The sequence below is a fragment of the Nicotiana tabacum genome, chromosome 18 (assembly GCF_000715075.1).
Source record: "Nicotiana tabacum cultivar K326 chromosome 18, ASM71507v2, whole genome shotgun sequence".
NCBI classification, from domain to species: domain Eukaryota; kingdom Viridiplantae; phylum Streptophyta; class Magnoliopsida; order Solanales; family Solanaceae; genus Nicotiana; species Nicotiana tabacum.
The window spans coordinates 82,363,546-82,435,634 of NC_134097.1; the positions used below are offsets into that span (position 1 = coordinate 82,363,546).

At 37.9% G+C, this 72,089-nt stretch overlaps 1 protein-coding gene and 1 long non-coding RNA gene across 2 annotated transcripts; one reads left to right on the forward strand and one right to left on the reverse strand.

The window, feature by feature from the left end:
* The first annotated feature begins 31,752 nt into the window (after positions 1-31,752).
* LOC142172560 (uncharacterized) lies at positions 31,753-32,280 on the forward strand. The gene has a single exon (XM_075236209.1). It carries the CDS (start codon positions 31,753-31,755, stop codon positions 32,278-32,280), a length of 528 nt encoding a protein of 175 aa, XP_075092310.1.
* Positions 32,281-36,406: 4,126 nt separating this feature from the next.
* LOC107812123 (uncharacterized) lies at positions 36,407-40,087 on the reverse strand. Its single transcript, XR_001654077.2, has 2 exons — positions 39,448-40,087; positions 36,407-36,792 (listed from the first exon to the last, which is right to left on the reverse strand). It is a non-coding gene; the product is annotated as an uncharacterized LOC107812123 (long non-coding RNA).
* Between the last annotated feature and the right edge of the window lie 32,002 nt (positions 40,088-72,089).

A 72,089-nucleotide genomic window follows, 5' to 3' on the forward strand; every position in this document is an offset into this window, starting at 1 on the left:
TCACCATAAAATCAATATAATCGGCACAGAATTGTACATCGTACGGCACGGCATCACCCTTCGTGCTTTAACACTTTTTCCTCACCATATGAATAATATAAATATGCACGGCATCACCCTTCGTGCTTTAACACTCTTTCCTCACCATATGAATAATATAAATGTGCACGGCATCACCCTTTGTGCTTTATCGCTCTTCCTCACCCAAGCAACAATCACAAAGCAATTTGGGCAAGGGAAAATAAAAAATATCACAATTTGAGTCAATGCTCTATAATGTTCAACAATTCAATCCCGGCAAGGGAACAATAGCACAACAATCAAATCCCAGCAAGGGAAACAACATCAAAACAATAACATCCCGGCAAGGGAACAACATCAAAACAATAATATCCCGGCAAGGGAACAACATCAAAACAATAATACTTCCACAAGTCATATTCCTCAATAGAAATTATCATATAGAGCATATACACTACAAAACGGAGTCAGGTTAATCAAAGTATAAGACTCACGGGCATGCTTGACACCAACGTATAGATACTCGTCACCATGCCTATACGTCGTACTCCACAATTAACATGTAACAATAAGACACAACTCCTAATCCCTCAAGCTAAGGTTAGACCAAACACTTACCTCGCTTTGCAACCAATTCAAAACTCCAACAAGTCTTTGCCTCGCGAATTCGTGCCCGAAATTCTCAAATCTAGTCATAAACAATTAGATTCAGTCAATAAAAATTATAGGAATTAATTCCATATGAAATTCTACATTTTCCATTAAAATCCGAAATTGCACTATAAATTTGCCCGTGGGGCCCACGTCTCGGAACCCGACAAAAATTACGGAATATGAAACCTCATCTACCCACGAGTCTAACCATACCAAAATTACTAAATTTCGATAACATTTCGACCCTCAAATCCTCAAATCTATCCGAGAGAGTTTTCAAACTCTTCCAACTAAATTCACAGATTTAGTATCAAAACTAGTAATAGATTCGGGTAATCTAACCAAAATTAAGTTAAGAACACTTACCCCGTTGTTTTCTCTGAAAATATCCCGAAAATCGCCTCTTCCCGAGCTCCAATTGACAAAAATGGAAAGTCCCATTTTCAGAAATTAAGAATCTGCCCAGAAAATGTCGGGGGCACTGTTCGCGCGTTCGGGTACTGTTCACGGGGTGCTGTACATGGTACTGTACACGGGGGGTAATATTCATAGGGTACTGTTCACGGTACCGTTCATGGGGTACTGTTCACGGTACTGTAAAAAAACAGCAGCTTCCCAAAGAGAATTTCAGCAGCTTTTTCTGCCCGTTGACCTTCCGAAATCCACCCGAGGCCCTCGGGACTTCAACAAAATACACCAACAAGTCCTAAAACATGATGCGGACTTAGTCGAAACCTCAAATCGCATCAAATAATGCAAAAATCGTGAATCACATCCCAATTCAAGCCTAATGAAACTAAAAACGTCCAACTTCTATATTTGATGCAAAAACCTATCAAATCAAGTCCGATTGACTTCAAATTTTGCACACAAGTCATAAAATGACATAACGAAGCTATAAAAATTTTTAGAACTAGATTCCGACCCCGATATCAAAAAGTCAACTCTCTGGTCAAACTTAAGAAATCTTTAGCCTTAGATTTCTAGATTCTGTTAAATGGCGATAATTTGATCTGGGGACCTCCAGATTTGCTTTCGGGCATATGACCAAGTCCCAAAGCACGATACAGAACTACCGGAATGGTCAAAACTTTTATCCGGGTTCGTTTGCTCAAAATGTTGACCAAAGTCAACTTAGTTGAGTTTTAAAGCTCTAGTTCACAATTTAGTCCATTTTTCACATAAAAACCTTCCGGAAAATTATACGGACTGCGCACGCAAGTCGAAGAATTATTGATACCGCTTTTCAAGGTCTTAAAAATACCGAGATGGTTATTTAATTTAAATATGACATTTTGGGTCATCACAGATTATTAATTCGTCCCTAAATGTTGGTCGCTGAGAAGGCTTTTTCTTGTAGTGAAGGAAGCATCGACCTCCAGCAGTACAAGCTCCTGCGCCTAAATGGGAGCTACCTTACTTTGAAGGTCATGAGCCTAAAGAATGGATTAAGAAGTGTGAGAGGTACTTCAATTTGTATAGAACTCCAGATAACTTGAAGGTGGAAGCAACTGCTCTCTATTTGAATGGATTGTCAGATATTTGGTATGACTCCTTAGTACTAAATAAAGGTGAAGTAAGCTGGGCTGAATTCAAAGAAGAATTGCTGATTAGATTTGGGGAGGAATTAATGGGAGACATAGTAGAGGAATTCAACAAGTTAAGCCAAACTGGGATAGTGAATGAATTTCTGGGTAATTTTGAGGACTTGAAAGCCCAAATGCTGATAAGGAATCCTAACTTGGATGAGTCACACTTCATATCTAGTTTCATTGGGGCTCTAAAGGAAGAGATTAGGTTTGGGGTGAAGCTATTCAAACCTACAACTCTACGATTTGCTGTGGAACAAGCTAGGTTGTAGGAGAAGGCTATAGAAGCTGCTATCAAGTGTACTAAAGTAGTAACCAAAACCTCTCTAATAACTGGCAACCCTAGTAGTACCAAAGCTCCTGCTGCAACTGTAGTTAAGCCAAATTCATTCAGGCTTAGTCCTGAGGTATATGAGTATATGAAGAGTAACCATTTGTGTTACAAATGTGGTGAGAAGTATACTCAAGTCCATCAATGCAAGAAGAAGCAACTGAATAGCATGATAGGGACAACAAAGGTTCCTACTGAAACTGGCGAGATAGAGGAAGAACAAAGCTCTGCAGGGTTGATCATTGAAGGAGAAGTGGAACAAGAGGTCATAGAGGCAGTATGTTTGAATGCCCTATCAGGTGATAAAAAAGGAGTCAATACCATACTGGTGCGGGGTACCATAGGGAACAAGAAACTAACAATATTGATTGATTCTGGGAGTACTCACAGTTTCATTGATGCTACCATAGTTAAGGAGCCAGGGTATCAAGCCCAACCCTGTTCACCAGTGAGAGTGACAGTAGCTGATGGAAACTATATTATGTACACTCCGATTTGTACGAGATATCAATGAAAAATGCAAGGCATGCCCTTCCAAGAGAACTTACTGATTATTCCACTTGGGGGTTGTGACATGGTGATGGGAAATGACTGGATGAAGAAGCATAATCCAACCAAATTCGACATGACAAAATGTGTGTTACCATTGTAAAGAAGGGCAACAAGCTAGTATTGCAGGGCATTACTGAGGAAGGGAAGTTGACTATGATCACCAGTGGAACAATGGGCAAAATGCTAAGGAAAGGTCAGGCTCTAATAGCTCACATGTTCATGATGAGTGCTGTAAAGGCAGAAGAGCAAGACCCAATTGGAGAGGCTATTGAGGAGGTACTGCAACAATACTCAGATGTATTTTCTAAGCCTAAAGCCTTGCCCCCGGTTAGGACTTTGGACCACACCATACCCTTGAAACCTGGGGCTATGCCAGTCAGTTTGAGACCCTATAGATACAACTATTACCAGAAGGATGAATTAGAAAGATAGGTCAAGGAGATGCTTACTAATGGCATCATACAGCATAGACAATCACCCTTCTCTTCACCAGCCTTACTTGTAAAGAAGAAAGATGGAACTTGGAGGTTTTGTGTAGACTATAGGGGACTGAATGACATTACAATAAAGGATAAATACCTAATAACCATTGTGGATGATCTATTTGATGAGCTGAGTGGGTCTGTGATGTTTTCCAAAGTAGATTTGAGGGTCGGTTACCATCAGATTTGACTGAAGGTGGAGGATGTGTACAAGACAGCATTTAGAATTCACATGGGCCACTATGAGTTCAAGGTGATGCCATTTGGGCTAACAAATGCCCCAGCCACTGATCACGCCCAACTCTAGTCCTAAAATGAATAAGCAGTCGCTGCAAATATAATCCGGTCTAAAAATCTGGAGTCGAATCCCTTAGAGAACTAAGGCTTAGATATATCTGTTTAATATCACTAAAAAGGCAAGTTTGAACAATTTTCTAAATTATAAAGATTGAGATTTATATTTCTAACAAATTAACTAGCAAATACTAGAAAACGGTAAAATTATCAACTAATGAGACAAAGGGTTGAAGACTAAATTAAGGAGGTCTAGAGTTATGGTTTCTCCAATTGTCGGAATCCTTATAGCTATGTTCCCTAAAATTTTGTCAATGTATTCTCTACTGATCCTGGGCACTTTAGGTGCCGTAATTCTCTATCGAGCAACTACAATAATTTACTAGACATATTCTTTCGAACTACACTAGTTGGCTTTATCTAACCACTCATTATGACCACGTCAAGGCTTTGTTATTTCTAAACTTACCTTTAAACCCGCTGTATTGATTTCTCACATACGTTAGGAGTGATGTTGTTTAACAACCACCTAAATATGTATCCTTTCTCAAGCAACACATAATAAATAGGCACAGTCAATCGATGGCCATTCAATCAATAATAATAAACACGTAGTTGAACAAGTAGAGAAATCCAACGGCTCAATTATATAAAAATATAACAAAAATTTATCCTACAAAAGGTTTTATCAAAACCCTAGATAACAAATTATTTATTCATAATAGTATGTAAAACTACAATACTAAAAGTCATAACCAACAACGAAAAATAGGAAGAGGAAGGAAAAACTCGTTGAAGAATTCCCCACCTTGCTCATATTGTGTCTCTGCCTCCTTAGGTCGAATCTGTGTCAAAAATTGGTCTCTTCCCCTCCAAATACCGTTTTTTCATGTATATATACCAAGTAGGGTCGGGCCCAAATAATTACCTTATACTACGCGAAAAAGGGCAAGTTTTTAGGCCTGGATGGCCGCGGCCGCGACCCGGGCACGGTACGGGTGCGGTATTTGGCAAGTATACTGTTTCAGGCCACGTTAGGTCCGTGGTCGCGGTTTCTACTGCATTTTTTGCCATGTTCCGTTTGGAATTTGGAAAAACATAAAACAAGAAAGTTGTAGTTCTTTGAGTTAGCTTTCCAACCATTTGTTGTGTAGCCTAAATGGAGTTCTAAGCAAAAGGTTATGTGCATTTTACTAGACAGTGTACAATATACCTATTCGATTCTTCGTTTTGTTGCTCTATCATCCGTTGATCCCCGAATACGATCCCGGCTTAATTCCGTGGGCTTTTACTCAGACTTCAAAGATCCAAATCACTTGATTTCATTCTACATAGCTCGGAATCATCCTACAAGGCATAAAACACACAATTAGTGCAAGACACTAGCGATTAAAGCTCAAACTCAATCAAAGTGAAGTAAATTTGAGTGTAATAAGCGACTAAAATACGTAATTATGGTCTATCATCAACACCCCACACTTAAACCATTACTCGTCCTCGAGCAATCAAACTACACTTTTTTATAGACACGACCTTTTTAAACAATTCTCCTAACTCATCACACTAAGAGTATTTAAAATAGACTAAATACAAAATCTTCACCTCAAGATTTGACTCACAAGTACCACACATTATTCACAACTCACCCACTTACTCTATCATAGAGGTCACTGACATTACCTTTCCTTCATGAATCAAGTTCCCTCACACAACTAAAGAGAGTAGTTCCACACAATAAAATTTAAGAACGCTTAGGAACTAAAGATAGAAAGAATTCACTCACTCTCAGAAATAACATTCATATGCAACAAAAGATGCACCATAAGCTTGCCCGTAGTGTACTACTCCACTAATCGAGCTCATTCAATCTAGGATCAATTAGGACTTTATTTGGTTGTAATGTAGGCTACGGGACGGGTATGATACATTTAGATATAAGAGCGACTACACCTCCCTAAGCACTTTAATACATATACTTTAACATTCAAACCCCATACTTATGTCAAACCGAACTCCACATTCACATCAATGTATATTACCCCATACTTCTTTAAGCACATTTACAACAAGAGTCACCACTTATTAAAGAAATACTTTTTTTTTCACAGCAATACAACTATATTTTTTTCAATTCAAGTGGCTCTTACTTGTTCAAAACAGTGCACCTTTCTCCTGATTTCATTAGTTCCACTCAAAAGCCAAACCAACCACCCCACACTTTAACTTTTACATAAATTATCACAATTCAAATGCTCATGAGAGGTTAGAAGGTTCAAATAGATGGTTAATTCAAATAAATGGATAAGACTTGTACTGTGGTTGCCAAAGAAACAAGATTACAGGCTCAAAGGGGTTAACTACGATACATAATAATTAGGTGGGTAAAATATACATATCTGGCTCAACAAGGAAACATCTTCCAAGACTGAACAACACTACTATTTTGCTTTGCAAAGACAGAGGGCAAGTTCTAGGCATCAAATGCAATGCACTGAATAACGCAAAACCTTACACACACATGGCACATAACTCACTCATGATTGGATTCATAGACACTCTAGTCAAAGCAGTTAAGCAAAGTTAAGATCATACAATTTAAGGTACTTCTACAAGAGTCAAAAACTAAGTCTAAGCGTCATAACCAAAGTACTCACTATTCTCAAGGCATAACCAAGTCAAGAGATATTGTTTCAATTCAAAGCACAACACAATGTCTCCTACTCCCAAAATAAAACTAACTACACCTGGTTCAAATAAAACTCTTGAAAAAGAACCGCGTCACAAAGAAAAACCAAGGGGGAATTGCTACACTAACTAACAAAAGAAAATCTTTTTATTTTATTTTTAGACTTAAATCCCTCAAGAAAATTGTATAATAGATCCATCGTAGGGAAAAGTCCTATCTTTTCTATTTTAAAAAAATTATTCAATTAAACTAACACAACTAAAATAGCATAGAAAGTCACCCAAACAATCTCCTCACCCCACACTTAAAATTGTGCATTGTCCTCAATGCACACCATAATTAATAAAAGGGTAAAAGAGACTCCCTAGTAGGCCAAAGGCCGAAGAACTAACAGCTCATGGGGTACTCAGACTTCTCGCAAGCTTGGTCCTTTGTGCGGGTACCTCACACTTAGTTCCAACCATTTGGTTTGCTGTTGCATCCTTCCCATACCTTTGCTTTCCATGATCCTATAAAATAAAAAATTAACACTACAAAAATAATACAATTAAAAAAATAAATAATAAATAAAAGAAAGCAATAAAGTTGGGTTTCCTCCCAACAAGTGCTTGATTTAACGTCGCGAATCACTTTTTGCCTCCACCTCGAGCTTATTAATTGAACCCCCAATTTGGCATCAGGTTTTCGACTATGCTCCAGGGGTGGAGGAACAAATCTAATTGACCCAAGCAACCATTGTACTATTCTAAACTTCTTGGCTTTTAGATGAGGGATGTAGTCCTATCTTTCTGGCAAGAAAAATTCCAGAATGTAGGCACCTTGTTCCTCATTCCTTGACTTCTCAATCAGCTCGGATGACTCTATTTCCATATTGTCATCCAAGCACAATATAGAAAAATGTTTGGAGTGAGGACCAATGCGCTTACACACATGAACTTCAGGACTTTCAGCATCCTCAACATCAATGATACTAGAGTCAACAAAATTTGTATCCTCAATGTCATTGGCGGACTCTAGTCTCACTTCTTCAACATTGACATCCTCAAATTGTAGTTGGCTAGGTTGTTGATGTTATACTCTTACCTCCCCAATTAACACCTCAAATTCATGCTCTTCTTGGCTACTATCATTAATATTGGCTTGTTGAGTATTAAAAGCTCCAATCATTTGACTCAATTGAGCCTCCAACTTGTGAATAGTTTCCTCTTGCCTTTCTGTCTGCAATTATTTTTCATTATTTTATTTTAGAAGACACTTTAACACATCTTTGATCTCCTTCAGGTATGCATCCCCAGGTTCTTTGTTCCTATTAACTTCACAAGAAAAGGTAGAACCATCATATTAAGGGGTTAGGGGAAGATAAGAAATATAATCACAAACATTAAAGTGACCATTGTTACCACCACACACATCACACACATTCCACAAATAAGATTGAGTTGGTGCACATAACTCACTCGCGGAAATATTTTAATAATTTGGATACAGGTGGTTTCCTTCACAATATGTATGAGGATCAATAGTAGAATTATCTACACCTAAATTCCCATAATTCCAAGATTTCATGTTTCTCAAATCAACAGTTATAAAAAAATACAAAAAAACAAAACAAAATAAAAGTTCAAACTTGAACCCTAGCAATATATACAGCTACAACTACACCGTTAGTTCCCCAACAACGGCGCCAAAATTTGATCACGCCCAACTCTAGTCCTAAAAAGGATAAGCGGTCGCTACAAATATAATCCGATCTAAAAGTCCGAAGTCGAATCTCACAGAGAACTAAGGCTTAGCTATATCTGTTTAATATCACTAAAAAGACAAGTTTGAACAATTTTCTAAATTATAAAGATTGAGATTTATATTTCTAACTAATTAACTAGCAAATACTAGAAAACAGTAAAATTATCAACTAACGAGACAAAGGGTTGGAGACTAAATTAAGGAGGTCTAGAGTTATGATTTCTCCAATTGTCAGAATCCTTCTAGCTATGTTCCCTACAATTTTACCAATGTATTCTCTACTGATCGTGAGCACTTTAGGTGCCGTAATTCTCTCTCGACCAACTACAACAATTTACTAGACATATTCTTTTGAGCTACACAAGTTGGCTTTATCTAACCGCTCATTATGAGTACGTCAAGGCTTTGTTATTTTTAAACCTACCTTTAAACCCACTGTATTGATTTCTTACATATGTTAGGAGTGATGTTATTCAACAACCACCTAAATATGTATCCTTTCTCAAGCAACACATAATAAATAGGCACAGTCAATCGATGGTCATTTAATCAACAACAATAAACACGTAGTTGAACAAGTAGAGAAATCCAATGGCTCAATTATATAAAAACATAATAAAAATTTATCTATCAAAACCATAGATAACAAATTAGTTATTCATAATAGTATGTAAAACTACAATACTAAAAGTCATAACCAACAACAAAAAATAGGAAGAGGAAGGAAAAACGCGTTGAAGAATTCGCCGCATTGCTCCTATTGTGTCTCTACCTCCTTAGGTCGAATCTGTGTCAAATATTGGTCTCTTCCGTTCAAAATACCGTTTTTCCATGTATATATACCAAGTAGGGCCGGGACCAAACAATTATACCTTCTCCAACGCAAAAAAAGACAAGGTTTTAGGCCTGGACAACCGCGGCCCGGGCGCGGTATTTAGCAAGTATACTGTTTCAGGCCGCGTCAGGTCCACGATTGTGGTTTTAACCGCGTTTTCACCATATTCCATTTGGAATTTTGAAAAACGTAAAACATGAAAGTTGTAGCCCTTTGAGTTAGATTTCCAACCATATATTGTGGAGCCCAAATGAATTTCTGAGACAAGTGTTATGTACATTTTACTAGACAATGTGTAATATGCCTACTCGATTCTTTGTTTTGTTGCTCTATCATCCGTTGATCCCCGAATACAATCCCGGCTTAATTCCTTGAGCTTTTACTCAGACTTCAAAGCTTCAAATCACTTGAATTCTTTCCATAATATCTATATAGCTCGGAATCTACAAGACATAAAACACACAATTAGTGCAAGACACTAGAGATTAAAAGTGAAGTAAATTTGAGTGTAATAAGCGACTAAAATATGTAATTATGGCCTATGATCAGCCACCTTCCAAGCCTTGATGAATCAGGTTTTTTAACCTTTCCTTCAAAAAATTATATTAGTTTTTTTTATGACATACTTATATATAGCTTATCTGAGAGGGAACATGCAATTCATTTGAGTGTAGTTTTTGATACTTTAAGGAAACACGACTTATTTGCTAAAAGGTCTAAGTGTTCTTTTGGTCAGTCCAAAGTTGAATATTTGGGACATATTATAAATGTAGAAGGAGTATCAACTGATCCTTCCAAAATCAAGGCCATGGTTGAGTGGCCTAAGCCCAACTCCGTGAGAGCTTTGAGGGGATTCTTGGGATTAACGGGGTATTATAGGAAATATGTTGCCAACTATGGCATCATTTATAGACCCTTGAGTGACTTATTAAGAAAGGAAGACTTTAAGTGGAATGAGGAAGCAGACTTAGCCTTTGAAAAGTTGAAGAGGGCTATGACTTCTATACCTGTGATGGCACTACCTAACTACAACAAAGAGTTCATAGTAGAGACTGATGCTAGCCAAATGGGCATTGGGGATGTACTGATGCAGGAAGGTATACCAATAGCTTACTTTAGCAAGGTCTTGGCTCCAAGACACAGAGGTAAATCTATTTATGAAAAGAAGTATATGGCTCTGCTAAATGCAATGGAAAGGTGGAGACATTATTTGCAGTACAAATATTTTGTAGTGAGAACTGACCATCACGGCTTGAAATACCTCCTAGAACAAAGGGTGACTACTGCTATACAGCAAAAGGGACTGACCAAATTGCTTGGGTTGGACTATGAGGTGTAGTATAAGAAAGGAACTGAAAATATGGTAGCTGATGCCCTTTCTAAACAGCAGGAAGATTCAGAAGTTCAAAGGAACCAACTCTAAGGAGCATTGCAGGCCATCAGTATATCAGTTCCTACATGGGTGCAAGAAATAACACACAGCTATGAAAGGGTCCCTAAAGCTACAGAAATCATTAGCCAAATAGTTGTGACTCAACAAGGACCCAACATATGGCACTACACTGCCAGCATACTCAAGAAGAAAGGGAAAATTTATATTGGTGCCAATGATGAGCTCAGAACTCAGTTGATATCCAGCTTTTATGATTCTCCTGTAGGTGGACACTCAAGGCATCTTGGAACTCTCAAAAGACTATCACAAATATTTTATTCGCCTGGGATGAAACAGATGGTTATTAATCATGTGTCTAGTTGTGATGTTTGCCTCAAGAGCAAAGATGATCACATGGCCTACCCTGGGTTGCTACAGCCCCTACCAATCCCTAACCAGTCTTGGAGCTACATTAGTATGGACTTCATAGAAGGGTTGCCCAAATCTAAGAACAAAGAAGTTATCCTTGTAGTGGTTGATAGATTGACAAAGTATACACACTTCATAGCACTTACTCACCCTTACACAGCAGTATCTGTAGCTGAAGTGTTTTGGAAGAAAATACATTTCTTATATGGTATTCCAGAGTCTATAGTGACAGGCAGAGATAAGGTATTCCTAAGCCACTTTTGGCAAGCCTTATTTAAACTCCTAGGGACCCAGCTTACTTACAGCACTGCCTATCACCCTCAGAGTGATGGCCAAACTAAAAGGGTAAATAGGTGTCTGGAGAACTATCTCAGGTGTATGACTGCTAATAGGCCAACTCAGTGGAAACAATGACTGACTGCTGCAGAATGGTGGTATATGTCGACGCCCCCTTTTTCTAAGGTGAAATCGGGTTTTACGACATTATGGACAAAACAACTCTTATTCCCTTTTGAGGAATTGGGTCATGGAGTTTGAAGAGTCGCCACCTAATGATTATAGTGCATTTGGACACTTTAAAAGAAAAAGAAGAAAATTTTGAAAGAAAAACCAGAGTTCGGGTAAGGGCTTGAGATTATCTCGAGGAAAAGGTGTCAGGCACCCCTCAAGATCCACTAGTGTGGTTTCCGGCTATGCTTAGTTGTGACTTTAAGAAGAGTAGAAGCAAACAGACAAGGCATACTAATAAGTTGAAAGTTTTGAAAGAAAAGAGAGAAAAAAAGACATAAGTGGTTTTGGAAAGAAAAGATTGATTGAAGAAAACATTACTTTTAAGAATACATCACATCATATAAATAAAGAAAAAGATCCTAGGTTTAAATACAATATGGATCACCTTGGTGCAATACCCAACAATCATTCTCACACAAGATATTAGCGCACCGGTCATCATATCCATATTCTACCCTTCCCACCCCATTAAGGTATTAAAGCGTGTTTAGTCTCGTTTACTTATTGCATGCTAATACCCGTCCCGACCTATCAGTCCTGGGGTATTAGGACTTCTAATCCTAAGAGGGAAGAGAGGGATGTGGCCTTTATGGAGTTTAAAGGATAAAATTTTAGGGCGTCAATCAAAACAAATAGCAAATGAATAGGGAATGAAACAAACACACAAAAGGCTCATATAATCCCCATAAATCACATAGTAACTAGTTTTGCATGTCTTGCGTGTACTGATTTGGTCTTTAAAAAATTAAACAGCGGACAGATTGGTTCAACACGTAGAGTTGGATAAAAAGTCTACATTAGGCAGCCCGGATCCAATTGTCAGCAGTTGAGGTATTTTAAACAAGTTACTGATTAAGCACCTAATGCGTAAGAGTTTAAGACAGAAGCTAGAAAATTGCAGGAATTCAGAGATGACTTGAAAAATCAGCAGAAAGTAGAAGTACGGTGAAATTGTAAAGTAGAGTTTTCAGAAGTAAGAATGCTTTTAAAAGAAGAGTGAGTTTGAAACCTGTTTTGAAAGAGAGCTTCATGAGACGAATAAAAATTCAGGCAGAGAGTTGAAAAAGTTTCAAAAAGAAAAAGAAAATGCAAGTTTAGGAAAATTGCAGACAAGTTTGGACGAGCTTTGTTTGAAAAAGCCAATGGCCTGGTTATCACTTACGTAAATTTAGGCGAGTCTGAAACCCTATAGGAAGGATATCTATATCTTGATTTTTAAGACTCGTTACTGTTTTTAAATGTTAAGGAAATAAGTATTTGATTACCCTACGGTTTGCCTAACATTTCATGCATTCCCTATAGGCATGATTTCTATATGCAATTAGTTGATTAGTAGGTCCTATAGGCAGGATTTCTAATGATTTGCAACATGGTTGAACATTAAATCCTATAAACATGATTTCTAAAAGATTGAATGAAAAAGAATGCGAAACTTATAGACATGATCTCTAGATGATTTAAAGCGTGAACCTATAGGCATGATATCTAAGTGATTAAATAACAGCATTGGTCCTATAGGCATGGTATCTACCCTTTAGCAATAAAGTAAACTCCTCCCACACCCTTTACTAATATTTTCCCGAGTTCCTTTTACAAAGTTATTACAAAATCAGGGAAAGAAAGTAAACAAAAATACATCACAACCTACAGCTAGATCTGAGCAGCCTAATTCAATCTTAATATCCGATAACATGTGTTTCACCAAATCCGGATTCCAGATTCCAAGGCCTTCTCTTGTTCAGAGTGTTTCAAAGTTCCAGGGAGCCTCCAGGAGCCCCAGGCAATGCTTACACTCTGGACACAGTCATAACAAAATAGTGCAAGTGTGGAATTACCAGCCTTCAGGCATCCAAGTTCAGAGGGAACTCCAGGGTCCCAAAGCATGGCTTACCAAAAGGGGGTAGAACTTAGGAAACTAGGAATGAGTGCAAAGTGAGAGAAGAAACATAGCAGAGGGAGGTCATATCCAGCCATGGCATAGGCTGGCACACCCCCTGACCCCCTGCTTAGGTTAAACAAATAAGAGCAGACTCTGGGGAGTCAAACTTAGGGTTTGAGTGGTGATTAGGACACTACCAGACCCAAGTTAAAGCTCAACACATAAAGGGGAGAGGGAATGGGAAAGCATTTGAGTAGAGACTCAAGAGAGTCTAGTTATGGATCATGGATAGTAACATAAGATGCTGCCATGGTCCAGAACAGTACTAGCATGCAAAAGGGAATAGAGGGAAGGTTCATACAAAAAGCATACACTGACATTAAGGAAAATATAAGAAAGCATAGCAGACTGACGATGCAAGGATATAGAAGAAAGAATAGAACATGCCACAGTTACAGGACATAAGCACATAGTGAAGAATGTTTAGAAGAAGAGAAATGAACACACATATTTGGAGAGGGTTATTTAACTAGAAACACATACCAGTTGCAATTCCAGCACAACAGAGAAACAACAGCAAGTAAACAGCCAGACAGTTAACAGGAGCAACTCGAAAACCTCAGCAAGCACTTGGGAGTTCAGAGGAACTCCAGAATATTCAAACAATAGGAGAGAATGGAGCAGAGTGCTAAGTAGTAGTAGATAAAGCAGTAGTAGAGGGAACTGTTATTCAGTATTGAAAAAGAAGTATTTATAATTTTCTGAGGTATGAAGTGTATTGCCAAGATGCAGAAAGAACTGTTCTAGAGCCAGCCGTCTAGAGTTGAAAAGGTTGTCCCTTTTTATAGTGCAAAAACGAGTAAAAAAAAGGCAAGGAAATAAACTTTTTGCCAATCAAACAGAATCTCCCTTAGTCAAAGGGATTTGATTTCAAACGGGAATGAGTAATTAAGGAAAGGAAAATAATGAAAACCTTTTCAGAGTAGCATAATAGGGGTAAGTTCATATAGTCTATTTAAGGCAAGGAACCCACAGTACACGGTTTTGAGAGAATAAGGAAAATACAGTAATCAAATAGCCAGAAATTTTAAAAGTCTTTGAATGAACTAAGCCAAAAAAAAGGGGAAGGGGTTAAGTTGTAAAAATTAGTAGCAAATCAATCGAGCCTTGGTAAATGGAGATTGAAATCAATCACAAATTAATAGAATCAATCCAGAAGAGAAAAGACCCTCGTATATAAGCATACTAGTATCAAGCAAGAAAGAAAGATCGGCATAGACGAGTTCAAAACCCCGAGCTAAAAGCAAATTTTAGCTCAATTTATAAACTCAATATGAGTTTGAGAGCCTAGGGTTTCCAGAGTAGAGCCCTAGAACCAAAAGCTTGCAAAAATCACAAACACAGGGCTTTAGTCCGAGTAGGACACAAAAAGGAGAAGGCAAGCCCTTACAATAAGCCTAGGGAACTCTTTCAGGGTTCCCTGAGGAAATACAAAACACACGTAGCAAGTTAGAAGCAGTAGAGTAACAAAATTGCAAAGGACAAGCCTAAGAGAAAGCTCAGAACTCAAGTGAAGTCAGAAGAGAAAAGAGATGCCATAGAACTTCAGTAAAAGATGCAAGTTAGAAACCAAATGAATCCATTAAAGGCAAACAATCTTAGTAGGAGAATCAGTAAGAGGACATGAAAGGTAAACATGTAAATCACACTTGTAGAAACCAGTAGAAGTAATAACGGAGTAAAGATAGAGATACATGCGTATTACCGGCAAATCATAAGAACAAACGAAAACACATAAGATATGTCACGGACACACAGATTCATAGAAAGGAAAAGAAGAAGAATCGTTTTAGGATTTTTGAAAACCCTAATTTTGAACAGACTAATTTTGAGAAGGAAAATTGAGGGAAAGCATTAAAACATCGAGTATAACACAGATCTGTTACAGATCTAAGAAAAGCATGGACTCTGATGAGAACTAGTCGGAGACGACGACAGAGGCGGCTAGGGTTTCGAGTGTTAGAGAGCATTTGAGAGGATGAGAGAATTCGGGGGCGGCTACTTTGGAGAAATGATTAGGGTTAGGGGTTGGGGCGAAATTAAAAAGGAAAGAAAGAACGAGGGCTGTTGATTAAAACAATCAATGACCAGGATTTAAAGATGGGAAGCAGGCGGGTTAGATTAATTGGGTTTGGGTCGGGTTAAATGGGAATTGGGTCGTCTAATTGGGTTTAAAAATTGGGGTCAATTTGGGCTAGAATTGAAATAAAAGGGGCCAGCTTTTAAATAGCCATTTTCCCCTTTTAATTAATAAAATAGCTAAAAATGATTTTAAAATAAATTAAAACACAGAACTAATTAATAATATATAAATATTAATCCAAAAATATCTGGAACAATTTTATAATTATAAAACACAGTTAATTATAAAAATAGGCCATAATTGCAATTTCATGCAATTATGCTTTAGAAATTCCGAATAAATTTGTAAAAATATGCAAAAATCACATTAATTATATTTTGGTGTAAATATGAGAATGAAATAAGTTATTCGTCAAAAATGATAATTTTGGGAATGATTTTGGATTTTTGTGGTATTAAAATAGGCAGTAAATTGGTTTAGAAATCAAAAAAAATACCAAAACTCTTGGGTGTGCTTATATATGCACATATATGCTATTTTGAAAATATTTTGGGTATAAAATACATAGGAAAAAATTGGGTATCAACAGCTGCTCCTCTTTACCCGAGGAGGACGAAAGAGTTGTCGGGTAAAGACAAGATGGCCAATTTTGACCGGAAACGGTGATTGAAAAAGAATTTTGACCGCGCTTTGATTTCTGAGCTGCCTACATATCCCTGGTTTTATAGGAATCAGGCCACATGTAGTTCAGGAACCATTGACGGAATGTGTCGATGGAGATTCGGAAAGACGGACGCGATGGTCAGATTCAAAAGGTGTTTGGAGTCGAATAGATTGCGGAGAACCGGAGCGGGATCGCTCCTGCTGAGGCGGCTGTGGGCCAGTCAGTGTACCTGCAAATGAGCAATGCGGCGCATATTGTGCATAATTAAAACATGATGCAAGTTCCCATAGGACCATGAATGTTGTCTTCGGGCGGTTAGGATGACGTCCTCAGACTAGGACGTCCTGGGCAATGAAGAGCATAAAAATAAAGATTCGCAGGCTATGAAATGGTGTTCTCGGGCTATGCAAGTGGTGCCTCCGAACTATGACGCCTTTGAATAAGTTGGCGATCTTTCAGCCCATGAAAAGGTGGCAATCTTTCAGACAAATGAATGCAAAGGGTGGCGATCTTTCAGCCAAAGCAAAAAATTTAAATGCAGGTGACGATATTTCAGCCAAAACGAGAATTTAAATGCGGGTGGCGATATTTTAGCCGAATGAATGCGAAGGGTGGCAATATTTCAGCCAAAGTGTGAATTTAAAATTCAGGTGGCGATATTTCAGCCGATGCAGGTGGAGACATAACTTAGTCTAGGAAGGCAGGTAAGTAGCCTTATGCAGGATGGAGGTAGAGCTTAACCTCAAAAGGCAGAATATAGCCTTATGCAAAAAAAGCAGATGGAGACAGAGCTTAGTCTCGAAAGGCAGATAAGTAGCCTTATGCAGGATGGAGGTAGAGCTTAACCTTGAAAGGTAGAAAAGTAGCCTTATGCAAAATGCAGATGGAGGTAGAGTTTAACCTCGAAAGGAAGAAGATAGCCTTATGCAGGATGGAGGTAGAGCTAAACCTTGAAAGGCAGAAAAGTAGCCTTATGCAAAATGCAGATGGAGGTAGAGCTTAACCTCGAAAGGCAGAAGATAGCCTTATGCAGGATGGAGGTAGAGCTTAACCTCGGAAGGCAGAAAAGTAGCCTTATGCAAAATGCAGATGGAGACAGTGCTTAGTCTCGAAAGGCAGATAAGTAGCCTTATGCAGGATGCAGGACGGAGACAGAGCTTAGTCTCGGAAGACAGAAGATAGCCTTATGCAGGATGGAGGTAGGGCTTAACCTCGGAAGGTAGATAAGTAGCCTTATGCAGGATAGAGGTAGAGTTTAACCTCGAAAGGCAGATAAGTAGCCTTATGCAAGAATGCAGATGGAGACAGAGCTTAGTCTCGAAAGGCAGATAAGTAGCCTTATGCAGGTGATGATGGAGGTAGAGCTTAACCTCGGAAGGCGGAAAGTAGCCTTATGCAGTGCAGGAATGTAAAGGAGCAAATAGTAGTAATTTTCTTAGCTGATAGGCGGTTGTGATATCATGACTGCTGGGGAATGTTAGGTGTCGATAGTAGACCTTTGTGAGTTGAGTGATTGTTTCGAGGTTTTCGACTTTGAAGAGTGAATGCATTTTCCATTGCGATTTGAGTTCCTGCATCCAAAGAGAAATCGTGAGTTCTGTAGAGGGGGAAGGTTAGTTCATATCTCTTGGCTCCTGACGTTACGTATCATTGGGGTAGCATTGCTAAATGACGGTGATGCAAATGATGTTTATGCATGATTCAGTAAATGTAATGTAAGTATATATATTTTGAAAAAAAATGATTTTATTTTGGATGAACTAACAACTGCAACGTGGTTCAAGACACGACAACCTTGCTTGCTCCGAAATTTTGAGGGTCCTCCTCAAAATTCTGCCCCAATTCACTAGGGCTAGCGCTGCTGACGGCTGTGCTGAATAACTGAAAGCGGATCGATTCCAGAATTTTGAGGGTCCTCCTCAAAATTCTGCCCCAGTTTACTGGGTTGATGTTGATGCGAAAGCCGACAAACTGACTTCGGAATTTTGAGGATCCTCCTCAAAATTCTGCCCCAGTTCCAATAGCGGGGAAAGTGGAATTTTTATTAAAATGTGACCGAACCCATAGGGCTGCCTACGTATCCCCTCTTAAACGGGAATCAGGTCAGGCGTAGTTCAAATTACATCATAAAGAAAAGCATACGATCAAATATAGTATCTCTTTACTGCGTCTGAGTTGATCGGCTTCGGCCAGACTTCTCCGTCCATTTCTGCAAGAATAAGGGCTCCTCCGGTTAGAACTCGATGAACCATGTATGGACCCTACCAATTGGGAGAGAATTTCCCTTTGGCTTCGTCTTGATGTGGAAATATCTTCTTCAACACTAGCTATCCTGGTGTAAACTTCCTTGGTTTAACTCTCTTGTTGAAGGCTCTGGACATTCTGTTCTGGTATAACTGACCGTGACAGACTGCATTCATCCTCTTTCCATCTATGAGGGCTAACTGCTTGTAGCGCCCTTTTACCCATTTTGCGTCATCTAACTCGGCTTCTTGTATGATCCTTAATGATGGAATTTCTACCTCAACGGGAATGACCGCCTCTGTACCATAATCCATCATGTAGGGAGTTACCCCGGTTGATGTGCGGACTGTGCTACGATAACCCAATAAGGCGAATGACAACTTCTCATGCCATTGTTTGTGCCTCTCGATCATCTTCCTTAGTATCTTCTTGATGTTTTTGTTGGCCGCTTCTATGGCTCCATTCATCTGCGGTCTATAAGCCGTAGAGTTATTGTGTCTGATCTTGAAAGTCTCACACATTATTTTCATCAGGTCGCTATTAAGATTGGAACCGTTGTCGGTGATGATTGACTTTGGAGTTCCGAACCGACAAACAATACGGTCACGGATGAAATATGCTACCACCTTCTTGGTAACTGCTTTGTATGATGCTGCTTCAACCCATTTAGTAAAATAATCAATTGCTACCAAGATGAACCTGTGCCCGTTTGACGCGGTAGGCTTGATTGGGCCGATAACATCCATTCCCCAAGCGGCGAACGACCATGGTGAGCTTGTTGCATTAAGCTCGTTTGGAGGCACTTTTATCATATCTGCATGTATCTGACAACGATAGCACTTTCGGACATACTGGATGCAGTCTATTTCCATAGTCATCCAGAAATATACTGCTCGGAGTATCTTCTTTGCTAAAACAAAACCATTCATGTGCGGTCCGCAGGTCCCTAAATGTACTTCCTCCAATAACTTGGTTGCTTCCCTTGCATCGATACACCTTAATAAACCCAAATCAGGAGTTCTCCTGTACAGGATTCCTCCGCTGTGAAAGAAATTATTGGATAGTCTCCGAAGCGTGCGTTTCTGGGTAGTATTGGCAAGCTCTGGATATTCTCCTGTGGTCAAATACTCTTTGATGTCGTGGAACCATGGTTTCCCGTCGGCTTCTTCCTCAACATGAGCACAATAAGCTGGTTGGTCATGAATATTGACCTGGATGGGGTCAATGAAATTTGTATCTGGATGCTAAATCATAGATGACAAAGTGGCAAGTGCATCAACGAACTCATTCTGTACCCTGGGAACATGCTGGAATTCCGTCTTTCTGAACCTCTTTCTCAATTCCTGTATGTGATGCATATAAGGGAGTATCTTGGGATTCTTGGTTGCCCATTCTTCTCGAACCTGATGTATGAGTAGGTCCGAGTCTCCGATTACTAATCAATGACCAGTTTAATCCCTAGAATGCAGGCTTCATATTCGGCCATGTTGTTGGTGCATAGGAACCTGAGCTTGGCGGATACCGGGTAATGCTGACCGGTTTCTGATACCAGGACTGCTCCTATGCCAACTCCTTTGAAATTTGTAGCTCCGTCGAAAAACAACCTCCAACCATCATAGGATTCTGCAATATCTTCTCCTATGAAAGATACCTCTTCATCGGGAATATACGTTTTTAGGGGCTCGTATTCTCCGTCTATGGGATTCTCAGCGAGATGGTCCGCCAAGGCTTGCCCTTTGATTGCTTTCTGGGTTACGTAAACAATGTCGAATTCACTTAGCAGGATCTGCCACTTGGCGAGCTTGCTAGTGGGCATGGTCTTCTGGAAGATATACTTCAGAGGGTCTATTCTGGATATGAGATAAGTAGTGTAAGCACATAAGTAATGCAGCAACTTCTGTGCGACCCAAGTCAGAGCACAGCAAGCGCATTCTAAAAGAGAATACCGGGCCTCGTACGGTGTGAACTTCTTACTGAGATAGTAGATGGCTTGCTCCTTTCTCCCTGTTTCATCATGTTGCCCCAAAACACAACCAAATGCTCCATCCAACATTGCGAGATAGAGCAAAAGGGGTCTCCTTAGTTTAGGCGGAACCAAGACTGGCGGCGTAGACAAGTATTCCTTAATTTTGTCAAAAGCCTTTTGACATTCATCGGTCCATTTGGTGGCGGCATCCTTCTTCAGCATTTTGAAGATGGGTTCGCAAATAACAGTAGACTGAGCTATGAATCGACTGATATAGTTGAGTCTTCCCAGGAAACTCATCACGTCCTTCTTGTTCTTTGGCGGCAGCAATTCTTGGATTGCTTTGACCTTTGATGGATCCAATTCTATTCCTCGATGACTCACGATGAAACCCAATAATTTTCTAGTAGGAACCCCGAATGCACACTTGGCGAGATTCAGTTTCAAATTGTACCTTCTCAACCTGTTGAAGAACTTTTGCAAGTCTTCCATATGATCTGCAGCTTTCCTAGATTTGATGATGATGTCATCCACATACACCTCGATCTCTTTGTGTATCATGTCGTGAAAGATGGTAGTCATGGCTCTCATGTAGGTAGCACCAGCATTTTTCAATCCAAACGGCATCATTCTATAACAGTACATCCCCATGGCATGATAAACTCCGTTTTCTCTGCATTTTCTTCATCCATCCATATCTGATGGTACCCAGCGAAACAATCATTGAATGACTGCAGCTCATGTTTGGTGCAGTTGTTGATCAAAATGTGTATATTCAGTAAAGGAAAGTTGTCTTTGGGACTAGCCCAGTTGAGATCCTGGTAGTCGACACAGACTCTAACCTTCCCATCCTTCTTTGGTACCTGCACGATGTTGGCTAACCATGTCGGATATTCTACCACCCTGAGAACCCTGGCTTTGACTTGCTTAGTAACCTTTTCTTTAATCTTCAAACTCATGTCTGGGTTGAACTTCCTGAGCTTCTGCTTTACTGGCGGACATGTAGGATCTGTTGGCAACTTGTGAGCCACAATGGATGTGCTGAGGCTAGTCATATCGTCATAAGACCATGCAAAGATATCCTCATACTCTTTTAGGAACTCTGTGTACTCTTTCTTTTCTGATGGCGACAAATGTGCGCTGATACGTGTTTCCTTGACATTCTCAGTATCACCCAAATTAACGACTTCGGTCTCATCTAGATTAGACTTAGGCCTATTCTCAAAGTTTTCGACCTCTCTCACAACCTCTTCTAGTATATCATCCTCTTCTGAATCTATATCCGTTTGTTGCATTTCCTCGTTGCAAGTCACAGTTGTTGGTTCATCATCAAGATATGTAAGAGTAACGCTGTGTAAAACAAAGTAAATGATAGAAAAAAGTAATAAGAGTGCAATATATAATGAATTTAAAATGCTTTGATTGAAATTCATAATCGTTCGAGACATCAGAGCTCTTTTGGAAAGTAAAGACAATGCAGAAAGGAAAAGAAACTAAGAAAATAAAGATGCGATGCATGATGCTCGTTCAGTCTTGCTACCCTGAAGATGTCCGGGCACTGGTGGTCCTGACCGACCAATTGGTGAGGCTTTCCCCTCGGTTCACGGCTTGAATGGAAGGGCTTTCCTCCCCTTCCTCCTCGAAGATAACACAACAATCCATATCATCTTCCAGAAACAGGTTCTTTATTGCTGCTAGTGCCTCGTCTTCCTCTCATCCGTACAAAGTGTCGGATGGATGAAAAGTCTGCTCCAACTGAGGTATAGGGTGCTCTAGCGGATAGTATGGTCCGCTCCATGGAGGTGACCAGTGGTTGAACTCCTCCTAAGTGTACTCATACCCTAGGCCAAAAGTGGTACCGTTCTTCTTCAACTTGATAGGTTTGGTGATACCCTGCAGGTTCTTGCCAAGTCCTTTTCCGGGTTCATACCCGCTCCAATTCAGGATGCTTTCGATCTTGCTATCCCACCACTTGTCTTTTTCTACAGCATTGACCCGCTCGATGTGGTGGTACATTTCTCCTCCTATCCTTCTTCTGCCTCCGATCATCAGAATGGTTTGGTGATTGTATATAGGGTTGCTACCGTCGCCATGAATGATTACTTCCTGATGATTCCATTCAAATTTTACAGCTTGATGCAAAGTTGATGCTACAGCCCCAACGACGTGGATCCAGGGTCGTCCCAGCAACAAATTGTAGGATGCTGGTACGTCAATGACTTGGAACTCGACATCAAACTAGGTGGGTCCCACCTGTAGGCATAGGCTAATTTCTCCAATGGTGGACCTCTGAGATCCATCAAAAGCTTTGACACTGATAGCCCCGTCGTTGACCTCGTGTAATCCCTTACCCAATGTCCTGAGAGTTATCAATGGACAAATGTTGAGGCTGGATCCCCCGTCGACTAAAATCCTGGTGATAAAGTGATCCTCGCATTGCGCAGTGATGTGCAATGCTTTGTTGTGACCAAGCCCTTTTGGTGGTAATTCGTCCTCGTGGAAGGTGGTCTTGTGGCTTTCCAGTACCTGCCCCACCATGTTTGCCATTTCGCCTCCTGTTATGTTGTTGGGAACATAAGCTTCACTCAGTATTTTTATTAAGGCATTTTTATGTGCCTCAGAGCTTTGCAGAAGAGCCAGAATAGAAATCTGTGCTGGCGTTTTGTTCAGTTGCTCGATGACTGAGTACTCTTTGGCTTGTACCTTCCTCCAAAGGTCATCGAGTCCGGTTTCAACAACCCGCCCGGAGGCTTGCTTGCTAGACTCAGCCAAGTGCTCCGGGGTGTATACCCTGCCTGTCCTAGTCATGCCCTGTGCGGCAATTGCTTCCCCGATATATGTCTTTCCTTTCCTTCTAGCCTCAGCGGTGTAATCTCAAGGTATAGCATTTGTCTTGAACGGGGTCACGTCTGTCATGGAGACCGGAATAGGCACCTTGGGAGGTAACACAGTAACTTCGATAGGTGTAGGCGCCTTTGGAATTCCTAACTCAACCTCAATCGGTTTTGGCACCTTTGCAGAAGGTGCTTCAAACTCGAGCGGTACGGACACATTTACCACATCGCCCTTAGAGGGCTGAATCTGAACAACAATGGGATTGAGAGTAACTGCTAGCTTCTTAGGTTCGTCTCCTTCAACTATCAAACCGATTGACCCCTCGGGGTCCCAATCATCTTCAATCTCGATCATATGGATGCCTCCACCCTTGTGGTCAGGTAGGGGGTTGTTGCGGACATTAGGAGCGGGCTCCTTTGCTATAATGATCTTGTTGTCAATCAGGTTCTGAATCTTGTCTTTCAACGAGCGACACTCGTCGATGGTATGGCCCTTCATCCCGGAATGGTATGCGCAAGTCTTGTTTGGGTTGATCCATTGGGAAGGATTTTCTGGAGTTACGGCTGGAATAGGGTTAACGTAACCGGCTACTTTGAGACTTTCATATAATTGGTCAATTGGCTCGGCTATGGCGGTATATTGTCTGGGAGGTTTACGGTCAAAGTTTAGTCTAGGTCGGGGAAAGTTTTGGCGGGTAGGAGGTGATGGGTAGTGAGAAGGTTGGGAGTTATATGCTTGGTATACGGGTGTGGGTTGAGAATATCTGGGTGAAGTGGGTTGATATGTAGGTGGTGGAGGTGATTGGTAAGCAGGTGGTGGAATTTGGTAAGTGGGTGATGGTGCTTGGTAGTTTAGGGTAGGTTGATATGTGAGTGGAGATGAGGGATAGGTTTGGTACTTCATAGGAGAATTGTTCCTTTGCGCAACCATTACAGAATTTACATCCTTTTTCTTCGACGAGCCACCAGACTATAAAGCCTTATTGGTAGCTTGCAATGCCTCAAGGTTAGTGACCATACCGTTTTGATGCCTTCTTCAATCCTTTCTCCCAACTTGATGATGTCGGAGAACTTTTGGCCCTCTATTAGCATCAGCCTCTCGTAGTATTGCGGATCCTGAGCACGGACGGAAAACCTGTTCATTTATTCTTCCTCCAAGGCCGGTCTGACCTTAGCAGCTTCTGACCTCCAATGAGTAGCATATTCGCGAAAGGTCTCTGTGGGATTATTCTTGAGATTATGGATATAGAACACATCTGGTGCGTTCTCAGTGTTGAACCTAAACTGGTGCATAAAGTCAGACGCCATGTTCACCCAACTAGTCCATTTCTTTGCATCCTAGCTAATATACCATGATAAAGCATCACCTTTCAAACTCCTCATGAACAGCTTCATGCGGATTTTCTCGTCCCTTCCGACTCCTACCAACTTGTCACAATACATTCTCAAGTGGACTCTGGGATCACCTGTACTATTGACATCTCGAACTTGGGGGGTTTGTACCCCTCCGAGAGCTCAACATCTGGCTGAACATAGAGATCTTTGTAATTCAACCCTTCGACACCTTTTTTACCTTCGAAACCTTGAACCAGTCTAGTCAACTTCTTGATCTCAGCGACCAAATTCTGAATGAGGGAACTCTTATCATCTGACTCGGCTGCACTTGTGATTGGCTGACTGTAGTGCGGTATAGTGTTCACAAAAATAGGAGTGTTATGGTCTTTTTGTGGTGTTTTGTGGTTCAGGAACGAGCAGTGGAGTATTATGAGGGGGTTGCATCGGAGGTTGTGGGGTGTTTTGTGGAGGTGCGGGGTTCTGGGTGTTAACATCAGGAGCGGCAAGAGTGATTGACAGGCTTGCCAGGTTTCTAACTTGATCCAATTCCTCTCGGAATCTTAGCAAAGTTTGCTCCAAATGAGCAACAGTCTCCTTGGTGATTGCAGCATTCTGAGAAGTTTCCTCAAGTTCCTTTCTAGCGCTTGCATCTCCCATTTTGCCTTTGTTCCTGTTTCTGGTAGGACTCAGAGGAGGAGGAGGTGGAGGACCCTTGGATCTTGTTGAGTATGCTGATGGTGCCAGAATGCACGAACTAACCTTTGGGGAGGGGAATAAAAAATAAAAGAAAAACAAAAGGTAAGAAGTTAGTGCGGGTTATGAGAAGAAAATGTTGCAATATTTAAACACATTGTGCAAGAATATAAATCGCGTCCTAATTTAGGTGCCTCATTGTGCCTGAGGTAGGCCTAGCGACAAATTAACTTGGAGAACTTATAATGCTAAATGCCTCATTTTATTGATAAAAATAAGACGAATCCCAAAACGACACTAAAATAGCGGAAAGTAAAAATGTCACTAATGGCTATTGGCCTTATTACATTAAAAGCGAAAAGAAAGACTCCTAACTACTTGGCCCCAGAAGGACCTTCTTCATGTTGAATCTTCTCGCTGATCAAGTCCTCCAGCTCGTGCAGATTTTCCTATAAAAATGCTATAGCCAGACGTTCTCCTTTGCCTTCCTCAACATTTTGACAGTCGATGACTCTTTTCCTCACTTTCCCTTCCAATTCCAGCAAGCTGTACTCCAGGTATTCTATCTTCTCACTAGCCTTGGTGACTCTCTCCTTCCACTCGTTGATTTGGTTGCTCGATGGGTGGTTTCTCCACCAAGTCTGCAAGAGTGAAGGCATGTTTACCATACCGAAGTCAGGAACTTTGTCATTCATTTCCTGCAAAACAAAAGGGTTAAGACCTCACCCCCACCGGACTCGACTATTTAATAACAATAATCAGCATGAAAAGCATTTAGTTCTCTAAATAAATGCATAGAACATGTAGGTGTCCGCTTGGGTTTCAGAAACCCGATGGACTTTGGACAAGGCTATCTTAATGAGTCATTATGCGGACAACATAACTGACTCGGCTAGGTTTGACCATGATGCATGCATAGTTAAACAGAGTAAGGTTTCTATTGGGGTATTAGACAGGTACCCTTGAGCGGACAACTCAAGAGGGAAAGGCGCGGAACCATCGACTACACCGTTGATCGACTGGTTTTACCGCAAATATGTCTTTGCCACATTTAAGGGGTTTATAATATCGGAAGGGCGCAACCACTCATTATAAGCGTTGCTATAGGATTTGTTTTGGCACGGGTGGAATATGATGTTGAGGAATGCAGTTATAATAATAAGACAAATTGCATGTATTTTCACGTTCATAAAGTAAAGATTACAATAAATGCTCAGTAATTACAACAGAATTGAAATAATAAGGCAGTAAAAGAAGAAATTAAAAGGAAAGAAAAACATGAAGAGCCAAGTTAGTATTTTGATGAAATAATTAAAGACAGAAGGTAAATGCAATTAAGGAAGCAATAAAGTCACAAAACACGTGATGGTAAAAACCTTAAAGATTTCCCCAGCAGAGTCGCCATGCTGTCGACGCCCCCTTTTTCTAAGGCGAAATCGGGTTTTACGACATTATGGACAAAACAACTCTTATTCCCTTTTGAGGAATCGGGTCATGGAGTTTGAAGAGTCGCCACCTAATGATTATAGTGCATTAGGACACTTTAAAAGAAAAAGAAGAAGAGTTTGAAAGAAAAACCAGAGTTCAGATAAGGGCTTGAGATTATCTCGAGGGGAAGGTGTTAGGTACCCCTCAAGATCCACTAGTGTAGTTCCCAGCTGTGACTTTAAGAAGAGTAGAAGTAACAGACAATGTTTGCACATAAGGAATACAAATAAGTTGAAAGTTTTGAAAGAAAAGAGAGAAAAAAAGACATAAGTGGTTTTGGAAAGAAAAGATTGATTGAAGAAAACATTACTTTTAAGAATACATCACATCGTATAAATAAAGAAAAAGGTCCTAGGTTTAAATACAATATGGATCACCTTGGTGCAATACCCAACAATCATTCTCACACGAGATATTAGCGCACCGGTGATCATATCCATATTCTACCCTTCCCACCCTGTTAAGGTATTAAAGTGCATTTAGTCTCGTTTACTTATTGCATGCTAATACCCGTCCCGACCTATCAGTCCCAGGGTATTAGGACTTCTAATCCTAAGAGGGAAGAAAAGGATAGGGCCTTTATGGAGTTTAAAGGATAAAATTCTAGGGCGTCAATCAAAACAAATAGCAAATGAATAGGGAATGCATGAAACGTTAGGCTCATATAATCCCCATAAATCACATAGCAACTAGTTACCATGTCTTGCGTGTACTGATTTGGTCTTTAAAAAATTAAACAACGGACAGATTGGTTCAACACGTAGAGTTGGATAAAAAGTCTACATTAGGCAGCCCAGATCCAATTGTCAGCAGTTGAGGTATTTTAAACAAGTTACTGATTAAGCACCTAATGTAGAAGAGTTTAAGACAAAAACTTGAAAATTGCAGGAATTCAGAGATGACTTGAAAAATCAGCAGAATTGTTTAAGTAGAAGTACGGTGAAATTGTAAAGTAGAGTTTTCAGAAGTAAGAATGTTTTTAAAAGAAGAGTGAGTTTGAAACCTTTTTTGAAAGAGAGCTTCATGAGACGAATACAAATTTAGGCAGAAAGTTGAAAACGTTTCAAAAAGAAAAAGAAAATGCAAGTTTAGGAAAATTGCAGACAAGTTTGGATGAGCTTTGTTTGAAAAAGCCAATGGCCTGGTTATCACTTACGCAGATTTAGGTGAGTCTGAAACCCTATAGGCAGGATATCTATACCTTGATTTTTAAGACTCATTACTGTTTTTAAACGTTAAGGAAATGAGTATTTGATTACCCTACGGGTTGCCTAACGTTTCATGCATTCCCTATAGGCATGATTTCTATATGCAATTAGTTGATTAGTAGGTCCTATAGGCAGGATTTCTAATGATTTGCAATATGGTTGAATATTAAATCCTATAAACATGATTTCTAAATGATTGAATGAAAAAGAATGCGAAACTTATAAACATGATCTCTAGATGATTTAAAGCGTGAACATATAGGCATGATATCTAAGTGATTAAATAACAGCATTGGTCCTATAGGCATGGTATCTACCCTTTAGCAATAAAGTAAACTCCTCCCATACCGTTTACTAATATTTCCCCGAGTTCCCTTTACAAAGTTATTACAAAATCAGGCGAAAGAAAGTAAACAAAAATACATCACAGCCTACAGCTAGATCCGAGCAGCCTAATTCAATATTAATATCCGATAACATGTGTTTCACCAAATCCGGATTCCAGATTCCTAGGCCTTCTCTTGTTCAGAGTGTTTCAAAGTTCCAGGGAGCCTCCAGGAGCCCCAGGAAATGCTTACACTCGGGACACAGTCATAACAGAATAGTGCAAGTGTAGAATTACCAGCCTTCAGGCATCCAAGTTCAGAGGGAACTCCAGGGTCCCAAAGCATGGCTTACCAAAAGGGGGTAGAACTTAGGAAACTAGGAATGAGTGCAAAGTGAGAGAAGAAACATAGCAGAGGGAGGTCATATCCAGCCATGGCATAGGCTGGCACACCCCCTGACCCCCTGCTTAGGTTAAACAAATAAGAGCAGACTCTGGGGAGTCAAACTTAGGGTTTGAGTGGTGATTAGGACACTACCAGACCCAAGTTAAAGCTCAACACATAAAGGGGAGAGGGAATGGGAAAGCATTTGAGTAGAGACTCAGGAGAGTCTAGTTCTGGATCATGGACAGTAACATAAGATACTGCCATGGTCCAGAACAGTACTAGCATGCAAAAGGGAATAGAGGGAAGGGATTTTCATACAAAAAGCATACACTGACATTAAGGAAAATATAAGAAAGCATAGCAGACTGACGATGCAAGGACATAGAAGAAAGAATAGAACATGCCACAATTACAGGACATAAGCACATAGTGAAGAATGTGTAGAAGAAGAGAAATGAGCACATATGGTTGGAGAGGGTTATTTAACTAGAAACACATACCAGTTGCAATTCCAGCACAACAGAGAAACAACAGCAAGTAAATAGCCAGACAGTTAACAGGAGCAACTCGAAAACCTCAGCAAGCACTTGGGAGTTCAGAGGAACTCCAGAATATTCAAACAATAAGAGAGAATGGAGCAGAGTGCTCAGTAGTAGTAGAGAAAGAAGTAGTAGAGGGAACTGTTATTCAGTATTGAAAAAGAAGTATTTATGATTTTCTGAGGTGTGAAGTGTATTGCCAAGATGCAGAAAGAACTGGTCGAGAGCCAGCCGTCTAGAGTTGAAAAGGTTGTCCCTTTTTATAGTGCAAAAACGAGTAAAAAAAAGGCAAGGAAATAAACTTTTTGCCAATCAAACAGAATCTCCCTTAGTCAAAGGGATCTGATTTCAAATGGGAATGAGTAATTAAGGAAAGGAAAATAATAAAAACTTTTCAGAGTAGCATAATAGGGGTAAGTTCATATAGTCTATTTAAGGCAAGGAACCCATAGTACACGGTTTTGAGAGAATAAGGAAAATACAGTAATCAAACGGCCAGAAATTTTAAAAGTCTTTGAATGAACTAAGCCAGAAAAAAGGGGAAGGGGTTATGTTGTAAAAATCAATTAGCAAATCAATCGAGCCTTGGTAAATGGAGATTGAAATCAATCACAAATTAATAGAATCAATTCAGAAGAAAAAAGACCCTCGTATATAAGCATACTAGTATCAAGCAAGAAAGAAAGATCGGCATAGACGAGTTCAAAACCCCGAGCTAAAAGCAAATTTTAGCTCAATTTATAAACTCAATATGAGTTTGAGAGCCTAGGGTTTCCAGAGTAGAACCCTAGAACCAAAAGCTTGCAAAAATCACAAACACAGGGCTTTAGTCCGAGTAGGACACAAAAAGGAGAAGGCGCAGCCTAGGGAACTCTTTCAGGGTTCCCTGAGGAAATACAAAACACATGTAGCAAGTTAGAAGCAGTAGAGTGACAAAATTGCAAAGGACAAGCCTAAGAGAAAGCTCAGAACTCAAGTGAAGTCAGAAGAGAAAAGAGATGCCATAGAACTTCAGTAAAAGAAGCAAGTTAGAAACCAAATGAATCCATTAAAGGCAAACAATCTTAGTAGGAGAATCAGTAAGAGGACATGCAAGGTAAACATGTAAATCACACTTGTAGAAACTAGTAGAAGTAATAACGGAGTAAAGATGGAGATACATGCGTATTATCGGCAAATCATAAGAACAAACGAAAACACATAAGATATGTCACGGACACACAGATTCACAGAAAGGAAAAGAAGAAGAATCGTTTTAGGATTTTTGAAAACCCTAATTTTGAACAGACTAATTTTGAGAAGGAAAATTGAGGGAAAGCATTAAAACATCGAGTATAACATAGATATGTTACAGATCTAAGAAAACAAGGGAAGAAAAACCTCGAACAAGCTCTTTAGGGTTTCTTAGAAACCCTAGAAACGAGAAAGTCTGGAATGATCTGGTCCTGAACGAGTCTGGGCCATGCTAAGCCTTGTCAAAGCTCGAACATGCCGGAACGGAGCCGGAGAAACCAAAGGAACTCAGGTCGGCGGAGGACCTGAACAAGCCTGTTGAAGATCGAATCCTCTAAGAACCTTGAATAATCATGGTTTGGGAGTGAAGGGAAGAGAGCACAGGCCGTCCATGGTCTGAGAAGCCATGGACTCCGGTGAGAACTAGTCGGAGACGACGATAGAGGCGGCTAGGGTTTCGAGTGTTAGAGAGAATTTGAGAGGATGAGAGAATACGGGGGTGGCTACTTTGGAGAAATGATTAGGGTTAGGGGTTGGGGAGGAATTAAAAAGGAAAGAAAGAACGAGGGTCGTTGATTAAAACAATCAACGGTCAAGATTTAAAGATGGGAAGCGGGCGGGTTAGATTAATTGGGTTTGGGTCGAGTTAAATGGGAATTGGGTCGTCTAATTGGGGATTGCAATTGGGTTTAAAAATTGGGGTCAATTTGGGCTATAATTGAAATAAAAGTGGCCAGCTTTTAAATAGCCATTTTCCCCCTTTTAATTAATAAAATAGCTAAAAATGATTTAAAAATAAATTGAAAACACAAAACTAATTAATAATATATAAATATTAATCAAAAAATATCTGAAACAATTTTATAATTAAACGCAGTTAATTATAAAAATAGGCCATAATTGCAATTTCATGAAATTAAGCTTTAGAAATTCCGAATAAATTTGTAAAAATATGCAAAAATCATATTAATTATATTTTGGTGTAAATATGAGAATGAAATAAGTTATTCGTCAAAAATGATAATTTTGGGAATGATTTTGGATTTTTGTGGTATTAAAATAGGCAGTAAATTGGTTTAGAAATCACAAAAAATACCAAAACTCTTGGGTGTGCTTATATATGCACATATATGTTATTTTTAAAATATTTTGGGTATAAAATACATAGGAAAAAATTGGGTATCAATAGTATAACACCAATTTCCACACCAGCTTACAATGCACCCCTTTTGAAGCACTATACGGATACTCACCCCCACAGTTGTCATTGGGCCCCTTATTGGAGAATGTAGTACCAGCTGCTAAATATACAGTAATGCATAGACAACAAATGCAACAGCTGTTAAAGGACAACCTCACTAAAGCACAAGAGAGGATGAAATACTATGCTGACAAAAGGAGAATAGATAGGGAGTTTCAAGTTGGGGATTTGGTCTATTTGAAATTGCAACCCTATAGACAAATATCTCTAGCATTGAGAAGAAACTTGAAGCTGAGCTCTAAGTACTATGGACCCTACAAGGTCCTGGCAAGAATTGGCAAAGTGGCTTACAAACTCGATCTTCCTCATGAATCTAAGGTCCATCCTGTGTTTCATATATCTTTGCTCAAGAAGACGATGGGAGATAGAGTAGTAGTGCATACCACACTACCACTCACTAGCGAGGATGGTAAGTTCTTGGTGAAACCAGTGGCAATCCTGCAGAGGCAGCTTATTAAGAGGGACAACTCTACCGTGGTAAGGGTACTGGTGCAATGGTCAAATCTCCCTCCAAAAGATGCCACTTGGGAGGACTATCACTACATCAATGCAAGGTTTTTAGAATTTGATTCCAATCATTGAGGACAAGGATTGCTTAAAGGGGAAGAGTATGTCATGACCTATTAAGAAGAAACATCAGCTGGGATTCGAAAGGCAAATGAGAATAGGCAATAACAGAAAATAGGAAAGGGAGTAACAAAAATTTGAATAAACGGCTAGGATTAGATTAGGCATTAATGAACTCCAAGGGCTACGATTTGGCCACGTCAGCTGAAGGGTTGTTATAACCAACTTCAACAGAGTGGAGAAGGCATCGTTCATCAGGGTATTTTTCTTCTCTCTCTTCGATTTCTCTCTTCTCTCTTCTCACCCTCTTTCTTCTTCCTAACAACTCTTCTTCTTCTTCTCTTCTCTTCTTCAGGAATCCGCAGCCATGGAGTCTAGTTAGGGAGTAGTTAATTTTCATTCAGCTTTGTAATCGTTTTTTCTCTTATCAATATAAGTAGAAAATTTCCTCCAAAATCATTCAATTTCCATTATTGTTGTTTATTTCCTTATTTCAATTGAGTTCATTACATAATTTAATCTGGCTTGAGTGCCAACCTAAGAATCAAACCATCATAAATAACGATTTAAATAAAAGTTACCTATAGTCAAGTTGGAAGTGCAGGGAGATTGCTTCAAAATACAGAATAATCCTTAAATGACTTGGTCTTTTAATGTGATCCTTTCAGAGATTTTGACATGTGAACCTGGAATGGAGTAATATGGAAAAAGAAATAATAAAGGGTGGTTGGTGGAGGCTTTTTTGTCGAACATATTGCTAGGGTTCTTTTTATAGATGTGTTTTTCTAACCTAAGTAGGAGTTTATATTAGATTTAATAATAAAATTTTAATTAGTTGATTTTAAACTCTTAAATATTAAAAGAATAATTAAATGTCTATTTTGTCCAGTGTGAACTCTATTTTAAAAGGATAAAAAGACGAACGACATTTCGCTAAGGGCCTTCGCGCTTTTAATATAGTATAGATATGCATATTTTGACAGAGGCAGATCTGGGATTTAAATTTTATGGGTTTAACTTTCAAATTTTTTAATATTGAACCCACTATATTTTTTAAAGTTATGGGTTCATATATACTATTTTTACAACATATATTCCCAATCTTCTTTGGGAGACATATCTTTGTGCATTGTGGTAGAGAAATTAATCATATACCACACATCAAAAGATAGTAAAAATATTTGGTTTCTGATCCTAAACCAATTGTGAGGGGAGGACTTATCATATATTGTTAGTTTGATGCATACAAGTGCTGCTGTATGCAATTTAGAATATCTTAGACCAACACATGAAGCTTTGTTCTCATAAGCAATAGTTTAGCCATTAGTAGGAGGTATTCATTGCTAAACCAGCTTGGATATAAACTAGTATTATAAAGATGAACTGTCTTGATTTCATAATCTGAAAGTTATGCTCTTAATTGATAAAAACAATCTCAAATGCCAAACTTTAGGTTGACAATAAACATACATGTAACCATCTTATATATGCATCTATAAGTGGTTCACATGACAGGTGAATGAGCCCATATTCACCTTTTATATATTTCAGAATAAGGGGTTTTAATCCCAACTTTAGCTGGTAGAATCAATTTATTATGAGAACAAGCAACACAGGAGAATTCTTGAAGAATCTTCTAGTTTTTCAGTATATGCTTATCTGAATTCTCAAATAGCTCATTTAAAAATGGCAAATGAAAACTTCAAGTTTATCATGGCATGTGCTATCCCTTAGTAAACTTCTGGTTTACTATGACATAAACTTTTTACATTAGTAAACTTCTGATTTACTGTGGCTACTTTTGTATAAGTAAATTTCTGATTTACTATAGCTGCTTTTGCATTAGTAAACTTCTGGTTTACTGTGATACATGATATAGTACAAATTGAAGAATAAGGCGGGTAACTTCTCACATACATATTTACCCCCTATGATTGTGGAAACATGAAGATTTTCAATCTTTTAATCATTTGTAGTCTCAGTATGATTGTCATTTGTATTAGTAAACTTCAAGTTTACTACAACATATGTTTTGACCATCATATAATATGAATGACATATTTGTATATAAGCTCTTCAAGAGACTTCATTCATTATCCACAATCTAATATTTATCGGACACTACTAGTGTCATATGTCTTTTCGACAAATAGTTAGCTCTTCAGGAGCTTTTGATAAATTTTATACTACCAAATATTGCTCAGACAGTTCACCAATTTTGTGAAAAATGTCTCCTTCAGGGAGAAACGCCATTAACATCTGAATATTTTAACTACATAGTCATTGCATCCTTTAAGGAAAGATACACGAGTTGTTATTTCCTTCGGAGAACTCAATAACTAACCATAATATATTAACGTGGTTGTAGTAGAAAACATTCTACAAGAATGCTTTTACCTTAGAATGATACTTAATAAAATTATCCAAGATGTTTTTACGTACAACATGTACGTGCGACAATGATCTTTATACCACAAAAATGATATTTATATCATTTGTTATTCTACCTCTTCAGGAGGTGAGTTGTGGTATTTCTTCATTCACTCCAGGGAATGAAAATGTGCTTCAAAAATAACTTTGAATAGCTTATTATTTTATTTAAGCACAGAAAGATACACTTTCGGAATATTTTCTTGCTTCAGAAGAAAAATTCAATTATTTTACTTCTTCATGAGCAAACTTAAAATACAAAATATTGAGTATATATTCCCTCAATCATCTTACCTCTTCTGGAGGTGAATCGTAATATATTTACATTAATAGCGCGCTCATATTTACGAGCTTTATTAATATTGTCACATTCACTTCAGGAAATGGATTAATATTTATCAAAAGTTCTCATCCTTCAGGGAACAAAACATAATTATCTGAACGCGCATTAATCACACAAATTGTGTGATGTCTTAGAAGCTCTTTTACGATAATGCTATTTCAGGAGCAAATCAAGGCATGCATGTACTATAGAGAATATTTCTCTAGCTTATCTTCAATTGTAACCATAGAAAGCCTAAATTATCACTTCTGGTGGCCATAGGTATATACCACTTCTGGTGGTTAACAAAAATTTAGTTACAATGAGATATACAAAACATAACCACTTCTGGTGGTTGTATATTTCTTGCAAACTCTGTTGGAGTATAAGTGGGTCTAACAATGTCATCCACTTTATAATTTCCTATGCAATATTACTCTTTTGGAGTAAAATTAAAATCTTAATTCGAAAACGAATAAGTGAAAAATGAACATAAATATATACAAATTATAGTGTTTTAAAATTCATAAAATGCTCCAGAATCTCGTCCAATGATTATGGCTCACTTACTAAGTTCCTAAGTACCTTTTTTATTTTATTTTAATAGTAGTAGCATACGTAGCAAGTAAAACGCATAACTTATCTTTAATGGTGTCTGCTAGACCCATCATATCAAGATGAATTTCAGCATCAAGCATCCAAGACACATAGTTTTTGCCCGATATATCCAATACTACAAATTCACATTTAGAAAGATTTGACATTATTTATAAAAAGAAAATTTGTACCTTTAATACTTTCAAAGTATTTGCTCGAGATGACAGAGTCTCGTGCTGATAACGTGTTATAAAATAAAGACTTTAAAGTAAAGAAACCAAAGAGAAGTAGAGAGAGGTTGATATATTATTCAACTTTCAAACTGATGTACATAATGAACTGAAAACTCCTCTATTTATACAAGAAAGGAAGCAACTGCGAGGCTTTTCAGGAAGCAGCTGCGAGGCTTTTCAGGAAGCAGCTGCGAGGCTTTTCTTCAGTCGCTTGTCAGCTGTCTGCATGAGCTGCTTGCAACTTACCTGTTTAATAAGAAGTTGCTGCAAATCATTTCATTCAGTTGCTTGCAACCTGCCTGCATCAGCTGCTTGTAGATAAACTTCAATGGAGTACTAAATGGGAAAGTTATCTATAGCGGAGTATTAAATGAACATCCACAATATAATTATTTTCATAACATAATTGAATTTGTAATGTAATTTATAGACATGTGAATTAATTTGATCCAAGAATATAAAATAACTAAAAATAGAAATAAATTGATTAAACAAACTTGAATAAAATACAAGCTTGGCCGTAGAATAAACTTCTCCGAAAGCAATACCGAGAGCAATATGAAGAACAAAAAAAAGAATGTTATTTAATAAAATAAGAGCTAGTTTTACCTTTTTTGCATACAAAATGTTTCGTGTCCAACAATGGATACAAATCCTCCTATTTATATGAGACAAGTTTCTCAAATCAAGCTCTTATTTAATATGAATAAAACCCCTCTTGATGTTTGCATAATGGTTGGGCGTTAATACAAAGATTCTTCGTAAAGGATGATCATTGAATGCTTTCTTTTCCAACTGATATCTTCCTTTCGAATCCTCGTAAAAAGTTCCAATGCCTTCGGAACTTATACATCACCGGTCACATGTTCATAATCGGTACCAACATCTTGCCGACTTATATCCTACCTATATTTGCTTACACGTGTCGACTCGTCGAGCATCCACCTGTCATTTATCAATTTTACTCCATACAGAAAGCTCAATGGCTACAATGAAAGCGATTCTAAAAAATAATGTATTGGCTTACTGATGTTCGGCCAAAATGCTATACTTTTAGTACATCACTTGCTCTATATTTTGTTGGTTTAGTGATTAATTGTGCGACATTTGAGCTAAATTGTGTTCTTTTATGTGTAGGAGCATCAGAAGGAAGAGTCGAATGAAAGTTGCACAAAAAGAGGACAAAAATGCAAGAAAAGAGCACCAAAGCATCAAGTACCCAAACCATGCTACAAACCAAGTAAAGCCATCTCTATAGCCTGCCTTACCGTGTTACAGACCAAGTAAAGCCAACTCTATAGTCAGCTTGACCGGGCTACAGGAAGGCATAGCCAGCTCTGTAGCCAGGCTGACCGTGCTATAAGTTTGGCCTCGCGAGGTCTATAGCCCGGTAATTAAAAGTCATAGGTTAAAAGACTCCAACCTGGATTTGGACTGAGGGATTTTGGCCCTAACATATAAATACTCCCCAATCGAGTGGAGAAGGAGTAGGATATTATTGGGGAGGCAAGATGGCTATGAGAACACTTGGAAGTAGGGGTGTACATAGGTCGAGTTGGTTTGGATTTTATAATTACCAAATCAAACCAATTGTGTCGGATTATTAAATCCAAAGACTAAACCAAACCAATAAAACTCGAGTTTATCAATGTCGAGTTTTCTCGGATTTTCGGGTTATTCGAATTTTTTTGGGTTTTTTCCGGTAAAATCTTCGTAGAACCAAACATATAAATTGTGCTCAAAACATTTCTTTAATCCTAGTAAGATACAACTATATAAAGTATTTTCCAAGAAAATAATACAAAATATGAGATGTATCATGACATTATCCTAAAATATTAAACAATAAAGACAATAAAATTATGTAATATAAATATTGCTAATTAAAAAGCCATAATAAAAATAAACATAATCTCAAAGTACTAAGTCATGCTAAAATAAGTAAACTAATAAGGGAGTATTAATTACATGACTAAACGCTAAAGAAAAAATAAAAATATGTTATGCATTTTTATCTAAATTATTGCAAAACAAAAAACAGGTATTCAATACACTCCCGTTTGTGGTATTTAATTGAATGTCTTTTGTTAGCATTAATATTGATTTGATTTTGGTTTTGACTTTTGTTAGCATTATTTAATTTACCAGTATTAATAGCTATAAAATTTATTGCAACATTCAAAAGTTCTAAGTCCAACCTTGAAATAATATCTTAAAAGATAAATTATGAAAAGTTTTAAGAAATATTTATAAATTACATCACAATAAATATATTGTCACACCTCCTTTTTTACCACCCTGGAAGGGTATAAGGGAGTTTTTTCCAATTTAAGTGACAATCGAAACAGGATTATTTTATTTAAAATTCAGAGTCGCCACTTGGGATAATTTATGGTGTCCCAAGTCACTGGTTTTAAATCCCGAATCGAGGAAAGATTGTCGCTATTTTACAGTCCGCAAACACAGAAATCCGGGTAAGGAATTCTGTTAACCCGGAAGAAAGTGTTAGGCATTCCCGGGTTCCGTGGTTTTAGCACGGTTGCTCAACTGTTATTATTGGCCAAATTATCTGATTTTAAGACATTTTAAAACCTATGTGCATTTTTAACTTTTTAGCCGCTTTTAATATTCTGAAATAATTCATGATCGTCATACACTTGTTTGTTTTTGAAAACACATCGTAAACCATGCTACATGAAATGCACACGCGGTTCACGACATGTTTATTTAACATTGTTGGAAATTGGAGCCGGGTCACATGAAATGTACACCCGGATTTGGAAATTATGTATCACGACCATTCCACGGGAACCGTACCCATAGTTGTGATGATCCATTAATCGCACCTAAAGCAAACTACGAGGTTTATGAATCATTTTCTAAACTACTTTGAAATTGCGCGTGAAAGGCCTGCTATTATGGAACACTTTTGCTAAAAGAGATTTCATGCTCATATACTTTTTTAACTTTTATTTCATGTATTTGACCAAGCTCAATCCTAAAACATGAGAACCATTAATTACTAATGGGCTTTGGTCATTCCCCACTCCCACAAATCGAGAATATTCTACTTCTAAAAGATAATCACTCAATATTCCTAAAGTAACAAACAATGACTTCCAAAAATAGGAACCAAACGAGGAAAAAAAAGAAGTAAAAAAATGATAGAAAAGTTTTGCACTTATAATATGAATATTAGCTTAATACTAGCAGAAACTATTGAAGCAAAAATGACGTAACTAGTCCATACAATCAGCAAAACATCAAGCAATTGACCAAACAATTTAATAAAGTTCTTTTGAAAAATTTAATCTCAAGTCAATAGGAAAGTAGGAAAAAGCTTTCAAATAGCCTGTTATACTAACTTTCTAATCACTCGTACTCATTTCAGGCTTAAACAACACATGGGAAAGGATGAAGATATGGACCTTAAATAGAAGATTCCATCAAAGTAACTTTGTTTGGAAAAGTGCTTTGGATGGCAGAAATCAACAACCAAACATAGCACTCACAAAAACTAATTAACAAGCAGTATCAACAAGAAATCACACACATAAAGTTAAAAAAGGGTAAACGAATAGAGAATAGAGAAGAATGGACCTCTGGAGTAAAATCTCTTAAATTAGTGTAGAAGAATCCGTAGATACAGAACCCCGGCTCTGAAAAATCAATCGAGAAGAGCAACACCAAAGACGATCCGTGAACCATGATGGAAACACGAACGGTAACTTCGACTCAACGGCGTCTCAAGTCTCAATCAAACTCCATAATTGAATACTCACATCAAAAGGAAGAAACTAACAGTAATATGTGTATATATTTTGGTATTTTTGAAATTCAATCACCAACTAATAGAAGCATTTTTACTTTTTCTTCTTCGTATGTATTTTGAAATTGTGAGGATGAGCAGAAACAAATCTTAAAGAAGTAATCAAAAGACCAAAAGAATTTCCCAAATCTCAGTCAATTTTCTACCTAAGCTCGAGTTTTCCCCTATGTTTGTTGGACTGAATCGTCGTCCCCTCTCATTCTCGTTTTCCCCTCTCTTTGGACTCTTTTTTTGTTTTCTGTTTTAAGCCGTTCTCTCTTTACGATTTTTGGTTCAGCTTTTTCTTTTTAGAAAATGGTTGCGTTGCTGAAAGTCAACAAAAAAGAATGGCTGCTATCGATGTTCTTTTGTTAGATGATTTTTCAGATTTTAGGCGTAGGTCTATAGGTCTAGAGTCTAGGTATTTGTAGGGTTTTGTTTTAGGTTAAGGGTATGGTTCTAGGAATTATGGTCTAGGTCCGGAAATTACACTTAAAAGGAAATAAAAGGAAATAACAGAAAATAACTAAAATGACTAGAAAATAACAGAAAATAGAAAATTGCATTAGACAGACGGTGAAAGGGTTTGAACAACAAGACAAGCAAGATAAACTGGGATACAACCCTGAAACAAACCTAGACAAACACTAAATGAGTTACTAAGACTAAAGGAACTAGGCAAAGTAAAAGGATAGAAGGGTTTGAGTCATAAGACAATATCTGGATTACAACCCCGAAATAATCCGGACAATAGAAATGACATCAAAATGAACCACCAAGACTCCTCAGTGATTAACCAAGAAAGAAACATCTTTCCAATCACCAAGCTCGATGTCCTAGCTACTGGGTTCTGCATCAATATTACTATAACCTTCACAAGTCTTCATCGCATTGTCATTAGCAAATTGTTTTTGGGTCTCTTTGGCCGGCTCGTTCTTAGGATCAACTTCCGGAACCAAGAGTGATATCACTGAAAGCTTTGCGGCAAGTGGCCCTCCGAGGATCTCAGAAGAGTTCTCATATTCCTTTTCCACACAAATCATGTCCACCATATGCGTCTCATTATGAACAGACAATGGACTTTGGCTAGTATCTGCTGTATTTGGATTTTGCACGGTAATGTCACCTACATCAATAAACTTCTGGACTGCTCCTTTCAGATGCCAACATTTTTCTATATCATGCCCCAGGGCATTAGAGCAATATGCGCACCTTTGAGGAAAATCAAAATTCTTTGGAAGAGGGTTTGACATTTTTATCTGAATCGGCTTCAACATGTCCAATTGTCTCGGCCTTTGGAACAGACTGGCATATGATTCTCCAATAAGAGTGAAGGACTTTTTCCTTTGCTGCTGCCTTCTCATTTTGTACTCTGGCCTCGGTTGAAACCTTTTGCGGGTAGGTGGTTGATATGCTTGAGGAGGCGGGTAAGATATTTGGGGAAATGGTGCAGGCCATCACAGGTCTCGTGAGTGTGGAGGATATGGCAATGTATTGTGGATAGGGTACTAGGAAGGTGAGGTATGACATTTAGAATTTTGTGGAGAGAAGTAGCATTGGGGAGAAATATTTGGAGTACGAGGATATCCATGGGGTCGATATTGAGGCTGAAAGCGTTGAGCGGGGATGCCCACTGGATCTTGTCGTTGATGGGGCTCAGCACCATCTTTTCTATTAATGGGAGGACTATCCCGAGTAACTTGTTCGTTCCATTTGAACCAAAACTCCCTAAAACCTTCCTCCGACTTCTTTTTCATATTAGATACGGAGGAGCGGTCTGGAGTAATGCCTATATTGTATTGAAAGTGTTGAACAAAATCTTGAGCCATGTCGTGCCATGTAGGCCACTTATTGACATCTTGACGAGCATACCACTGCAAGGCTTCCCCAGTCAAGCTCTCACTGAAATATGCCATTAACAAATTATCTTTCCCACCAACACTTCTCATTTTACTGCAGTAACCTCTCAGATGGTCTATTGGATCTCCACGTCCATCATATAAATTAAGCTTTGGCGTTTTAGACCCTTTCAGCTTTCTGGATATCTCATCTCGCCCTTCTTTCCTGTGAACTTTTCATTTTTAACATGAGGCTTGTTCCGAAGGCTCTAATTGTATGAGTCAGGAACCTGTGGGTAACCTCTGAGGGGTAATATTAGGCATCATGAGCTTTGAGTGGATGTTTATTGTCGGATCTATGAAGGGAAGATTGTTGAGAAGTTGTGATCATAGGGATAGTGGATATGACATGAGGGCCATTTTGGGGGGAGGTAATTAGAGGATGAATGATTGAGCTACTAGGGTGGTTAGGAAAGCTGTAATAAGCGGGTGGATCTGGAGAGTATAGGGGATCATCTGCCACTATGGCCGGAGTTTTTGGTAAGGGTAGCATCTAAGAAGCTAGATGGTGGTGGGGGTGGTGCCTTCCCAGTCATCCAATCTTGATACATGTCCGCAATGTATTGTCTTAACATCCTTACCTTTTCAACCAACCCATTGCCCTGTTCAACCAATTGCTTTCGGGCACCAGTACCAACCAACTCAATTCCGTTGCCGTCTGTCATTGCCTTTCGACCTTATGTTGTAGAGAAGAGTTATAACTTTAAGAACCACAAGGCAACCACCTTTATGCTATGAAGATGAAGTCATCACGTTAGCGTTAGGGCATTTAACATAAGATAAATCTAACTTTATATGCAATGCACCTAGCCACAGTTATCGGTTCTAAAATGACTTCGAGGGTACGAAGGTCAGTTGACATCATCCCAATTTGTTCATTTCAATCCTCTCTTTTCTTTGCTTTTCTAGCACTTGCTTGCTCATTTTCCTTCCTTTTCCCTCTAATTTTCACTCTTTTATTTCCTCTCATTTCTCACATCCCATAATTTCATCTCTCTTTTTTCTTTTCTTTTTCTCTTTCTTTTTTCTTTCTTTTTTTCTTTTCTTTTTTTCTTTTTCTTTTAATAATTAAAAAAAATAATTCGATCAAACCCTATGTAGGTTGCCTACTGTCGCACCTCCTTTTTCCGCGCCCGCGAGGGGGTGCGTAGGAGTTTTCTCCAATTAAAGGACAGTCGAAACGGGATTTGTTTATTTGTTTCAGAGTCGCCACCTGGGAATTTTAAGGCGTCCCAAGTCACCGGTTTTAATCCCTGAATCGAGGAGAATATGACTCTGTTTGTTATTCTGCGAACCAGAAATCTTGAGTAAGGAATTCTGTTTATCTGGAAGAAAGTGTTAGGCATTTCCGAATTCCGTGGTTCTAGCACGGTCGCTTAACTGTTTTTTTTTGGCTTAGTTATCTTGATTTTACTAAATACGTTTTTTATTACATGATTTTATTACCGCTATCGTTTAGATTATTTACAAATTAAAGATTTTCTTGAAACGAATAACGCGTACGTATATTCGTCTTATACATTTTATAGATATAAAAATTGTGTCACGCATACGTGTACACAATAAGATTTACCATATTATAGTTTTTATTACAAATTCATATGTTCGAGATTTAAAATAAAATTAAGAACGTCATCACCCTTATATTTAAACAGTGAACTGCACATCCCGGGTTATATGAAACTATTTTACATCCTTGGAGAAATCCCTTTTATTAAATATTCACTCGAAGTTGCGCGAACGCATAATCCGAATTTGCTTTTAAAAATATAACCAGGTTATGCGAACGCATCCCTAATCGCGCAAAATATTCTTAATGGTATTATAGATTTTCTACAAATAGTTTATTATATACATACATTTTTTTATGTGAAAATCATGAGAAATTCCCATTTTTGAGATACCCTTAAATTCTTTGAAAAGAATTCACAATTTATTAAATGTTGACCGCTGATTATATTTTTCGCGTATTAACTATATTCCTCCAAGCCATTCAAATTTTAGGAGTAAAAATAAACAAAGTATGATTAATACTACCATTTCTCTCGTAAATCCAATATATGTATACCCGAAAAGTGAATTGCATGTGAAACTAAAAAAAATTGATTTATGAAAGGAAGAGATGTTTTTTGAAGAATTTTCATTATTTTTATTTAATGCGAACTCTATTTCTACATACCCTTGACATAAAATGTTGCAATTCGTGCTTATACATCCCATCTCATTCTCATATGCTTGTTTTTAATCCAAAATTATAATTGCTTAGTTAATTCGTTTATGACGATAAATAATCAAATTGATGAGAAAGGGGTTATTATTCGAATCGATTCAATAAAATTGCATTACATGCAACATAGTTGTGCGCCTAAACCATTCATAATATTCTAACATCGTAACGAGCTATACCAACTCACCTTACTCATATGATTATATATATACCCGTCATCATGCCATGTATGAACATATAACTTATATCAATCTAAACAAAATCATATTTTTACAAGATATACTAATAATGTAACTTCTTGATACTTCCATTCTACTTTACATTTAGCTAAAGATATTACGGGGTGTAATCAATGGCCCATTTTTATGCCATATTCCCTATTTTGACAATTCAAATATAACTATACTAATGAGATTTCGAAATGGATAACATTATTACAAACTTTTATACGAATTTCAAAATAAGACAATTAACTTATAGCCATCGTGTTGAATTCACTACTAGTTAACCAACACGAAATAAAACTGAAATTTAAACTAAAGGACTTAGATGAGTAGAAAGTAGAATTATAACTCCAAACTTCATTTATTTGCCATGTTGAAGCTTTTCACAACATGAGTTTAAAAGGTATGTACCTGGAAATGGAGGTAGAAAGAGTAAATTTCAGCAGTAATAGCAACAACAAAGTCAGCAGAATATACCAGCGTTCAACAGATTTGAACAACAATAGGATTCGAGAAGCCCAGATGCACAGTAACATGATTTTTGGGAAAAACTTTCAGATTTAATCCAAATAATATTAAACAAACAGACCCAGACAGATCCAAAGAAAAGTATGTTTCTGATTTTCTTTTCTGTTTCTATATCTGTTTCAGATTGTGCGTATAGGTGTGTATTCTCATTTTTCTGTTTCTTTTCCGTTCTCTTCCTCTTTTTTCAGATTTCTATTTCTGATTTTTCTCAATGTATCTCTCTCTATTTTCAGATTTCTCTCTAATGCCTTCCAAATTAGATCCTTTCTTCTAATGTCTGTCCCTGTATTTATACAGGTCTGCCCCTTTCTTTTTTAAGTGCTGCCTGGACCCCTTCTTTTTTTTAAAAACAGAAAATCATATCCAAAATCTGCTTTTAAAAACTTTAAATCCCATTAAGTGACCCTTTTCCTGATTTCCAGCATTCCATTACCCTTTGTTTCCCATTATCCCATTAAATTAACAGCCACTAACATTTCACTTTCAGCAGACTACTATTAACATATTACTCTCATTGTTTTATCTGTTTCATTCCTAGAAATGCCCCTGAATCCTACTGTTATTACAGTTTTTAAACAAAAAATCAGAATCTATTACCAACCAGATTAAAAAAAAATCTGTTCAAACCTAATTATCAACCTGATTTAAACAGCTAATACCAATTCTCTTATGTTCTGGACTGAATCTTAACTGAGAATGTACCTTTCTAACACAATGGTATCTAATCAACACTTGTGAAATTGAATTTTAACCTAACATCACAATAACATTACACTGAATTCAGTACAATAATTCAAACTGAACTTCAACTTTGAACTAAAATCAAACAAACACAGGAGCATTGTCAATATACTGACAATGCCCTGAAACTTAATGTTCAGGAAACAATATATGTACAACATTTATTTTGACAAACTTATTGATTCACAAACGAGTATTAATCAACTGACTATCAAATATGAAACAACTGATTACAACAAAATAATCCATCCAAAACAGGTTGTTTCAATCAACATTTTCAGAAACATGATTTATAACACAACTAATCGACGAGCTTAATCGAGTCGATTACACACATTGTAAATAATCATAACCAACAGAAACAATTCACATTTTGATCAAGTAGACGGGTAGGAGACAGAATCACAGAAATAAACAAAAATATGAAAAAATTACACAGGTTATTAAAACAAACAACTATACATACGTAGGAAAAAAAAAAGAAAAATAGGGAAAATACCTTTACTTCTTCAAATTCAACCGGACTCAAACTCAACTTGGATTTGGACTTTTGAAATCAAACAGACCTTAGTCGAAGTATTTTCAGTTGAAAATACTTCGACTAAGGTCGATTAAACCTCAATCCCTCGCTTGAATTGAAATAATTCCAAGATTGGAATTTTTTTTAGGGTTTCAGATTTTGGATCTTAAATCCGAACACTTCTGGGCAGATTCGAAGGGAACCAAAGATGACACAAGGGTGAGGGAAGCCTAGGGGTCATTTGGTGTTAATTTGGAAGGAATCTGAGTAGGGTTAGGTTTCACTCGAATCTTCAAATGAAGATTCGAGCAGTTCCATGAAGATTCGAACCATGCTACTAACAGATCCGTGATGAGGATGGATAGGGGATGCTATGGTGTTAATTAGGGGCTGTTTGGTTTAGATCTGAGTTTGGCTCGAATCTTCAAATGAAGATTCGAGAACCTTCAGGAAGATTCGAGCCAAGTGGCTAACATATTTGGATAGAGGATGTTGAGGGGGTTCTGGGGTGTTAAGGTGGTGACCGGCGGCGTTGTTGCCACCGGGTTTCAGGCGATGGGGAATTAGGGCGGGTAGGGTTAGGGGCATCGTCTGAAGATGATGATGAACAGTAGAGAAGGGGGGTGTTTAGTTAGGGGGTCGGGGTAGGGGTTTGGACTTATATAGGGACGGGGTGAATTGATGCTGACCGTTAGATCAGGCAGAATGAATGGCCAGGATCCGTTCATTAAACCAAACGATGTCATTTGGTTTAATGCCAGGGTCGGGCTGAGTCGGGGCAGTGGGTCGGGTAAGGATCACGGGTTAGGGTGATGAGATCTCAGCCGTTGGATGGATTTGATCCAACGACCATTGATGAAATACGACCAAACGCTGTCGTTTTGGTTCGTTTAAATTGGACCGGACCTGGGTTGTTTGGATTGGGCTGTGGGGGGGGGGGTAACTTGGTTTGGGCCTGGATTTTAATCCAGGTCCGATTTTTTATTTTTTCAACCTATTTTTCATTTCCTAAATTTATCCCTAATTATAAAAAATCCTAATAAAAATTATAAAACAATTTCAACCTTACAAAAATATTAATTACCTTTTAACAATTATTTAACACATAGACAAAGCGTTAATCACATAATGAAACATTAAAACTAGAACAAATGCATATTTTTGTGATTATTATTTTTGAATCAATTATTAAATGCATAATTAAATCCTAGATATGCATGAAACATGTATTTTTTATTTTAATTTTGTTTAATTATAACAAAACAAACATTTACGGACAAAACACAAACAATTAATAAACGTAACACAATTTCCAAAATTGCACACTAAAAGAAATTAACTTTATTTTTGATTTATTTTGGAGTAGTTTTCGTGAGGCAAAAATAACGTGCTCACAGCTGCCCCTCTTTGTGCGGAAACTCGAAGAGTTTTTCGTGCAAAGATAAAGTGAGCGGATACGAGTGATTTTTGCCCGTTCAAATACTCCGTGGGAAGCATTTTTTGAAAGATTTGACCGAACCTCTGCTTCAAAGGTTTCCTACATATCCTTGGCTATAAAGGAATCAGGTCAATGTAGTTCGGGAAGTTTTGGGTAGGTGGGACTACCATGGGACTGTGATGTTACTGCTGTTTCGTGCTGCTTTTACTGCTTGCTGACCTCCTTATTACACCTTGCTTCAAAGGTAATACAAAAAGCTAAACTAGACTATGGTACATGAATTATAAAATCTTATCTAGATCATGCCCTTGCGTTCCTTGTTGTCTTGATAACTTGGTGACTCTTGGGCATTTGGCTTATTCCGTATTCCTTTTCATTGTGTCTCGGATTTTCTTTATCTGTTTGGGATTCTTGTCGTTTCCTTCTGGGGACTTTGTTGGACTCCTCTGCTTTATTGACTCTAAGTGTGCTCCTTTCTCATATGAGCGGGCTTTTGATTTCAATGCTTCAATTATATTCCCTTGTTCTCCAGGTGGGCGCCTGACTTCTGTTGCTTCAATTCTTCATCCTCATTCTCCAGGTGGACGCCTGACTTCTTCTTAACTTTATTCATCCTCATTTTCCAGGTGGACGCCTGACTTCTTCTTTTCATCCTCATTCTCCAGGTGGACGCCTGACTTCTTCTTAAATATTTCATCCTCATTCTCCAGGTGGACGCCTGATTTCTTCTTTAATTCTTCATCCTCATTCTCCAGGTGGACGCCTGATTTCTTCTTAATTTTTTTCATTCTCATTCTCCAGGTGGACGCCTGATTTCTTCTTAATTTTTCATCCTCATTCTCCAGGTGGACGCCTGATTTCTTCTTAACTTCATCCTCATTCTCCAGGTGGACGCCTGACTTCTTCTTTTTCTTTATCCTCATTCTCCAGGTGGACGCCTGGTTTCTTCTTAATTTCTTCATCCACATTCTCCAGGTGGACGCCTGACTTCTTATTTTCATCCTCATTCTCCAGGTGGACGCCTGACTTATTCTTAAATTTTTTCATCCTCATTCTCCAGGTGGACGCCTGATTTCTTCTTTAATTCTTCATCCTCATTCTCCAGGTGGACGCCTGACTTCTTCTTTAATTCTTCATCCTCATTCTCCAGGTGGACGCCTGACTTCTTCTTAAATTCTTCATCCTCATTCTCCAGGTGGACGCCTGATTTCTTCTTCAATTTTTCATCCTCATTCTCCAGGTGGACGCCTGATTTCTTCTTAAATTCTTCATCCTCATTCTCCAGGTGGACGCCTGATTTCTTCTTAAATTCTTCATCCTCATTCTCCAGGTGGACGCCTGATTTCTTCTTAAATTCTTCATCCTCATTCTCCAGGTGGACGCCTGATTTCTTCTTAAATTTTTCATCCTCATTCTCCAGGTGGACGCCTGACTTCTTCTTCAATTTTTCATCCTCATTCTCCAGGTGGATGCCTGACTTCTCCTTAAATTTTTCATCCTCATTCTCCAGGTGGACGCCTGATTTCTTCTTAAATTTTCATCCTCATTCTCCAGGTGGACGCCTGATTTCTTCTTAATTCATCATCCTCATTCTCCAGGTGGACGCCTGATTTCTTCTTAAATTTTCATCCTCATTCTCCAGGTGGACGCCTGATTTCTTCTTAATTCTTCATCCTCATTCTCCAGGTGGACGCCTGATTTCTTCTTAAATTCTTCATCCTCATTCTCTAGGTGGACGCCTGATTTCTTCTTAAATTCTTTCATCCTCATTCTCCAGGTGGACGCCTGATTTCTTCTTAAATTCTTCATCCTCATTCTCCAGGTGGACGCCTGATTTCTTCTTAACTTCTTCATCGGGTTTTTCCTGACACAAATGTTGTTTTTGCCCCTATTTTTAAATCAAAGAAAACTTTGTTAGTTTTAAAACAGGATGGTTAACTGGGGCATTCTTGCCGACGGTGGGGCTTCTCTGTCTTGTTTTGTTCCCTTCAAATGGTTGAAAAGACTGTGTGTCCTTGTAATTGATCCTTAACTATAGGATTCCCCTCTGTATGTTTTCTTTCAAACCCTTTTAACCGTAATCATATGTTCTCCTGACATTGCTGATCCGCTTTTGATTCCACTTTTCTTACACCCATATCTTATTATTTTTTTTTATTATTTCTTGCCCATCATGGCCGTATTTTTGTCCTATGCAAGCTTGAATCTTGGTAGTATACCTTGACATTCTATCTTATTTGTCTGGAACAAAAACTCATCTCAAAAGCTTTAGAAGAGTAAGATTATTAGTGACGAAAACATGATGATTTCGACAATCTAGAATGAAAAGAAAAATCCAAATTTGGATGATTGTTGGAAAAAGAATAAAGGACTTATCTGATTGGAGTCACTGGTGCCAATGATCATGGTATGCAGTTTGGATTAATCAACCCAGTCTTTTAATCAATCTCCTTTCAATTGTATCATTTTGTTTTCCCAAAATTTCCATAACCCAACTTCATCTTTTCATTTTACAGACCTGTTTGACTTACAATATCTCAAAGAGTTTTCACCGACAAACCTTCCTCATTTGTTCATTTCTTAGTTCCTTTTCGCCTTATGGTGCCTGCGAAGGTTTTCACCAATAAGACTCTCTCATTTTACTTTCTCTCAACTTTCGCGTCTTACGGTGCCCGTGTGGGTTTTCACCTATAAGACTCTCTCATTTTTACTTTCTTTTCTTGTTTGGACCAGAGTGTTATGAACCATCTTCATTTGCTTGACTCAACACTTTTCTAAGATTGATCGAAAGGTCTTTTTGGTATGTGGTTGAAAATGGAAAGGTATCAAAAATGTTAAACAACTTTGATATTACAACTCTTGGAATCTTTTTCTTATTTCCAATACAATTCCCGCCCCAGTTTCTTGAATGGGGTCTCTTGATGTTTCTTTTTGTGCACATTATGCATATCGTGCACCCTATGACCGAGCCATGAGGCGCCTACGTATCCTTCTTTGAGGAATCAGGTCAAACGTAGTTCACTCACGACAATAATGATTTTCTATTATTATTATTATTTTTTATATATATATATTTGATTTTCATCGATTCCAAGAGAGGGTAGGAAATAAACAAATATGGCTCAAAGGGGAAGCAAAGGGTATAGTGTTTGGATAGCAGAATAAATTGCCTTTGTCATTCCAATCTTCGAAATAATGCCAAATACAAACATTCAAAAAGTTATGCATAATATCTCTTTACCGCGTCAGAATTGATAGCCATGTCTATGCATTTGCCTTCAATATCTGTTAAGCATAGTGCACCATTCGATAATACTCTGGTCACAATGAATGGTCCTTGCCAATTCGGGGCAAATTTGCCTTTTGCCTCAACCTGATGTGGAAGAATACGTTTCAGCACATGTTGACCCACTTCAAACTTCCGGGGACGCACCTTTTTGTTGTATGCTCTTGCTATTCTTCTTTGATACAATTGGCCATGACATACTGCGGCCAATCGTTTCTCATCAATCAAGTTTAACTGTTCCAGACGGGTTTTGACCCATTCATCATCATCAATCTTTGCTTCGGCGATGATCCGAAGGGAAGGAATCTCAACTTCTGCAGGAATTACTGCTTCAGTGCCATATACCAACAAATAAGGAGTTGCTCCTACTGAAGTGCGAACAGTAGTGCGATATCCCAATAACGTAAATGGTAGTTTTTCGTGCCATTGTCTTGAACCTTCTACCATTTTCCGAAGTATCTTCTTTATGTTTTTGTTGGCTGCCTCGACTGCTCCATTCGCCTTGGGCCGATATGGGGTAGAGTTACGGTGTGTAATCTTAAACTATTGACATACTTCCTTCATTAAGTTACTGTTAAGATTAGCACCGTTATCTGTTATGATTACCTTTGGGATTCCGAATCGACATATGATATTCGAGTGGACAAAATCGACCACAGCTTTCTTGGTCACTGATTTGAATGTTTTGGCCTCAACCCATTTGGTAAAATAATCAATGGCTACCAGAATGAACCTGTGCCCATTGGATGCTGCTGGCTCAATTGGTCCAATCACATCCATGCCCCAGGCGACGAAGGGCCATGGTGCTGACATTGTGTGCAACTCGGATGGTGGAGAATGAATCAAATCTCTATGTATCTGGCATTGATGACACTTGCGCACAAAACTGATACAATCTCGCTCCATGGTAAGCCAATAATAACCAGCTCGGAGGATTTTCTTTGCTAACACATATCCGCTCATGTGGGGTCCGCAAACTCCCGAATGTACTTCAGACATGACAGCCATGGCTTGTCGGGCATCTATGCATCTTAACAATCCAAGGTCTGGTGTTCTTCTATACAAAACTCCTCCGCTTAAGAAGAATCCATTTGCCAATCGCCTAATGGTTCTCTTTTGATCCCCTGTGGCTTGTGCTGGATATATCCCCATCCTGATATATTCCTTGATGTCGTGGAACCACGGTTCACCGTCAAATTCCTCTTCAACCATATTGCAATAAGCGTGCTGATCGTGGACTTGAATATGTATCGGGTCTATATAGGCTTTGTCTGGATGGTGCAACATTGATGTCAGGGTAGCCAATGCATCGGCAACCTCATTATGGATCCTTGGAATATGCCGGAATTCCACTGATTGAAACCGCTGACAAAGATCATGTAGACATTTTCGGTATGGTATGAGCTTCAAGTCTCGGGTTTCCCATTCTCCTTGAATTTGATGTACCAGAAGATCCGAATCTCCCATGACTAAGATTTCCTGGATACCCATGTCTGCGGCTAGCCTTAAACCCAAAATACAAGCTTCATATTCAGCCATATTATTGGTGCAATAAAATCGCAGTTGAGCCGTAACAGGATAGTGATGCCCTATTTCAGAGATGATTACAGCTCCTATCCCGACTCCTTTCATGTTAGAAGCCCCATCAAAGAAAAGTTTCCAATCAGGTTTTTCAATTTGCTCCATCTCATCGATATGCATTATTTCTTCATCGGGAAAATAGGTTTTCAATGGCTCGTACTCCTCGTCGACTGGGTTTTCAGCTAAATGATCGGCCAGTGCTTGGGCTTTCATTGCAGTCCGAGTCACATAGATGATGTCAAATTCTGTGAGCAATATTTGCCACTTTGCAAGTCTTCCCGTTGGCATAGGCTTTTGAAAAATATATTTCAATGGATCCAAACGCGAAATGAGGTAAGTAGTGTAGGACGACAAATAGTGTCAACTTCTGAGCTACCCATGTTAGGGCGCAACATGTCTTTTCCAGATGAGTATACTTAACCTCATAAGCTGTGAATTTCTTGCTAAGGTAGTAGATGGCCTGTTCTTTTCTACCGGTGAGGTCATGTTGCCCCAATACACAACCAAATGAATTTTCCAAGACTGTCAAGTAAAGAATCAGAGGTCTTCCTGGCTTTGGCGGGACTAACACGGGTGGGTTCGACAAGTACCCTTTTATCTTATCGAACGCTTCTTGACACTCATCGGTCCATTTGACCGCAACATCCTTTTTCAACAATTTGAAAATAGGCTCACATGTTGTTGTGAGCTGAGCAATAAACCTGCTGATGTAATTCAACCTTCCCAACAAACTCATTACTTCAGTTTTGTTCCTTGGAGGTGGCAATTCTTAGATGGCTTTGATTTTTGATGGGTCTAGCTCTATGCCTCGTCGACTGACTATGAATCCCAGCAACTTTTCAGATGGAACTCCAAATGCGCATTTGGCAGGGTTAAGCTTGAGGTTGTACCTGCGAAGTCTTAAGAAGAATTTTCTCAAATCCCCAACGTGGTCGGCCTGATGCTTTGATTTTATGATCACATCGTCCACGTATACCTCAATCTCCTTGTGTATCATATCATGAAACACTGTGGTCATCGCTCTCATGTAGGTTGCTCCGGCATTCTTCAAACCAAATGGCATTACCCGGTAGCAATAAGTTCCCCATGGTGTGATGAATGCTATCTTTTCTGCATCTTCCTCATCCATCAGAATTTGATGATACCCGACATAACAATCCACAAATGATCTATCTCATGGCTGGCACAATTATCGATCAAAATATGGATATTGGGTAATGGGAAATTATCCTTCGGACTTGCTTTGTTGAGATTGCGGTAGTTGACACATACTCTAATTTTGCCGTCTTTCTTTGGCACAGGAACGATATTAGCTAACCAAACAGGATATCGAGTGACTCGAATGACCTTTGCTTCCAACTGTTTGGTGATTTCTTCCTTAATTCTCACGCTCATATCAGGCTTGAATTTTCTCAGTCTCTGCTTGACAGGAGGCACCGTTGGATCGGTGGGCAATTTGTGAACCACTAAATCAGTGCTCAGGCCCGGCATGTCGTCATATGACCATGCAAAAACATCTTTGAATTCTATGAGTGCTTTAATTAACTCTTCTCGGATCTTTGGTTCGAGATAGACACTTATTTTAGTTTTCCGGATATTACTCGTGTCCCCTATATTGATGTCCTCGGTATCACTCAAGTTAGGTTTGGTTTTTTCCTCAAAGTGAATTAACTCTTTACTAATCTCTTCAAAAACCTCATCTTCATCATATTCTGATTCATAATCACAATATATTTCTTGAATTAATATTTCGGAACCAGATTGATTTTTAAGACTGGGCTGAGGATTCCTCATGCATGCCATATCACTAGAGCCAGCGTAAAAAGAACTGTACAGAAAAAGAAGAAAGGGAAAAAGAAAACTATCAGGAATGATAATGAAAAAGGGAACTGTATTTTATTGGATGATGAAAGATAACAAGGTTTGCACACTTCAAACAAACTGTAAGATAAGCATTGGGATTACAACCCTGAGGTAACCCAAACAAACTGAAAGAAAATCAAAATAAACTACCAAGACTCCTTTCGAATGGGGAGAGGAGTGGCTTTCCAATTATTAAGCTTTGTTTCTGGCCCAACGAATTGAACTTCTGCGTTGCTACACCCTTCCCCGCTTTCCAACATATTCACATCATTAAACAATTTCTTGAATCTTTCAATTAATTCCTCCTCAGGATTGACCCGGGATTTAGGAATTGTTGTTATCGGGCGATTTTTAGCACCAGTCTTGACAAAAGACTTTGACAGATGTGGGACTGGTTTTGGAAGAACCCATGCCTTGTGTTTCAGCTTTCTGGCCTTTTTCACATCGGTGATAGTGGGTATAAATCCCAAACCAAATGTTCCCCAGTTCTCGGGGAGAGATACTGGTTGTATAATTCCTTGCAAAGATGAAGCCCAGACCTTTGCCGGGTATAAAACCATTTTTTAACATTTCATAGGCTACCATGACTGATGCAGAGGTTATCTTTGGATTCGGAAGGTACTTTCCCTCTGGAATTTTCTCTACCGACACTGTGTCGGACACTTGGTATACCCATGGTCCCTGGTCATTTTTTGTTCCCTCGACCGGTACAATGGCACTGCTGTGAGCATTTAAACTTTCTTCCCCATGCACAACTATTTTTTGATGATCCCATTCAAACTTGACAGCCTGGTGTAGTGTTGACGGGACTGCTTTAGCAGCATGGATCCATGGTCGACCCAACAACAAATTATAAGAAACAGTTATGTCCAGTACTTGAAACTCCATCGTGAATTCAACTGGCCCTATTGTTAGTTCCAACACTATGTCTCCAAATGAATCTCGGCCTCCACCATCAAACCCCCGTACGCAGATGCTATTCTTCTGGATCCTCTCCTCTTTGATTTTCAATTTGCTTAGAGTAGAGAGAGGGCAGATGTTTGCACTTGACCCGTTGTCAACCAATACCCGGGTTACTACGGAGTTTTCACATTTCACGGTGAGGTAAAGAACTCTGTTGTGCTCAGTCCCTTCCACATGCAGTTCATCATCAGAAAATGTAATTCTGTTCGCCTCAAAGATTCTGTTGGCTATTCTTCCCAAATGATTTACAGAGATTTTATCGGGAACATGAGCCTCATTCAGGATTTTCATCAAAGCCAGACGGTTCTCCACTGAATGGATCAGTAATGACAATAACGAGATTTGAGCGGGCGTCTTCTTCAGTTGATCCACAACAGAATAGTCATGGAGCTTCATTTTTCTTAAAAACTCTTCCGCTTCTTCTTCCGTCACAACTCTCTTTATTGGTGTTGGATTATTTTTAGTTTTTCTTAACTCTTCGGGAGAAAAACATCTTCCCGAACGAGTCAAGCCTTGCACCTCACAGACTTCTTCTTTGACTTCTTTTCCCTTGTACATTACAGTCACCCTTTCATAGTTCCATGGAATGGCCTTGTTGTTGATCACTGGTAGCTGGGTTACAGGTTTGATAATAACCCGATCTATACAGACTCCTTCCATGATTACAATGGGTTTGCCGGCAACCCCTGGTACTATTACTTTCGACCTTTCTTGCTTTGTGGCAACTTTGTTCGAAGATCCCTTCTCGACTACCATAGATGGTTCATCACCATTTCTGTTCTGCTTAGGTACCGACTTCTCCTCTGTTAACTGCTTATCCGGCTTGGTTTCATGAGACCTGATCATCATGACGGTTTGTGACGGCTTCTTTGTCTCCCCATCAACTTGTACTATTTCTATCATATTAGCCTCCTGATGGGCTGGCATTGGATTTCTATTGATATTGGGAGCTTCGGGAGTTTGAACCTCGATTTTATTAGTATCAATCAGCTCTTGTATTGCATTTTTTAAATGCCAACATTTTTCCGTATCATGGCCTGGTGTACCGAAACAATACTCACAGCTAATGGTGTAGTCCAGATTCTTTGGAGGAGGATTGGGTAGCTTGGATTGTATTGGTCTTAGCATGTCCAGCTGTCTCAGCCTGTGGAACAGACTGGTGTAGGACTTTCCCAATGGAGTGTAGGTTTTCTTTTTTTGTTCCCTTTCTCCCCTAAATGCTGGCCTAGGCCTAAAACCTAGTCCGGGATAGGCTCGTGGGTAAGTACTTGGTATGACAGGAGCACGCCAGTTAGCGTGTGCCGGTGGATGATTGTATGCTTGTGTATGGTTGATGGAAAAATGAGGTTCTGAAGGGTGATAGTAGTGTTGAGATGAATTGTGGTGGTGAGTTGATTGGTGAGGTCGATGTTGATTATAGTAAAGAGGTGAGCCTCTCGATCCCAACCAAGTTCCTGAATCAACTACCGCTGCTTCTTCCCTTTTCTTTCTTTCGATTCCTCCTACCCCGCCTTGAATAGCTTGAGTAGTCGCTTTGATGGCCGAGTAGCTCATGATTTTATTTGTCTTGAGGCCTTCTTCCAGCATACCTCCCATCTTTACTACTTCGTTGAATGATTTACCTACCGCTGAAACCAAATGGGCATAGTAAGTTGGTTCCAAGGCTTGAAGGAAGTAGTCTACCATTTCACTCTCTTTCATAGGAGGATCCACTCTTGCTGCCTGTTCTCTCCACCGGAAGCCATACTCTCTGAAACTTTCATTGTGTTTTTTCTCAAATTTTGTCAAAGATAGTCGATCTGGGATGATTTCCAGATTGTATTGGAAATGGTATGCAAATGCCTGTGCTAGGTCATCCCAGGTGTACCATCTCCCATGGTCCTGGCGTGTATACCACTCCAAAGCTGATCCGCTTAAACTTTGACTGAAGTAAGCCATCAATAATTCGTCTTTTCCCCCAGCTCCTCGCATCTTGCTACAAAAACCCCTTAAGTGGGCTACTGGGTCGTCGTGCCCATTGTATAGGTCAAATTTGGGCAACTTGAAACCAACTGGCAATTGTACATTTGGGAATAAGTATAAATCTTTGTAGGCCACACTGACCTGTCCTCCTAACCCTCGCATGTCTCAGAACAATTGTTCTAGGCTTTTGACCTTCCTGAACATCTCTTCTTGTTCAGCATTTTTGACTGGTTTGTTAATTTCGGTTGGGAGGTCAAAACGAGGAATAGTTGAATGAGTTTCGAAGGCCTTGAAGGTGGGCTCCGGGGGGTAGTATTGATTGTCCTGGGCCTGGAATATGGGCTCACTAGGAGATTTGTGGAATGTAGCCGGGGGAGGTGCTACGAAAACAGGAGTTACAGGTGGAGGAAAATATGGAACTGGTTTCAGAGGTGGAGACTGCGGTGTCTAAGAGGTGGTGCCTCGGTAATGTTGGTAGATGGGGAAACTTGGGGATAATTCAGTGGTAAGATTATCCTGAGTTTGGGCCATTGATGGAGCAGGGTTAGTTGGGTAAGATGGGGGTGACTGCCCTGTAGACCAGGCCTGGTACATTTCAGCCATTTGCTGCTTGAGTTTAAACATCTCTTCTTTCATTTTTCCGACATCCATCTCCTCTAGCTCAATACCTGTGTCAACATCTGGGATAGACATACTTTCGGGTATTGGTCCTTTTGATCTCGTGTGATAATGATAATATGCCAGTATACTCTTTAGAGAAACTAACTGCTTGAATTCTGGAAATGAACAAACTTGTTAGTTTTGAGAGTTTAACACATATATAATTATACGTTGAGATGCAATGCTCCTAGACAAATAACCCATTTCTATAATGCATTTGCTCGGTTGCTTGTATCGTCCCAGTTTTCTTGAAATTTTTATTGTTATTTTATTTTATTTTTTATATATCTTTTTGTGGTGGTCGAATCTTATAGAGATTGCCTACGTATCATGCCCCTGCATGAATCAGACCTTGCGTAGTTCGGACTAAAGGCAATCACTTTTATTCATTATACAAAGATGGAATTACATTTGAAAACTTTAAGAAAATGATTTGAAACACACACACTTAAAAAATAAAAGATACAACTCTTAACATCTCACAACATGCCCCACTTTCCACTTTTGTTGTCAATTATTGGATTATCTGCTCAATGTGGGGCTTGACCTGGATGACCTCCCAGCGTACGATACATCCTTTCCAACTCCATTGCTAGATGACGGGCAAAAATGGGTGCATGCTCTATAAACCTTTCATAATCCATTCCTTGGCAGTTTACATAACTTTGAGAGGTGTAGACCGCCAGGTCGTGGATTTGTGCCCTGAAATCCTGGAGACGTTGGTCTTGGTTCTGTAATTGCTGCTGGCGAGTGGTGGCTATATCTCTGACACGATTTTCATGATCTAGAGCTGACTCTAATAGAGCTCGGAGTCTGGCCTGCTCTAATCTTGCTTGCGCTCTTTCCCTGTCGATGTTTTCTTGTTGATGTTCTCTGTTGCATCTTCTTGCCTCTTCTAGTTGTGCACGAAGTTGGTCTTCTGATCATATCCAATGGTCTTTTTCCTTCTTGAATTGTGCCCTGTCTTCTTCGGATTGCCTTACTTGGCGTTTCTTATTAGATCTAGCCTCTTCGTTTAATTGTTGGATTCTTTCTTTAGCTTTGCTCAATGCCCTTTCGTTTTCCGCAAGAATGGAATCATAATCTTGCATTCTTTCAAAAAGATTGGCGATGGTTTTTTGATCCTTCCAACTCCTCTTTGGTGTTTCAGAAACTCTTTTCATTTTTTGAAATCGAGCGTGAAGATTTTCATTCTCACAAGCTAGACTCTTCTTCTCGCCTTCGGCTTCTTGTGCTTGCAAATCTTTCTCCAGACTGAGGCTTCTCAGATTTTCCTTTAGGGCATGGATAGTTGCTTTGTACCCTTTTTCCTTTTCTCCCCAAATCAACCGCTCTTGGATTTTATCATTAAAGCTTTGAACATGGGGTCTTTTTGTTGTCCTACTTAGCTCGGTTTCTGGTACATCATCCACGCGAGACCGTTTCTCAAACCACCTTGCATACCCAGGATTTATTTCACCCCTTGTAGTGTCTGGGAGTTGAGTATCACTTTTCAAGTATCGACATCCATTCCACATTTGCTGAATTAAAGCCTCGGTAATAGTGGCTTCAGGGTGTAATTCGATTACTTGCATACTCAAATCTTCATCATCAGGAACTACTTGGTATCTCCCTAGTTGTCTTAGAACTCTTAGTGGCGCATATGGCTGGATGCTTCTCAATCCCAATAATAGCAAATAACTATTTGAGGTTGACATGTGTATCACTTCCCTCATCGGGAGCCATCCCAAAGTCCACTCAATTTGATTTGACGTTAAAGCCCTTAGATGAGATACCCAGGCTTCTATCCCTTCTGCGGACTTATAATCTTTCATTCTCTCCTCATAACTCTCGATGAAATTATCATTGCTTGGCCCATACTGTATGATCTTGGGCTGTTGTTGGAGATGTTCAATCACCCGCATTTGCAACAAAATTTTGCATCATTCGAAGACTTTTGCCCCTGATTTACATAAAGTCAACGCCCGATAAATGTCTGAGAGAATGATCGGGACAAGAGTGTGATTTTCCTTGGTGGTGAGGACCTGTACAACTTTTGCCGTGCGAATATCAATTGTTCGCTCTTTGTTTGGGAAGACCATGATTCCTAGAAAAGCCACCATGAAGGCGAAGCGACGGTGAATCTGCCAGGTGTCTTTGTTTTGCTTGTTAGTAAGGCCTTTCTCATGAATTTCAAATCCATCTGGCTTTCCGAACCTTGAATACAAGAAGTTGAAAGAACAACATCCATTGATGACATTGCTTTTCCTGATTTGACTGCTGATGTTCAGAAGACCGAAGAATCGATGTACCGAGGGAGCCTTTGTGAATATCAAGTTTTGATTTTTTAGACTTCCGTCAAAACCAGCATATCCCGCTATCTCCTCTAATGTAGGAGTAAGCTCGAAATCAGAGAAGCGAAAGACATTGTGAACAGGGTCCCAAAAAGTTACTAATGCCGCAATCAGATCATCACGTGGTTGAATTTTCATAATATCCGTGAGATTTCCTAAATGCTTGACGACCCATTTTTGACCATCTTCGCCTAATTCATACCACCACATTTGAAGCTGAAATAGAAACTCGTCTGTATTTGTGGATGGGGGGTTTTGTGTGGTGCTCATTTTGTATCTGAAATTTAATTTTAATAAAGTCAAGACTCATTTTGAAAATATACACTAAAAAAAATCATTTTCAATTTTTATTTATTAAACACTTTTTATTTCAAGATTTTAAAACTATTTTTTGTGAATTCTCTAAAAATAACCCATTTTATTCCTCGGCTCTCAAAAATATTTTCAATTTAGCTGGTCAACAAGCAAATCCGAGGCAAATGAATGCACAGGTAGCAAGTAGGATGCATCAGGATGGTCTTTTTTTATTTCGGGTTCACCTGTCCTAGACAGACCCAACCCCTGTGTTGAGTATCCAAGGCCAAATGTACATGATGAAAATATACGTTCCTACTGGGGATCCGGTACATGGCTGAGTTATTCTAAGTGAAAATCCTGAGGTTGATTGTTCTAAACCTGGCTTACCCAAACGGACAGTTTGAGCTGAAGCGGGGGCAACGTACCGGGAGCACGAAAGTCTACCCGGCCTAGTTACTTGTCCCAACTTCGTCTTATTTGGTATGACTTTAACAGAAAGGTGGGACACGCGCACGTGTGCACCATAAATTCAGAAGACTCAGAAAGAAGGGGGTTTCGTAGCAGTTTTATATACACAATTCAGAGAATATTAAAGCGGTAAAAGCATCATTTAGCACATTAGGCATATATCATGTAAAAATCAGATAATAAATAAAGCCAACTATAACAGTTATTTTAAGCTCGAATTTCTAACCCTGAACCAGTGGTTCTGGGTTCCACTTTTTTCCCCAGCAGAGTCGCCAGAGCTGTCGCACCTCCTTTTTCCGCGCCCGCGAGGGGGTGCGTGAGAGTTTTCTCCAATTAAAGGACAGTCGAAACGGGATTTGTTTATTTGTTTCAGAGTCGCCACCTGGGAATTTTAAGGCGTCACAAGTCACCGGTTTTAATCCCTGAATCGAGGAGAATATGACTCTGTTTGTTATTCTGCGAACCAGAAATCCTGAGTAAGGAATTCTGTTAATCCGGAAGAAGGTGTTAGGCATTTCCGAATTCCGTGGTTCTAGCACGGTCGCTTAACTATTTTTTATTAATGGCTTAATTATCTTGATTTTACTAAATACGTTTTTTATTACATGATTTTATTACCGCTATCGTTTAGATTATTTACAAATTAAAGATTTTCTTGAAACGAATCACGCGTACGTATATTCGTCTTATACATTTTATAGATATAAAAATCGTGTCACGCATACGTGTACACAATAAGATTTACCATATTATAGTTTTTATTACAAATTCATATGTTCGAGATTTAAAATAAAATTAAGAACGTCATCACCCTTATATTTAAACAGTGAACTGCACATCCCGGGTTATATGAAACTATTTTACATCCTCGGAGAAATCCCTTTTATTAAATATTCACTCGAAGTTGCGCGAACGCATAATCCGAATTTGCTTTTAAAAATATAATCAGGTTACGCGAACGCATCCCTAATCGCGCAAAATATTCTTAATGGTATTATAGATTTTCTACAAATAGTTTATTATATACATACATTTTTTTTATGTGAAAATCATGAGAAATTCCCATTTTTGAGATACCCTTAAATTCTTTGAAAAGAATTCACAATTTATTAAATGTTGACCGCTGACTATATTTTTCGCGTATTAACTATATTCCTCCAAGCCATTCAAATTTTAGGAGTAAAAATAAACAAAGCATGATTAATACTACCATTTCTCTCGTAAATCCAATATATGTATACCCGAAAAGTGAATTGCATGTGAAACTAAAAAAAATTGATTTATGAAAGGAAGAGATGTTTTTTGAAGAATTTTCATTATTTTTATTTAATGCGAACTCTATTTCTACATACCCTTGACATAAAATGTTGCAATTCGTGCTTATACATCCCATCTCATTCTCATATGCTTGTTTTTAATCCAAAATTATAATTGCTTAGTTAATTCGTTTATGACGATAAATAATCAAATTGATGAGAAAGGGGTTATTATTCGAATCGATTCAATAAAATTGCATTACATGCAACATAGTTGTGCGCCTAAACCATTCATAATATTCTAACATCGTAACGAGCTATACCAACTCACCTTACTCATATGATTATATATATACCCGTCATCATGCCATGTATGAACATATAACTTATATCAATCTAAACAAAATCATATTTTTACAAGATATACTAATAATGTAACTTCTTGATACTTCCATTCTACTTTACATTTAGCTAAAGATATTACGGGGTGTAATCAATGGCCCATTTTTATGCCATATTCCCTATTTTGACAATTCAAATATAACTATACTAATGAGATTTCGAAATGGATAACATTATTACAAACCTTTATACGAATTTCAAAATAAGACAATTAACTTATAGCCATCGTGTTGAATTCACTACTAGTTAACCAACACGAAATAAAACTGAAATTTAAACTAAAGGGCTTAGATGAGTAGAAAGTAGAATTATAACTCCAAACTTCATTTATTTGCCATGTTGAAGCTTTTCACAACATGAGTTTAAAAGGTATGTACCTGGAAATGGAGGTAGAAGGAGTAAATTTCAGCAGTAATAGCAACAACAAAGTCAGCAGAATATACCAGCGTTCAACAGATTTGAACAACAATAGGATCCGAGGAGCCCAGATGCACAGTAACAGGATTTTTGGGAAAAACTTTCAGATTTAATCCAAATAATATTAAACAAACAGACCCGGACAGATCCAAAGAAAAGTATGTTTCTGATTTTCTTTTCTGTTTCTATATCTGTTTCAGATTGTGCGTATAGGTGTGTATTCTCATTTTTCTGTTTCTTTTCTGTTCTCTTCCTCTTTTTTCAGATTTCTATTTCTGATTTTTCTCAATGTATCTCTCTCTATTTTCAGATTTCTCTCTAATGCCTTCCAAATTAGATCCTTTCTTCTAATGTCTGTCCCTGTATTTATACAGGTCTGCCCCTTTCTTTTTTAAGTGCTGCCTAGACCCCTTCTTTCTTTTAAAATCAGAAAATCATATCCAAAATCTGCTTTTAAAAACTTTAAATCCCATTAAGTGACCCTTTTCCTGATTTCCAGCATTCCATTACCCATTATCCCATTAAATTAACAGCCACTAACATTCCACTTTCAGCACACTACTATTAACATATTACCCTCATTGTTTTATCTGTTTCATTCCCAGAAATGCCCCTGAATCCTACTGTTATTACAGTTTTTAAACAAAAAATCAGAATCTATTACCAACCAGATTAAAAAAAATCTGTTCAAACCTAATTATCAACCTGATTTAAACAGCTAATACCAATTCTCTTAAGTTCTGGACTGAATCTTAACTGAGAATGTACCTTTCTAACACAATGGTATCTAATCAACACTTGTGAAATTGAATTTTAACCTAACATCACAATAACATTACACTGAATTCAGTACAATAATTCAAACTGAACTTCAACTTTGAACTAAAATCAAACAAACACAGGAGCATTGTCAATATACTGACAATGCCCTGAAACTTAATGTTCAGGAAACAATATATATACAACATTTATTTTGACAAACTTATTGATTCACAAACGAGTATTAATCAACTGACTATCAAATACGAAACAACTGATTACAACAAAATAATCCATCCAAAACAGGTTGTTTCAATCAACATTTTCAGAAACAGGATTTATAACACAACTAATCGACGAGCTTAATCGAGTCGATTACACACATTGTAAATAATCATAACCAACAGAAACAATTCACATTTTGATCAAGTAGACGGGTAGGAGACAGAATCACAGAAATAAACAAAAATATGAAAAAATTACACAGGTTATTAAAACAAACAACTATACATACGTATGAAACAAAAAGAAAAATAGGGAAAATACCTTTACTTCTTCAAATTCAACCGGACTCAAACTCAACTTGGATTCGGACTTTTGAAATCAAACAGACCTTAGTCGAAGTATTTTCAACTGAAAATACTTCGACTAAGGTCGATTAAACCTCAATCCCTCGCTTGAATTGAAATAATTCCAAGATTGGAAATTTTTTTAGGGTTTCAGATTTTGGATCTTAAATCCGAACACTTCTGGGCAGATTCGAAGGGAACCAAAGATGACACAAGGGTGAGGGAAGCCTAGGGGTCATTTGGTGTTAATTTGGAAGGAATCTGAGTAGGGTTAGGTTTCACTCGAATCTTCAAATGAAGATTCGAGCAGTTCCATGAAGATTCGAACCATGCTACTAACAGATCCGTGATGAGGATGGATAGGGGATGCTATGGTGTTAATTAGGGTCTGTTTGGTTTAGATCTGAGTTTGGCTCGAATCTTCAAATGAAGATTCGAGAACCTTCAGGAGGATTCGAGCCAAGTGGCTAACATATTTGGATAGAGGATGTTGAGGGGGTTCTGGGGTGTTAAGGTGGTGACCGGCGGCGTTGTTGCCGCCGGGTTTCAGGCGATGGGGAATTAGGGAGGCTAGGGTTAGGGGCATCGTCTGAAGACGATGATGAACAGGAGAGGAAGGGGGGTGTTTAGTTAGGGGGCCGGGGTAGGGGTTTGGACTTATATAGGGACGGGGTGGATTGATGCTGACCGTTAGATCAGGCAGAATGAATGGCCAGGATCCGTTCATTATACCAAACGATGTCGTTTGGTTTAATGCCAGGGTCGGGCTGAGTCGGGGCAGTGGGTCGGGTAAGGATCACGGGTTAGGGTGATGAGATCTCAGACGTTGGATGGATTTGATCCAACGGCCATTGATGAAATACGACCAAACGCTGTCGTTTTGGTTTGTTTAAATTGGACCGGACCTGGGTTGTTTGGATTGGGCTGTGGGGGGGGGGGGGTAACTTGGTTTGGGCCTGGATTTTAATCCAGGTCCGATTTTTTATTTTTTTCAACCTATTTTTCATTTCCTAAATTTATCCCTAATTATAAAAAATCCTAATAAAAATTATAAAACAATTTCAACCTTACAAAAATATTAATTACCTTTTAACAATTATTTAACACATAGACAAAGCGTTAATCACATAATGAAACATTAAAACTAGAACAAATACATATTTTTGTGATTATTATTTTTGAATCAATTATTAAATGCATAATTAAATCCTAGATATGCATGAAACATGTATTTTTTATTTTAATTTTGTTTAATTATAACAAAACAAACTTTTACGGACAAAACACAAACAATTAATAAACGTAACACAATTTCCAAAATTGCACACTAAAAGAAATTAACTTTATTTTTGATTTATTTTGGAGTAGTTTTCGTGAGGCAAAAATCACGTGGTCACAGCTACGTATCATGACGCCGCATGAATCAGATCTTTGCGTAGTTCGGGAAGATCGGGAATAAAGTAAACAAACTAACGTTCTCATTTTCTTTTTTTTTTTCTTTTTTTTGTTTATTACCTTAATGACTACTGTTATGAAAAAAAGAAATAAAAGAAGCAAATTTCTTTTTGAATTTTTTAGACTTAATGTTTTATAACCTATTCTAAACTCAAGCTTAAACGAGCAAGAAAGATTTTGAACCAAGAAATGAAAACGATAAAAAAAAATATTTTTGAATTTCAGTTTTGATTATCTAAAGAAGAAACTTTAAAGATAAACAAAGATAAAGTATGTTGTTTTCTTTTCCTTCTATGTACAATGTCCTAGAGTTCTAATGAAAATAAAAAGATTTTTTTTTCTTTTTTCATTAATTTCCAAAAGAAGCACCTCAAAAGAAAATCTTTTTTTAATTTTTGGAATTAATACCTTAAAGAAAACTTTTTAAAGAGGTACTAAAAGAAAATTCTTTTTTTTTTTGAAATTTTAGTCTTAATATACTAAAAAAAATATAAAAGAAATTTTTATTTTACTTTGAGCTCTAGATATTAATTTCCTAAGGAAAACCACCTCAAAGGAATTTTTTTTAATTTGTAGAATTAGTATTCTAAAGAAAACTTCTAACGGAAATATAAAACGTAAAATCTCTTTTTTTGGATTTTTGATTTATAATACACATTTTTCAAATGCAAAATAGAAAGTAAAATAATAAAAAAAAACTCGATATTACTATACAAAACTAGAAGGTAAAAGACGACATAAAATGAAGAATAGACTCAAAACATAAAAAGAAAAATCTTTAAGCAAGCTCCTGAATGAGCGATCTTGACTGGATGGTCCTAAGGCGTCTGTCATGCCCAAACTCCAGTAAGTAGATCCATACCTGTATGAGAAAACTGAAACCAACACTATGTGAGACAATAACATTCCCTACTAGACTTATGCAAGACATGGTTGAGACTAGTTTTCTAAAATTAATCTATGTGGCTAAAAGTAGCTAAAAATACAAGAATTGGCTAAGACTCCGCGAAGCCAAGAACCTAAATTCACTAGGAAGGTCGGATCCTATGTGTATTGCCTATATATCATGCCCCGAAAGGCGAAAATCAGGTATGCGTAGTTCGGACTAATTGGATACGGGTGAGAATTAAAAAAAACAATTGATTTGGAGAAAATATATTTTGTCTTTTGTTTTGAAAAATGACGAAACATGTAAACTCTTTTTGGATTTTTTTTTCCACTTATTTTGATTTTTTTTTTGATTTTTGGAAAATGATTGGAAAGTGCAAAATCTTTTTGAATTTTTCATGTTTTTCTTTCTTAACAAAAATATGACATAAAACATAACTGGGCCCTACTTGCTTTATTTTCACACTTCACCCTCTCTTTTTTCTTTTTTTTTTCTTTTTTCATTTGCCCTCAGCTATCATTGGTCCGCCAAATGACCCTTTAACTCTTGAAAATTGCAACATGTAGCACATAGGATGCATCAGGATGGTCTTTTATTTTTGGGCACACCTGTCCTAGACGGACCCAACCGCTGTGTTGAGTCCCCGAAGTCAGATGCACGTGATGCAAGCAAACGTTCCTACTAGGGATCCGGCATGAGGCTGAGTTATTCTAAGTTCAAAACCAGGGTATGTTGTTCTAAACTTGTGTACCCGAGCAGACAACTCGAGCAGAGGGGGGGCTACGTATCGGAAACCAAAAGGCCATCCGGCTGTGTAACTTGTCCGAGCCTCTTCCTAATTTAAGGTATGACACTAACAGAAGAGGAGTCACGCTAGCGTGCACATCTCCAAAGATGAGAAGAGAAGGGTTTCGTAGCAGTTTATATACAGTTCAAATAGTATCAAAGCGGTAAAAAGTGACATTTAGCACATTAAGCTCAAACACGTAAAAATCAGATAATAAATAAAGCCAATTATAACAGATATTCTAAGCTCAAATTCTGAATCCTGAACCAGAAGTTCTGGGTTCTTTTCCCCAGCAGGGTCGCCAGAGCTGTCACACCTCTTTTTTTACCACCCCCAGAAGGGTATAAGAGAGTTTTTTTCCAATTTAAGTGACAATTGAAACATGATTATTTTATTTAAAATTAAGAGTCGCCACTTGGGATAATTTATGGTGTCTCAAGTCACCAGTTTTAAATCCCGAATCGAGGAAAGATTGACGCTATTTTACAGTCCGCGAATACAGAAATCCGGGTAAGGAATTCTGTTAACCTGGAAGAAAGTGTTAGGTATTTCCGGGTTCCGTGGTTTTAGCATGGTCGCTTAAATGTTATTATTGGCCTAATTATCTGATTTTAAGACACTTTTAAATCTATGTGCATTTTTAACTATTTAGCCGCTTTTAATATTCCGGAACAATTCATGATCGTCATACACTTGTTTATTTTTGAAAATACATCGTAAACCACGCTACATGAAATGCACCCGCGGTTCACGGCATGTTTATTTAACATTGTTGGAAATTGGAGTTGGGTCACATGAAATGTACACCCGAAATTGGAAATTATGTATCACGACCATGCCACGGGAACCGTACCCATAGCCGTGATGATCCATTAATCGCGCCTAAAGTAAACTACGAGGTTTATGAATCATTTTCTAAACTACTTTGAAATTGCGCGTGAAAGGCCTGCTATTATGGAACGCTTTTGCTAAAAGAGATTTCATGCTCATATACTTTTTTAACTTTTATTTCATGTATTTGACCAAGTCCAATCCTAAAACATGAGAATCATTAATTACTAATGGGCTTTGGTCATTCCCCACTCCCACAAATCGAGAATATTCTACTTCTAAAAGATAATCACTCAATATTCCTAAAGTAACAAACAATGACTTCCAGAAATAGGAACCAAACGAGGAAAAAAAAGAAGTAAAAAAATGATAGAAAAGTTTTGCACTTATAATATGAATATTAGCTTAATACTAGCAGAAACTATTGAAGCAAAAATGACGTAACTAGTCCATACAATAAGCAAAACATCAAGTAATTGACCAAACAATTTAATAAAGTTCTTTTGGAAAATTTAATCTCAAATCTAAAGGAAAGTAGGAAAAAGCTTTCAAATAGCCTGTTATACGAACTTTTTAATCACTCATGCTCATTTCAGGCTTAAACAACACATGGGAAAGGATGAAGATATGGACCTTAAATAGAAGATTCCATCAAAGTAACTTTGTTTGGAAAAGTGCTTTGGATGGCAGAAATCAACAACCAAACAGAGCACTCACAAAAACTAATTAACAAGCAGTATCAACAAGAAATCACACACGTAAATTTAAAAGAGGGTAAACGAATAGAGAATAGAGAAGAATGGACCTCAGGAGTAAAATCTCTTAAATTAGTGTAGAAAAATCCGTAGATACAGAACCTCGGCTCTGAAAAATCAACCGAGAAGAGCAACACCAAAGACGATCCGTGAACCGTGATGGAAACACGAATGGCAACTTCGACTCAACGGCGTCTCAAGTCTCAATCAAACTCCATAATTGAATACTCACATCAAAAGGAAGAAACTAACAATAATATGTGTATATATTTTGGTATTTCTAAAATTCAATCACCAACTAACAGAAGCATTTTTACTTTTTCTTGATGAGCAGAAACAAAGCTTAAACAAGTAATCAAAAGACCAAAAAGAATTTCCCAAATCTCCGTCGATTTTCAACCTAAGCTCGAGTTTTTCCCCTATGTTTGTTGGACTGAATCGTCGTCCCCTCTCACTCTCGTTTTCCCCTCTCTTTGGACTCTTTTTTTTTTTTGTTTTCTGTTTTAAGCCGTTCTCTCTTTAGGATTTTTGGTTTAGCTTTGTCTTTTTAGAAAATAGATGCGTTGCTGAAAGTCAGCAAAAAAAAAAATCGATGTTCCTTTGTTAGATGCTTTTTCAGATTTTAGGCGTAGGTATCTAGGTCTAGAGTCTAGGTATTTGTAAGTTTTTTTAGGTTAAGGGTTATGGACCTAGAAATTATGGGTTTGAGAATTATAAGCTAGGTCAGGAAATTACACTTAAAAATGGGTCGTTTGAACCCTAATTTTATTCTTTCTCCGTGAACAAGACTAAAATACTACCTTATTTACTAATTAATCCTACTTAAATAAAATAACTATTAAAATAAGACTAATCGTTAAAACAAACCTATTTTTGGTATTTTCCAAGATTAAAAATGACTATAACATATTAATGAAACTATTTTTTTGTAATTTTCATTTTCTTGCAATAAAATAAAGTAAAAGAGTCAAAATTAATTGAAATAGCGATATTAGGCCTAAATTAAATATTTACATGCTAAAATATAAAAAATCTTAGGGAGGCTTAAAAATCACATGTCTACGTATATTAATATATTGTTATATCTAAATTTCTATATATGTAATATCGGGTTGGTTTGGTTTCGGTTTGACTTTCTTTAGTTAAAACCAAACTAAACCAATTATGGTCGGGTTTTTTTTCCATCACCAAACCAAATCAAACCAAACCATAGTCGGATTTTTTTCTCGGTTTGACTCGGATTATCGGGTTGGTGCGGTTTATCGGTTTCTTTTGTACACTCCTACTTGGAAGCAATGAATCGCAAGAATTTTCTCTTCCATTCTTCTTTAATCTGTATTTTAATGCTTTCAAGGTTTCAATTATTATCATGATTGCTAGCATCATTCTATTACCTCTAGTTTTTTTAAATATTCATTTTATTAAATAAAATTTCAATAATTTTAGGGTGGTTTTATTTGTTCATTTATTTATTTTTTACGAATAATGGACAAAACTGCCCTTGAATTATCAATATAGGTACAAAATTGTCATTCGTCCACCTATTGAGCCAAATTTTCCCTTATAGTCTTAGATTTTAGCTCAAATAACCTACCCTTAAAAATAACAGTCCAAAATTAATTGAAAAATATTAGAAATATGAATGATATGTCTCATTCTTATTGGGCGAATTTAAACTTCACCCAGGTCTGTCAAACCCACCCGTATAACCCGACCCATTGACCGACCCCTATGACGAAAAAATAGTTTGGCCCTTTACCGTATTTTTGGATATAGTTAGAACCTATAACTTATTATTTTCATGAAAGGGTGGTGAAATAGAACGGTATTAGCTTATTCTATGGTATGAATTTAGAGCAAAATGAATGCCAACTAAAAATGCTTATAAATTAAAATCCAACAGATGCAGCTACAAAACAGCATCTATCATTGATACACTGGAAGGAAAACTGTATCAGGTACATTTTATAAAGTTAACCTTCAAAATTTTAAGCGTTAAACAAGGTAAAAGTAAAATAAAATTGCCCTCCTTGTTTGGAAAGAAAATTATGCCATTGAGATTTTTCTGAGAAAAAAACAAAACGATATATTTGAGCCTCTTTGTTTGGGAAAATGATTATGACATATATATTTTTGGAATTTTTAATTCTTATACTCGTAAACTAGTAAATAAATGGTAAAATACGAAAGCCGTCTATCTTTATACAATTGGTAAAACAATCAAGAGAGTAAAATTAATACCAAAATTTCAACATCTTCTTGCCCAAGGACATTGTATAAGAAGGAATCCAAGAAAAAAAATCATGTGTATTGTGTAATAAATTTTGTTGACGAATTTTCAAAATGGCAAAGTTCGTCAATATACTCTTCGTTGTCGTCCTCCTATCTTTTATATCAGGTATACAACTATACATTATGTTTCTTCTCTTCCAACATTTGGACAATTATATCAAGCTACAAAAAAATCATTAATAATTATGTCTTAGTTTTATTTTACAAAAATAACATTTTTTTTGTTAATGCAGATGGGGGAATTATTGGTAAAGTTGAAGGGAAAGCATGTTCAGTTGACGTTGGCTTTAACATTTGTACCACTGCTCATGACAGGTGTCTGAAACAGTGCATTCAGGCTACTTTCTATCTGATTTACAAAGCATTGTGTCAAATAGCAAATGATGGTTCTACATATTGTGAATGCATATTTAATTGCATAGATGATGATAATAATACTAATAATCAGTTGATGGTTGCAAAATCACCATCTCCACTCATGTGATGTTAATTAGATTCGAATGCCTTTTAATTCTATTCATCAAGAGAGAAAAATGATCAACTAGAGCTTCTGATCTCAATTGTACTGTCTCGGACATATATAACAGTGGATACAATTTTGGTATTTTTAGAAAATAAATAAATTGATTCGCCCCAAACTACTTTTCTCTGCCTCTATTAGGGGTGTACATGGACGGGGTTAGTTCGGTTTTTATCAAAGCCAAACCAAACCAACTATATCGGTTTGGATTGGTTCGGTTTTGTCGGGTTTTCGAGTTTTTTTGTTACATGAATATTATTTCAATCTTACTTTGTTAAAATTATAGATAAAACTTTGATAAATAAATATATGTTTAGTAAATAAGGAAAAAATTGACAAACATATGATCTATTAAAATATTCTAATGGGAGAATTTTTTTAGTAACACATGATAGTTATTTTCTTAGTCGTCTAACAATAATTTTTCGTTAATTTACGCTTTCAAGGTTAATACATGAGAGGATCCCAAATATTTCTACATTTTCTAAAGAAAATTCACTATAAAGTCTTAAA

Bases quoted from the DNA above. Each gene is read 5' to 3' on its own strand.
- LOC142172560 (XM_075236209.1), top strand. From the start codon at position 31,753: ATGCATAGACAACAAATGCAACAGCTGTTAAAGGACAACCTCACTAAA.